Below are 72089 nucleotides of genomic sequence, written 5' to 3' on the forward strand. Positions count from 1 at the left end.
ACGGACAAAATGAGAAAAAAAATCCAGAAAATCACATTGTAGGATTTTTAATGAATTTATTTGCAAATTATGATGTGAGTGATACCGTATGACACAACGTTACAGTGAAAGACTGAGATGGTATTGGAAATCTTTCAGCAACACATTTGTGTGAACATATTTCAGACAAAGCCTTGAGATGAAGTGAGACCAAATGTACTACTACTTCCGGTGCCGACAGAGATGGCCGCCTCGCTTCGCGTTCCTAGGAGACTATGCAGTATTTTTTTTTACGTGTTATTTATTACATTGGTACCCCAGGTAATCTTAGGTTTCATTACATACAGTCAGGAGGAACTACTGGATATAAGAGCAACGTCAACTCACCATCATTACGACCAGGAATATGACTTTCCCGAAGAGGATCCTGTGTTTTGCCTACCACCCAGGACAATGGATCCCAGCCAGCGAACCAATACAACGCCGTAAAAGGGGCAGACGAAGCGGTCTTCTGGTCAGGCTCCGGAGACGGGCACATTGCGCACCGCTCCCGAGCATACTACTCGCCAATGTCCAGTCTCTTGGCAACAAGGTTGATGAAATCCGAGCAAGGGTAGCATTCCAGAGAGACATCAAAGACTGTAACGTTCTTTCCTTCATGGAAACATGGCTCACTCGAGACACGCTATTGGAGTTGGTACATCCACCTGGTTTCTTCACGCATCGCGCCGACAGAAACAAGCATCTTTCTGGTAAGAAAAGGGGCGGGGCGGGGTTTGCCTTATGATTAACGAGATCTGGTGTGATCATAACAACATACAGGAACTCAAGTGCTTTTGTTCACCTGACTTAGAATTCCTCACAATCAAATGTCGACCGCATTATCTACCAAGAGAATTCTCTTCGATTATAATCACAGCCACATATACCCCCCCCCCAAGCAGACACATCGATGGCCCTGAACAAACTTTATTTGACTCTGTCGACTGAAAACCACATATCCTGAGGCTGCATTCAATGTAGCTGGAAATTTGAAAAAGAGGCTCCCTAAATTCTATCAGCATATCGAATGTGCTACCAGGGCTAGTAAAACCCTGGATCATTGTTATTCTAACTTCCGCAACGCATATAAGGCCCTCCCCCGCCCTCCTTTCGGAAAAGCTGACCACGACTCAATTTTGTTGCTTCCAGCCTATAGACAGAAACTAAAACAGGAAGCTCCCGCTCTCAGGTCTGTTCAACGCTGGTCCGACCAATCTGATTCCACGCTTCAAGGTAGCTTCGATCACGTGGATTGGGATATGTTCCGCATTGCATCAAACAACAACATTGACGAATACGCTGATTTGGTGAGCGAGTTCATTAGCAAGTGCATTGGCGATGTCGTCCCACAGCAACTATTAAAACATTCCCCAACCAGAAACCGTGGATTGATGGCAGCGTTCGCATGAAACTGAAAGCGCGAACCACTGTTTTTAACCAGGGCAAGGTGACCGGAAACATGACCGAATACAAACAGTGTAGCTATTCCCTCCGCAAGGCAATCAAACAAGCTAAGCGTCAGTATAGAGATAAGGTAGAGTCGCAATTCAACAGCTCAGACACAAGGTATGTGGCAGGGTCTACAGTCAATCACGGATTACAAAAAGAAAACCAGCCCTGTCGCGGATCAGGATGTCTTGCTCCCAGACAGACTAAACAACGTCTTTGCTCATTTTCAGAACAATACAGTGCCACTGACACGGCCCACTACCAAAAACTGCAGACTCTCCTTCACTGCAGCCGACGTGAGTAAAACATTTAAACGTGTTAACCCTCGCAAGGCTGCAGGCCCAAACAGCATCCCCAGCCGCGTACTCAGAGCATGCGCAGACCAGCTGGCTGGTGTGTTTACGGACATATTCAATCAATCCTTATCTCGGTCTGCTGTTCCCACATGCTTCAAGAGGGCCACCATTATTCCTGTTTCCAAGAAAGCTACTTCCGTCATCATGAAGTGCTTTGAGAGACTAATCAAGGACCATGTCACCTAAACCCTACCTGACACCCTAGACCCACTCCAATTTGCTTAACGCCCAATAGGTCCACAGACAACGCAATCGCAACCACACTGCACACTGCACTAACCAATCTGGATAAGAGGAATACCTATGTGAGAATGCTGTTCATCGACTACAGCTCAGCATTTAACACCATAGTACCCTCCAAACTCATCATCAAGCTCTAGACCCTGGTTCTCGACCCAGCCCAGTGCAACTGAGTACTGGACTTCCTGACTGGCCACCCCCAGGTGGTGAGGGTAGGTAACAATATCTCCACCCAGCTGATCCTCAACACTGGGGCCCCACAAGGGTGCGTTCTGAGCCCTCTCCTGTACTCCCTGTTCACCCACGACTGCGTGGCCATGTACGCCTCCAACTCAATCATCAAGTTTGCAGACGACACTACAGTGGTAGGCTTGATTACCAACAACGACGAGACGGCCTACAGGGAGGAGGTGAGGGCCATCGGAGTGTGGTGTCAGGAAAACAATCTCTCACTCAACGTCAACAAAACAAAGGAGATGATCGTGGACTTCGGGAAACAGCAGAGGGAGCACCCCTCTATCGGACAGTAGTGGAGAAGGTAGAAAGTTTTAAGTTCCTCAGCATATACATCACTGACAAACTGAATTGGTCCACCCACACAGACAGCATGGTGAAGAAGGCGCAGCAGTGCCTCTTCAACCTCAGGAGGCTGAATAAATTTGGCTTGTCACCAAAAGCACTCACAAACTTTTACAGATACACAATCGAGAGCATCCTGTCGGGCTGTAACACCACCTGGTACGGGAATCGCTCCGTCCACAACCGCAAGGCTCTCCAGAGGGTAGTGAGGTCTGCACAACGCATCACTGGGGGCAAACTACCTGCCCTCCAGGACACCTACACCACCCGATGTCACAGGAAGGCCATAAAGATCATCAAGGACAACAACCACCCAAGCCACTGCCTGTTCACCCCGCTATCATCCAGAAGGTGAGGTCAGTACAGGTGCATCAAAGCAGGGACCGAGAGACTGAAAAACTGCTTCTATCTCAAGGCCATCAGACTGTTAAACAGCCACCACTAACATTGAGTGGCTGCTGCCAACATGTAAATCAAATGTATCACTAGCCACTTTAAACAATGCCACTTAATATAATGCTGCTGCATCTCATATGTATATACTGTACTCTATACCACCTACTGCATCTTGCCATCTTCATGTAATACATTTTCACTAGCCACTTTAAACAATGCCACTTAATATAATGTTTACATAACCTACATTACTCATCTCATATGTATATACTGTACTCGATACCATCTGCTGCATCTTTCCTATGCCGTTCTGTACCATCACTCATTAATATATCTTTATGTACATATTCTTCATCCCTTTACACTTGTGTGTATAAGGTAGCTGTTGTGAAATTGTTAAGTTAGATTACTCGTTGGTTATTACTGCATTGTCGGGAACTAGAAGCACAAGCATTTCGCTACACTCGCATTAACATCTGCTAACCATGTGTATGTGACAAATAAAATTTGATTTGATGTTCATAGGTTTTCAGGTGAAGCTAGAAAATGTTGTATTTAGTAGCTGTGTCTGACACTGGGTAAGGGGTTAGCTGGGGGGGAGGCAGGACAGGAATAGTAATGGAGGAGATTAAAAATGCATTGGTTTCTGTCTGATTCCTAAAGCTTCCCAGTTTGGTATTTTCACCGAGATCCAGCTCAGACATCATAAAGCAGGTGTAAATCATGATTTGATGTTAAATTGTGTCTGAGGCTACAGGTTGCACAAACTCATCCCCAATTTATGTTTTTCTCCCTGCAGCAATAATTGAATGAACAGAAGCACATTGAAATGCATTAGTTGGTTATTAAAAACGGAGATCAGTCTCTACAGTCTTGACTGGTCACATCTGTTCCCCCCCCATAAGACCATGCCATCTGATGGTACTCTGAGTCCGGTGCTGGATAATCAGGCAAGGAAGGGGAGGGGTCACTCTGCAGGTGGACAAACTGGATCCTTAATCTTCATGAGACTTCATTGTTCTTTTGTGATAAAGAAAAACACACAATCACTGGGGGTAGTATCTCTGATGTATCCAATAGGTTGTAACTTCAAAAGGAGATTCGCTTTTGATTTCTTTGAGGGAAAGGCATTATGCCGGTGTAGTTTAGAGCTATTCGTATCGCACTGCCTCTCTTTCTCAATATGAGATGAATTATGTTTTTGTCCAAATGTATTGACATCAAAATTACATTACAAAAAGCTACATTCCTCGGCCCTTTCCCCAAGGCGAATGGAACAGCCCTTTTTGCTCCTTGGTTCTATGTCTCGTCCCCTCTGAAGACGTTGTCCGACTCATTTCAGTGCGGGCAGCGGAGCCTGTCCAGGCAACCTTTTCAAAAAGCTGACAGTGAGGCCGTCGATAACTATCGACATGTCAGGACACTGTCAGGAGAGAAGGGCTTTGAGGATCTAAACAAGCCTTCGACGCCCCCTGCCCAGGCCTTTTGTCTTGGTATAGCGCTGGGTCCATAACACAGGTCATTTTGAGTGTAACAGCATAGAGGGGCAGGGTGACTAAGTCTGGTGTAAACACTCCACTACTATGGATTTGAAGTGCGGGAGCTTTCTTACCTCTTAGACGACACAGTGAACCCCTACCTCTTTTTCTTTTATGAGGATTATATAGTCGGGTGAGAGTGTTGTATGTGTGTGTGTATGTGTGCGTGTGTGTGTGTGTATGTGTATGTGTGCGTGTATGTGTGTGTGTGTATGTGTGTGTATGTATGTGTGCGTGTATGTGTGTATGTGTGCGTGTATGTGTGTATGTGTGCGTGTATGTGTGCGTGTATGTGTATGTGTGCGTGTATGTGTGTATGTGTGCGTGTATGTGTGTGTGTATGTGTGCGTGTATGTGTGTGTATGTGTGCGTGTATGTGTGCGTGTGTGTATGTGTGTGTGTGTGTGTGCGTGTATGTGTGCGTGTATGTGTGCGTGTATGTGTGCGTGTATGTGTGTATGTGTGCGTGTATGTGTGTGTGCGTGTGTGTGTGTGTGTGTGCGCGTGTATGTGTGTGTGTGTGTGTGTGTGTGTGTGTGTATGTGTGCGTGTATGTGTGTGTGTGTGTGTGTGTATGTGTGTGTGTTTGTGTGCGTGTGTGTGTGTGTATGTGTGCGTGTATGTGCGTAGAAAGTCTTCATCACTGTCAATGTATCTGAGAGTCGTAGATAGCGTCAGAATAACCTTTTGCGGTAGCATTATTAGTTACGTGGATCCCTTTCTTTAAAGAAATTGCAGTAGTCCTTCAAAAGTTTGTGTCGACAAGCAAGCATTATTATGCCTGCTTGCAGATATCCCAGGAGAGCGAGGAACTGTTGACATTTGCGTTAATTAAAAACGTTGACGCCGTGTGCCTGTGTCTTTTTAACAACGTGTCGTTCTCTCATCCATTCCTCTACAAAAGTAATTAGATGTCGCACAACGCTGTGCTTTATGCAGACAAGGCATTATTAAAACAACATAATGGTATGTCGCTCATTCACCTGGATGTCCAGACACATGTACTAGCTTCTCAAACAGAGACTATATATATATATATATATACGGTGACCATATTAGGACATGTCCTGTTGAGGCTTAGACTGTCCTGATATGGTTGGTTCATCCTCATTATCCTTGTCACGTCTCAGACAGTGGGTGTACTGTTGGTGAATGCTGAACTCCTCAAGGTTGCTTACAACAGCTACAACTGTACCGATGCTTTGTATCTGCCTTTTTTTCCCCATTCATTTTGTTACAGTATTTATTTGCCGGCTGTCACCTTCTTCATTCTCGATGCCAGACGTGTCAGACATTATGTAAAAACGAGCTATAATAGAAAAAGCTGGAATAGGTTACTTGGGCTTTTTGAGTTTATACATTTTGCAATTAAATATTGACATTGTTATTGCTATGCATTGTAATGTAGATGATTACCAGTAAGATGGATGTGGGTCCTACAGGAGTAGGATGCTGGCAGCAAATGTGCATCAACCAAAAAAAATCTGTATTGTTTCCTACTTCAATAACAAGCAGATGATTCAATCTATTACAATTTGCATATGCATACTCTTTGCCAAAACTGCACTGGCTCTCTTCAGACTCTGAGGATTTGGAGGGTTTTCAGTTGAAACCTTCTCTTTTCCACATTCAATTACTTGCAATAACCCTAAACAAAGGAAGTGTGATTTATGATTTCACCATCTGCTGTAATTAATATTATTTTCTCTGTGTCAGACAGAGAGGAGGTGGTAGCCATCATGAGGCAGGTGTTTACTGTGTAAATCACAACTATCATTTCTACACCCCGATTGGCAGCACTCTGTGAGGACAGAGAAATATTGAGGAGGGAGTTTCAGAGGGCACTGAGCAATCAAGCACGACATTAAGGCGGATTCAGAGCCAATGAATCACCAATACGGTTACGGCTGCTGTTGAACTTGTACCAATACTACACCACTTGAATTAACACAGTAATGATGAAGGATGATGAGATATGAGAAGTAGGGTTGGGGTCAATTCCATAGCAAATATTTTAAATTCAGTTAATGAATTGAAAACCACTCACTGGACATGATTTTGAATGTTTTTATTCACCAACAAAATGTCTATTAATTTCCCTAATTCGACAGATGGAAATGAGCAGTGTAAATCTAATTTAGTTACTGATTTAACCTGAGAGTGGAGTTTGATAGGTTTACACAGAAAGTTCCTGAGAGCAGTCACTAAGAATAATTGGAATTAGTTTCAATCAGCAGCCAGCTCGTTAGCACTCCTTTTAAATTTAAACAAAGAACCTGTTGCATTCTGTGAAGATGGTCTCATCCAACTTCTCACTGTTCCCAACTCTTGACATGTTTCCATAGAAACGAGTCATTACTTTCAAAAGTAAATTAAAACAATTCTCCCCAAGGACGCTAGAGAGAGCAGATGGACACTCTTTATCCCTGCTAAAGGTTTATTGAATAAAGCAAAATTGATAGAATCGTGAACAACCAAGTCAATTCAAGGATTCAATGTGCTTAGGCTGACGCCATAGAGTATAAACCAAGGCTCAAGCGTTGCTGACTTTAGTTGTTCTTCCCATTTGATTCAACTCAATTAGCTGACACTCTCTACCGGGTAATTACTATCAACTTTCCATTAGGAAATATTGGTATCATTTATGAACCGGAGAGCCAATACATCTCTGGATTATGGTGTCCATATTAGGACATGCTCAGTCTCAGCATATTGATTAAAGAGACAATATTACACACCTTCCAAAATGTTACATACTTCAAAGAGTGTCCAGGTGTTGGGTTGATATCAGAGGTGTTATTGGCTGAAGCTGCATGTCTATGTCTTTACTCTCAGTGTCCTGAACATCGCTCTCATCTCATCGTCTCCACAGGTACCCGGCCTTTGAAGTTTGCTTACTCTATTAATATTCAATCTGGCAGGGGTGTCCCTTTGATTTTTTTTTTCACCTCAGCGCTGCGAAATGTCACATTGAGGGCGAATGGAAAGCACCCAATACGTCCTCTGTATAGTTGTGTCAGTTGAAAATTGGCTGTTTTGAAATACTATGAGGCGAGACACCTACTGTCGTTGGCTCTTCCACCATTCAGTCTGAATGTGAACAGTAAGATAGAATTTCATTGGCTGTTTGAGCTACTGTGCTGAGACACCTATTGTGATTCACCCTGCCACCATACTGAAAAACTATTAAACTATTAATCTAAATGAGAATGCAAAACTTGTTGTCGGGATGGTCCATTGATGTTGTTTTAATCAATCAGGACTACCTGGCCTGTTGACTCCTTGCTGTCCCCAGTTCACCTGGTCGTGCTGCTGCTCCAGTTTCAACCGTTATAGGTTTTCATATGGTGAAGGAGAGTCGGACCAAACTGCAGCATATATATTGCGATCCATGTTTAATCAAACAAACATAACATGAATCAATACAAAAACTCAACAAAACAATAAACGTAATGAAAACCGAAACAGCCTAAACTGGTACAAACTAACACAGAATAAGGACGTCAAGACACTCAGGACAATCACCCACAATACAACCAAAGAATATGGCTGCCTAAATATGGTTCCCAATCAGAGACAACGATAAACACCTGCCTCTGATTGAGAACCACTTCAGACAGCCATAGACTCTCCTAGAACACCCCACTAAGCTACAATCCCACTAAGCTACACACTACATACAAAAACCCATGTCACACCCTGGCCTGACCAAATACATGAAGAAAAACACAAAATACTTCGACCAGGGCGTGACAAACTGAATGATTGGCTATGAAAAGCCAACTGACATTTACTCCTGAGGGGCTGACCTGTTGCACCCTCTACAACCAATGTGATTATTATTATTTGACCCTGCTGGTCATCTATGAACCTTTGAACATCTTGGCCATGTACTGTTATAATCTCCACCCGGCACAGCCAGAAGTGGACTGGCCATACCTCAGAGCCTGAATCCTCTCTAGGTTTCTTCCTAGGTTCCTGCTTTTCTAGGGAGTTTTTCCTAGCCACCGTGCTTCTACATCTGCATTGCTTGCTGTTTAGTGTTTTAGGCTGGATTTCTGTATAGCACTTTGTGACATCGGCTGCTGTAAAAAGGGCTTTATAAATACATTTGATTTATTGATCACAGATGATAATGGCTCTTTACTTGAGTGCCAGATGTGGATTTAGTCCAGAGAAGAAGGGAATGTTATTGGAGGTAATGCCCTTTAAAACGAGGGGGATTTGACTTTGTCAAATGTTAATGATACAATGTTAATCATCACTGCCCTTCACTTGAATAGAGAACAGAGTGACTTTAAACACAATGCAATTACTGAAGAACTATAACAAAAAGTTAATACAATGTTTGCTACTACAGTAATTACAATGTTATTACATGGGTATAAGCTCAACATTATGTAAAGCATTCCAACAACTTTATAGTTATAGTTACTTTATAGTAAGCTACAAAGGCAGGGCTGGGTGTAAATTAAAGTAATGACTACAAATTTGTAGTCTCTATTGTCTCTTGTGCACTTTGACCTGCTTTGAAACTCCTTTTTGTTCCTCTGTCAGTTCCTTACTCTGCTTTTGACCAAGCTCCGGTGAAACACAACCTCCATGTGTTCTGCACAGCATTTTGAGGAAAACGCCCCTCATGCATTTTTCACATGGCAAACTCCCCATCGATTCAGCTGCTGTTTAATCTCAGCAGTGGCAGCACGACATTTCTCCTGCATCAAAGTCACCGTGGCCATTCCCTCAGCTCAGGCCGTCACTTGGCATTTACTGTACGTGCTCCTCTGTCTCAACTGATCTGGGATCAGGCAGACAGGTGTTAATGTGCACCTCTGATCTATGTCCCTTCTGATCCTGGACCATCGACAGAAACACGTCTGCATTCATATGACATCTGGCACATGTATTTATTACATTGCCATAGTCTAAATATATCTCATAGACATGCTAAATCAAATATTTTATTACAGGTATAAATACATTTTCTAATCTAAATCAGGTGTTTTGGGGGGTGCCTTGGGTAAATGTTATCACTCCAGACTGATTTTTGTCTTTGAGTTTAGTGTAAGCGGTGGTTGGGTGCCAGCATAGAGGATTTGTTGAATTGTCTCTTCAACGGTGATCACCCTGGCCTTTCAGAACACTATGTGCTTATTCATTTCCCTGCTGCTGGATTCGAGGATGGTGGCAGATATGACCTGGACCAGATAGCCCCAGCTCTGAGGGGATTTCGGGGTGTATGTGTCAAATCAAATCAAATGGTATTGGTCACATACACATATTTAGCAGATGTTATTGTGGGTGACGCGAAATGCCTGTGTTCCTATCTCCCACCGTGCGGTAGTATCTAAAAACGATTCACAATAATAAACACAAATTTAAAAGTAAAAAATGTAATAAAGAAATATATAGATATTAGATTGAGCAATGTAGGAGTGGCATTGACTAAAATACAGTAGAATAGAATACAGTATATACATATGAGATGAGTAAAGCAGTATGTAAACATTATTTAAAAAACCTCTACAGGATCGGTGTAATGCCAGGGTAGTGGGTTCGATTCCCGGACCACCCATACGTAGAATGTATGCACACATGACTGTAAGTCGCCCCCAGATTGTCAAGCCCAGCTGATTTATACGGGTCCAGGTTTTGCAGCTCTTTCAGAACATCTGCTATCTGGATTTGGGTAAAGGAGAACCTGGAGAGGCTTGGGTGAGGAGCTGCAGGGGGGGGGCGGAGCTGTTGGCCGAGGTAGGAGTAGCCAGGCGGAAGGCATGGCCAGCCGTTGAGAAATGCTTGTTGAAGTTTTCGATAATCATGGATTTATCGGTGGTGACCGTGTTACCGAGCCTCAGTGCAGTGGGCAGCTGGGAGGAGGTGCTCTTGTTCTCCATGGACTTCAGTGTCCCAGAACTTTTTGGAGTTGGAGCTAGCCTTAGCTTTCCTAACTGATTGCGTGTATTGGTTACTGACTTCCCTGAACAGTTGCATATCGCGGGGACTATTCGATGCTATTGCAGTCCGCCACAGGATGTTTTTGTGCTGGTCGAGGGCAGTCAGGTCTGGAGTGAACCAAGGGCTGTATCTGTTCTTAGTTCTGCATTTTTTGAACGGAGCATGCTTATCTAAAATGGTGAGGAAGTTACTTTTAAAGAATGACCAGGCATCCTCAACTGACGGGATGAGGTCAATGTCCTTCCAGGATACCCGGGCCAGGTCGATTAGAAAGGCCTGCTCACAGAAGTGTTTTAGGGAGCGTTTGACAGTGATGAGGGCTGGTCGTTTGACTGCGGCTCCGTAGCGGATAAAGGCAATGAGGCAGTGATCGCTGAGATCCTGGTTGAAGACAGCGGAGGTGTATTTGGAGGGCCAGTTGGTCAGGATGACGTCTATGAGGGTGCCCTTGCTTACAGAGTTAGGGTTGTACCTGGTGGGTTCCTTGATAATTTGTGTGAGATTGAGGGCATCTAGCTTAGATTGTAGGACTGAACAAACAGAACAAACAGAACAAACTCTGAAGCTTGATGGGGGGCAATCAATTCACAAATGGTGTCCAGGGCAGGGCTGAGGGGGGTCGGTAGCAGGCGGCAACAGTGAGAGACTTATTTCTGGAGAGAGTAATTTTCAAAATTAGTAGTTCGATCTGTTTGGGTATGGACCTGGAAAGTATGACATTACTGCAGTAGACTGCAACTCCTCCCCCTTTGGCAGTTCTATCTTGACGGAAGATGTTATAGTTGGGTATGGAAATCTCTGAATTTTTGGTGGCCTTCCTGAGCCAGGATTCAGACACGGCAAGGACATCAGGGTTAGCAGAGTGTGCTAAAGCAGTGAGTAAAACATACTTAGGGAGGAGGCTTCTGATGTTGACATGCATGAAACCACGGCTTTTTCGATCACAGAAGTCAACAAATGAGGGTGCCTGGGGACATGCAGGGCCTGGGTTTACCTCCACATCACCCGCGGAACAGAGAAGGAGTAGTATGAGGGTGCGGCTAAAGGCTATCAAAACTGGTCGCCTAGAGCGTTGGGGACAGAGAATAAGAGGAGCAGGTTTCTGGGCATGGGAGAATATATTCAGCGCATAATGCGCAGACAGGGGTATGGTGGGGTGCGGGTACAGCGGAGGTAAGCCCAGGCACTGGGTGATGATGAGAGAGGTTGTATCTCTGTACATGCTGGTTGTAATGGGTGAGGTCACCGCATGTGTGGGAGATGGGACAAAGGAGGTATCAGGGGTATGAGGAGTGGGACTAGGGGCTCCATTGTGAACTAAAACAATGATAACTAACCTGAGCAACAGTATAGAAGGCATATTGACATTTGAGAGAGACATACAGCGAGGCATACAGTAATCACAGGTGTTGAATTGGGAAAGCTAGCTAAAACAGTAGGTGAGACAACAGCTAATCAGCTAGCACAACAACAGGAGGTAAAATGGCATTGACTAGGCAACAGGGCCGACAGATAAAACAAACAAGCAGAATGGAGTACCGTGATTAATGGACAGTCCAGCGTGCATCAGCTATGTAGCCAAGTGATCAGTGTCCAGGGGGCAGCGGTGGATGGGGCAGGGAAGCTGGACTGGCGAGTGTTATCCAGGTTAAAAAACTAACAATGACTAAATAGCTTGTAGCTAGTTAGCTGGTTAGCTTCTGGAGGTTCTTGAGTGTGTTCTAAAAATAAAAAATAATAGCGATTCCGTATCACATTGGGTGAGGCAGGTTTCCGGAAGGTATAAACCATTTTTTTTTTTAAATCGGGAAGAGATAGAAAGTACATATGGGCCAGTGAGTGTTTGGGACGCGGCGATGCAGACGGTTAGCAGGCCTGTGCTAACAAGCTAACAGTTAGCAGGCCGGGGTAAACAAGGTAGCAGTTAGCGGACCTGGGCTAAACAAGCTAGCAGTTAGCAGGCCGAATTAGCAAGCAAGGAGATAGCAAGGGCTAGAGAGTTAGCCTTTGGGGGACGTCGCGATGGGGTGAGTCTGTTTATTCCTCTTCATGCGGTGACATCGATAGACCGGTCGTGGGTTCGGGTATTGTAGCCCAGGAGTATGCTACGGTGGTAGCACAGGGGCTCTGGCCGGGTTAGCTTCAAGCTAAGTGGGTGGAAACGCTAGCCAGGAGTAATCATCCGGGGTTGCGGTTTAGCTCGATAGCTAGTTGTGAAGATCCAGCTGAAAAATGTTCCGTTTGCGGTGGGAATCCGGGGATAAAAAATAAATAGGTCCGTTATGCTCTGGTTAGCGTCGCATTGTTCGAACTGGAGAGAGCTTTCCGAGCTAAAGGTTAGCTGATGACAGGTTAGCTGAAGACCGCTAGCATAGCTGGTGGTTAGCTGGCTAGCTTCAGTTGAGGGGTTCCGGTTCCGAAGTAAATATAAATACTTTAGGAATAAGTAGCTACATTGGGTGAGGCGGGTTGCAGGAGAGTATTTGGAAGCTTAGGTTTAGCAAAATGTTTTTAAAGATATGCGAAGAAAAATATGTAAAACGAAAAAGAAACAATATATACAGGGGACACGATACGACAGGACGACTTACTGCTACGCCATCTTGGATTACTACTACTAATACAACTACCTACTAGTACTACTGCTACTAACTAGTACCTACTACTACTACAACTAACTACTATGAGTACTACTACTACTGACTAGTAACTACTACTACTACCTGCTATGATTACTACTATTACTACTGCTACTTTTACTACTAATAACTACTACTAGTACTACTACTACTACTACTACTACTAACTGTCAAGAAAATAACCTCTCACTCAACGTCAACAAAACGAAGGAGATGATTGTAGACTTCAGGAAACAGGAGAGGGAGCACCCCCCTATTCACATCAACGGGACAGTAGTCGAGAAGGTGGAAAGTTTTAAGTTCCTGACCGTACACATCACAGACAAACTGAAATGGTCCACCCACACAGACAGCGTGAAGAAGGTGCAACAGCGCCTCTTCAACTTCAGGAGGCTGAAGAAATTTGGCACCTAAAATCCTCACATACTTTTACAGATGCACAATCGAGAGCATCCTGTCAGGCTGTATCACTGCCTGGTACGGCAACTGCACTTCCCTGAACCGCAAGGCTCTCCAGAGGGTAGTGCGGTCTGAACAATGCATCACCGGGAGAAAACTACCTGCCCTCCAGGACACCTACAGCACCCGATGTCACAGGAAGGCCAAAAAGATCATCAAGGACAACAACCACCTGAGCCACTGCTTGTTCACCCCGGTATTATCCAGAAGGAGAGGTCAGTACAGGTGCATCAAAGCTGGGACAGAGAGACTGAAAAACAGCTATCAGACTGTTAAACAGTCATCACTAACATAGAGATGCTGCTGCCAACATACAGACTCAAATCACTGCCCACTTTAATAAATGGATTTAATAAAAAGGTATCACTCGTCACTTTAAATAATGCCCTTTTAATAATGTTAGCATATCCTACATTACTCATCTCATATGTATATACTGTATGTTATACCATCTATTGCATCTTGCCTATGCTGCACGTGTCATGTTCGTCATAACGATTAGACCAAGGCACAGCGTGATCTGAATACATACTTCTTTAATTAACAAAGAACACTTAAACAAAATAACAAAATGAACGTAACACTATGATAAACCGAGTGCTGACACAGGCAACTACACATTAACAATAACCCACACCATACCCAAGGAATATCGATATCTAAATATGGTCCCCAATCAGAGACAACGATAAACAGCTGCCTCTGATTGGGAACCAATCTCGGCAACCATAGACATATAAACACCTAGATATACAAAAACCCTAGACAAACAAAAAACCCTAGACAATCCAAAAACTACACAAACCATCCTCGTCACACCCTGACCTAACCAAAATAATAAACAAAACAAAGATAACTAAGGTCAGCCCCTTCTTTACACTGAGTCCTCGCCGTAGGCCCCGGGCTGGGGACCCTCGCTGCGTGGATCATCGCCGGATGTTCTGGACTGAGGACCGTCGCTGGAGACCCAGGACTGGGGACCGTCGCTGGAGACCCCGGACTGGGGACCGTCGCTGGAGACTGGGTACTGTCGCCGGACGCTATGGACTGCTGAGGCGCACTATAGGCCTGGTGTGTGGTTCCGGCACTGGTGGTACCGGGCTGGTGACACACACCTCAGGGCGAGTACAGGGAGGAGGAACAGGGCGTACTGGCCTCTGGAGGCACACAGGAAGCCTGGTGCGTGGTGCCGGCACTGGTGGTGCCGGGCAGGGGACACGCACCTCAGGGCGAGTGCGAGGAGCAGGAACAGGACACACCGGGTTGTGAAGGTACACTGGAGACCTGTTGTGTATATAGCCGGCATCAATTTTTCCGAAACATTAACACATGTTTCAGGATGAGTATGAGGAACTGACACAGGTGGCATCTGACAGCTAACACGCTCCTCAGGGTGAATGCTGTGCATACTACGCCAAACCAACAGCTCTCTCTCTCTTCACTCTCCTCCAATTTCATCAACAACTCCTCAAACGTCTCATAATCTCCCCTCCGTTCACTCTCCTCCAATCTGTCCAATAACTCCTCGACAATCTCAGACTTACCCCTCAACTTCGCCGACTGCTCCATGTGCCCCCCCCCAAAACAAATTATTGGGGTTTCTGTGGCCTACCTCCCCGACATTGTTGCTGTCCTCTCTTACTTCGCCATTCCTCCTGCGTTGTTTCCACCTGCCTCCATGGTAGGCGATCCTCTCCTGCCAAAATCTCCTCCCAAGTTCAGGATCCTTTACCGTCCAGTATTTCGTCCCAGGTCCATTTTTCCACCAAGCGCTGTTCCTCCCTTTCACGCTGCTTGGTCTTGGTTTGGTGGGTGATTCTGTCACGTTCATCATAACAACGAGTCCAAGGCGCAGCGTGATCTGAATACATACTTCTTTAATTAACAAAGAACACTTAAACAAACTAACAAAATAACAAAACGAACGTGACGCTATGATAAACGGAGTGCTGACGCAAGCAACTACACATAGACAATAACCTACACCATACCCAAGGAATATGGCTACCTAAATATGCTCCCCAATCAGAGACAACGATAAACAGCTGCCTCTGATTGGGAACCAATCTCGGCAACCATAGATATATAAACACCTAGATATACAAACACACCTGGACATACAAACACACCTGGACATACAAAAACACCTAGACATACAAAAACACCTAGACATACAAAAACTACACAAACCACCCTCGTCACACCCTGACCTAAACAAAATAATTAAGAAAACAAAGATAACTAATGTCAGGGCGTGACAGCACGGCCATCACACATCTCTATATTTGTATGTACATATCCCCTTACATTGTGCATATAAGGTAGCCATTGTGAATTTGTTATGATTACTTGTTAGATACTACTACTACTAACAAGTGCTACTACTAACTACTACTAGCAATACTACTATTATTACTAACTACTACTGCTACTACTAACTACTAACTATTACTACTACTGCCACTACTACTATAGTGCTGATACTTTGATTGCCAGTAATGGCATAATAATATATGCCATTTAGCAGACACTTTTATCCAAACGACTTCCACTCATGCGACGGCATTGCAAGCACCATACTCTACCAACTGAAGCCACATATGACCTCTGACCTCTTTCCCTGTCACTGGAATGAAACACACCTCTCAACTGGATTGACTTGTCCCAACCCTCTCCATGTATCTCAGCGACTGTGACTGCCTACAGCTTTGGTAATTGGGAAGTACTTCATGTTTCACACCCGTGAATATTTTATGAGAGACATTTGCTGGAGGACAAGTTTTTATTTGGTCATAATAACCCCCAAAAGGTTAAGCATTGGATCACGGTTGAGACATTAACATCCATCTCCCTACAACTAGGGAACCATACCTATACGTTAGGCTTTAATGACATCATTATAGAAATTATACAACCATCATCTTTGCCCCTGCTCAATTTTCTGAATTAAAAAGGAGCAATGTAGCATAGAGGAGGCATGGATATTATCAGTGTTCAGAATTCTCCATGCTTCAATTTGTGTTTATAGATTTCAATCTTCACTGAATGATTTGGATGTACCTTATAGCAGAGAGATGAATAAAAATAGATTGAGACATAAATAACTTACCACCCTCCTCGTTTTGGAATAATGTTACATTTAAAACAATGCACTCGATTCACTAAGGAGATACCTGTAGTAAATTGCGATTCCCGCGTCAGGTTATTTGTGAGAGGTTCCAGTCAACACATTAATTACCCATTCTAATCAAAATGTTTAAGATTCATATTTAGTGTCAGAAAAGGAATTGTATATTTATAGTGCCTTTCCAATATCAAATCAAATCAAATCAAATGTATTTATATAGCCCTTCGTACATCAGCTGATATCTCAAAGTGCTGTACAGAAACCCAGCCTAAAACCCCAAACAGCAAGCAATGCAGGTGTAGAAGCACAATGCAGGTGTAGATACACACTATCTAAGCATTTCTTTTTCGAACAGGAAATGAATCTCTGATATCTGGACACATATGGTATATATTGCCTTTGGTAAATATTTGAGTGAGTAAATGTGATAACCATTCAAAGCATCATCATAAAACACAGCCCTGAATGTTGTTACTGGTTGTCAGAAGGGTTAGATTTCTAGTAGTGAATACATTTTACATTTACATCTAGGTCATTTAGCAGAGGTTGTTATCCAGAGCGATTTAAAGTCAGTGCATTCAACTAAGCTTCGGTAAAACAACAACATGTCACAGGTCCTCAGGAACTTTGAATACCACTAGCCGAGATAAGACGTAGATGACGATTAAGGCAGCCCCCTGCACCTCTCTGACTCAGAGGTTGGGTTAAATGCGGAAGACACATTTCAGTTGAATACATTCAGTTGGACAACTGACTAGGTATCCCCCTTTCCCATTACCCTTTCCGAGAGCAGAGGTCTTATATTCAGCTGAGAGCAGAGGTCTTATATTCAGTCTTGGAGGCTGAGGCTGAGGCTGTCCTAATATGGACACCGTACTAGCGCCAGTGTTTATGGCCAGATGGGAGAGAGCATGAGTGGGTGTGGACAGGAGGACATTGTGTATTGTTTGTATATGGAGGGCTCAGGCTGCACTCCGGGGGATTAGTCCACAATGGAAATGTCCCAAACTTTATTCTCTGTTATCCTCAATGATTTTACTCACGTACATGTATGGCTTTAAAAAAAATGGTTGACATAATAAACTAAACTTAATCACCTTCAGGTATGCTAGGTATTGAATGACATGCAGGGCAGTCAGGGTGGTTACCATTCACTGGCAGTGCTTTGACATAATACAAGAGAAGAGTGGAAAAGAGAAATGCTCTCGCAGACAAAAAAATCTGTGAATAGGAAAACAGCCTTGTTAGTAGGTACAGTAGGCCCTTGAAGCCCCTCGAGCCCTCGAAGCCCCCCTGTCAAAAATAATAGACCTATGTTGGTTGAAATGGCAGTATTAAAAAAAAAAACATTCCATTTTTTGAAGTCGCCGAAACTATTAACAAAGGATGAGTCATTAAATACTCTGTTTCCAAAGTTGTACTTGACTGTAGATTAAATTAGATCAGATAGTGCGATGATCATTCCTTTGATCACTCTTCATTCCTTTGATCACTCTGGCATTTCAAAAGCCATAAAAGAGAATAAGTGGGACACTTTTTGCATTTCCGTCTTCTGTAACCTTTTCCAACACCTCTCCAACATATTAGCCCAATACATGATACATTTCTGAAATCCTTACAATGTTTCCTAACCACAATTTTTTTATTCTATTAAAATGATATCACTGATTCAAAACTATATTTTCAGTTCACATTTGGTAGACTGGGACCACAGGTTAGGTAAACTGGGACACCATTATTATAGTCGTACTGTAATTGTACACCAACGACAATTCAATTCAAATTTGTCTGATTAGGAAATATCTGAGGATTTCTGAAATGTATTTGTTAGGCTGGCATGTTAGATAGATGTCTGAAGTGGTTACAGAAGATGGAAATACAAAAAAAATCCCACTTTCCCACTTCACCCAAATCCAGATAGCCGATGTTCTGAAAGAGCGGAAAAATCTAGACCCCCTACATATCAGCTGAGCTAGACAATCTGGACCCTCTCTTTCTAAAATTATCTGTCGCAATTGTTGCAACCCCTATTACTAGCATATTCAACCTCTCTTTCGTATCGTCTGAGACCCCTAAGATTGGAAAGCTGTCGTGGTCATCCCCCTCTTCAAAGGGGGAGACACTCTAGACCCAAACTGTTACAGACCTATATCCATCCTGCTCTGCCTTTCTAAAGTCTTTGAAAGCCAAGTTAACAAACAGATCACCGACCATTTCGAATTCCACCGTACGTTCTCGGCTATGCAATCTGGTTTCCGAGCTGGTCATGGGTGCACCTCAGCCACGTTCAAGGTCCTAAACGATATCATAACCGCCATCGATAAAAGACAGTACTGTGCAGCCGTCTTCATCGACCTGCCTAAGGCTTGCAACTCTGTCAATCACCGGATTCTTATCGGCAGACTCAATAGTCTTGGTTTCTCAAATGACTGCCTAGCCTGGTTCACCAACTACTACTCAGATAGAGTTCAGTGTGTCAAATCAGAGGGCTTTGTTGTCCAGACCTCTGGCATTCTGTATGGGGGTGCCATACGGTTCAATACTCGAGCCGACTCTTTTCTATGTATACATCAATGATGTTGCTCTTGCTGCTGGTGATTCTCTGATCCACCTCTATGCAGACGACACCATTCTGTATACTTCTGGCCCTTCTTTGGACACTGTGTTAACAAACCTCCAGACGAGCTTCAATGCCATACAATACTCCTTCTAACTGCTCTTAAATGCCAGTAAAACTAAATGCATGCTCTTGAACCGATCGCTGTCCGAACCCGCCTGCCCGACCAGCATCACTACTCTGGATGGTTCTGACTACAAATACCTAGGTGTCTGGTTAGACTGTAAACTCTCGTTTCTGACTCACATTAAGCATCTCCAATCCAAAATTAAATCTAGAATCGCCATCCTATTTTGCAACAAAGCCTCCTTAACTCATGCCCTGGGGCAGCAGGGTAGCCTAGTGGTTAAAGCATTGGACTAGTAACCGAAAGGTTGCAAGTTCATATCCCATTTACAAAATAGACTCCCAACACTTTCCTCAGCAAATTGGATGCAGTCTATCACAGTGCCATCCATTTTGTTACCAAAGCCCCATATACTACCCACCACTGCGACCTGGATACCCTCGTTGGCTGGATGCCCTCATCGCCAAAAGCCACTGACTCCAGGTCATCTATAAGTCTTTGCTAGGTAAAGACCCACCTTATTTCAGCTCACTGGTCACCATAGCGACACCCACTCGTAGCACGCGCTCCAGCAGGTATATTTCACTGGTCACCCCCAAAGCCAACTCCTCATTTGGCCGCCTTTCCTTCCAGTTCTCTGCTGCCAATGACTGGAACGAATTGCAAAAATCACTGGAGCTGGAGACTTATATCTTCCTCACTAACTCTAAGCATCAGCTGTCAGAGCGGCTTACCGATCACTGCACCTGTACACAGCCCATCTGTAAATAGCCCACGCAACTACCTCCTCCCCATATTGTTATTTATTTTTGCTCTTTTGCACCCCAGTATCTCTACTTGCACATCATCATCTGCACACTCCAGTGTTAATGCTAAATTGTAATTATTTTTATTTTGTTATTGACTGTACATTTGTTTATCCCAAATCTGTGTTGTTGTTTTAGTCGCAATGCTTTGCTTTATCTTGGCCAGGTCGCAGTTGTAAATGAGAACTTGTTCTCAACTAGCCTACCTGGTTAAATAAAGGTGAAATAAAAATATATAAAACATCAATGAAATTATGTGATTTGGATTATGTGTTTTCTCAGCAAAGGGGCTTAGTAACAATAGTTTAGATTTTCTAGTCAGACCAGGACTTCAGAATTAAGATATCCCAGTTTATATGATGTCCAAATCTTTCCAAATTCACCCTATTGTGTGTGACAAAAGAATGCCAGTTGGAATTCAGTTTGATAAATATTTAATTTCTTTGACCACTGAAATCTGTTTGTACAGCTCTCATGAGACCAACTGAGGAACCAAATTAGCATGACTGATTTCCATATCAAATGCCTCACTTCCACTGTGATGTGAAGGATTTGGGTGGGGTTGGGCCAAGCAACAGGAAACAACCTAGCATGCTGTCAGTGTTGTTGTTGTTTCACTTAACAGGACTGACACTGGGGAAATTGTTGGTGACGTCATTACCGGAAACACATGAGTACCCTCGCTCTCTCCACAAACTCAAGGTTTGATATTAAACATAGGTAAGAACATCCCAAATGTAGCTTTTGTGGAACCACACAACAGCCACAGGGCTTGTGCTTAAGAAGTTTTGGGTGTTGTTCTCTCCCTGGATACTGAATCACAGTGCTCCATAGCCCTGCTAAATTCTACCATCACATTGTCAGCTATTGATTCCCGCCTTGACGGCTCAGTGGGATTATATGTGCTTATTCGTTCAGCACGTGGTAATAATATATTTTTCCTGTTTCTTCCTTTCATGCTGTTTATGCCGTTGTGTAAAACAGTAGGACGGTCTCAGTGAGCTCAGAGGTAGTAATAATAATGCAGATTGATCTTTGTGGGTTTTGTTATAATGGATCTGGGATCAGTTAATGCGTTTGCGGACAAGATATGTACAAAATCAGCAGAGAAAATGTGAACGTTGTGTACGTTTCCCTGGAATGATAATTCCCAAAAAGGCCTTAATAGACCTTGCTCCAAAGACAGTAGGGGGTCATGGTTCGTAGTTCATAGAGAGGTTAGTCAAACGCCTGGGTTCTTTGGTTCATGGAGAGGGAGTATCCCAAAGGACTACCGTCTATCTATGAAACCCCGCAAACTGGTTAGATGTTAATGCAATAGAGTAAAGTAATAATGAGAGTGGGATGTGAGCGTAATAGAGCAAACTGGTACGCTTTTTATGTCTACTCAATAGACTATGGATTGAAGTAGACTCAACAGAGTCGAGTGGGAGATGAGTGGGAGATGATAGATCCCTCTCCCCATTATATATGACTTCATCATGGCCAGGGTTGGGGAGTAACAGATTACATTGATCATTGATACAGTATCTATCTACATAGCACATTGATGTGAATCACACAGTTGCTGTCTCATTTAGTTATTTGGGTCTTACGGATTGTGGTTGTTGTATATGGCTGTTCACAAATGTATATGAGCAATTCCATATTTAGGTTAACCTTAGCATGAAAAAAAAAACAGAATAGCTTATTTCCTAATTAAACTACTGTCATAGTTACCTTGAATGTAGGTATTTTGAAGTCAAGACTACATTTTTGCTAAATTGAATGTTATTGTTACTACAAATAGGATACAAAGTCTCAGAATAAATATTTTCAGTCAACCAGATTTCATAGCTTTTGGCAATAGCTCACAGAACTCGTTTTGGTACTCACATCTGTCCCCCTGTCGGAATGTTAATGAGTCAATATCAAACACGTTTTTTTTTGTCCAGGTGAGTGCTAGTTTAGAATTCTTCAGTCTAGTGCAGATGGAACGCTGATTTGGGATGTCACATCCGTAAAGTTTTTGAGGAAAGGTTGTTAATGTGGACGTGTTTCGAGTATGATTGTATGCAAACTTTCTGTGCATATCTAACTTTCATCAAGGGCTTAGGTGATGTGTAATTGATTTCCTTCCTCTCTTTGTCAGTACTCGTCCTAACGGACGTGCCCGTTACGGACGCTTCATAATATGATCAATGACTCACTAGTCAGCAACACTGCATAACGCGATCATGATAAAATGCTCATTGCCCTTCCTACTGCTTCCAACTTGTGTTTATGTTAGCAAACAAGCTAGCTGGTAATCTTTATCTGTGTGTGTGTGATCAATTTCGGGTGTACTCACGTTCTCATATGAACTGCAATCATGAGTGTTTCCGTTAACTGGAGCTTTACATGGCATAATAACAGTCTTTAAAATTCATAAACATAATTAAGGTCTTAAATTCATAAACATAATTAAGATCTTAAATTGATAATAAACTTGTACTGTTCATGCTGAGTTTGTTTACTTCCCTGAGTAAGTACTCGTACCCCCCATTGACTATATTGGTCTCTGTTGTCTGCCCTGCTCATGCTTGTGAACTGCACCTGTCAAGCATGAGGTGATTTACGATCTGACAAGAAATGTCTACGAAAGTGCAAACTCGTGCCACTGGTAGGTTATAATTCAATGAAACTTCTTTTGTTTAACCATTTTATGTAACAAAAATGAAGAAGTTTAACCCTTCATAGGAAAGACATCAACATAATGACATATGTCAAGATATAGTAGCCATGATAATGGATGAGTGAGGAATGAGTCCATCTAGCTCAAATAAAAAAGGGAATGAAATTGGTGTATCAATCCCTGACTCTAAGGTTAGAGGTAAAGACAGTCTACAAAACATTAAGAACACCGACTCTTACTATGACATACATTGACCAGGTGAAAGCCATGATTCCTTATTGATGTCACTTGTTAAATCCACTTAATTAGGTTGCTACTTAATTAGGAAGGTGTTCCTAATTTTTTGTATACTCAGTGTACAGTGCCTTAGGAAAGTATTCAGACCCCTTGACTTTTACAAATTGTGTTACTTTACAGCCTTATTCTTAAATGGAAGAAGTTTGGAACCACCAAGACTCTCCCTAGAGCTGGCCACCCGGCCAAACTGAACAATCGGGGGAGAAGGGCCTTGGTCCGGGAGGTGACCGAGCTCAAGAAAGAGAGATCAAGGTCCAGAGTAACACTGAGGTCCTTCACAGTTTTATTTAAGGTGACTGTACAACAGTCAAGATTAATTGTCAGATCCAACAGAAGATCTCCTTGTTTCTTGGGACATAGAACTAGCATCTCTGTTTTGTCTGAGTTTAAAACTAAAACATTTGCCGCAATCTACTGACACACAGGCTTCCAGGGAGGTGTCTTCACCATGTTTCATCGAAATGTACAGCTGTGTATCGTCCGTATAGCAGTGAAAGTTAACATTATGTTTCCGAATGACATCACCAAGAGGTAAAATATATAGTGAAAACAATAGTGGTCCTAAAACAGGACCTTGAGGAACACCAACATTTAGAGTTGATTTGTCAGAGAACAAACCATCCACAGAGACAACCTGATATCTTTCCGACAGATAAGATCTAAACCAGGCCAGAACTTGTCCGTGTAGACCAATTTGGTTTTCCAATCTCTCCAAAAGAATGTGGTGATCAATGGTATCAAAATTAGCACTAAGGTCTAGAAGCACAAGGGCAGATGCAGAGCCTTGATCTGACTCCATTAAAAAGTAATTTGCCACCTTCATGAGTGCAGTCTCAGTGCTATGATGGGGTCTAAAACTAGACTGAAGCCTTTTGTATACATTGTTTGTTTCAGGAAGGCAGTGAGTTGCTGCACAACAGCTTTTTCAATTATTTTTGAGTGGAATAGGAGATTCGGTATAGGCTGATTATTTTTAATTTTTTTCCATGCAAGGTTTAGCTTTTTCAAGAGGCTTTATTACTGCCACTTTTAGTGAGTTTGGTACACAGGAGCTGTTTATTATGTTCGACATAGGAGGGTCAAGTACAGGAAACAGCTCTTTCAGTAGCTTAGTTGGAATAGAGTCCAGTATGCAGCTTGAAGTTTTAGAGGCTATGACTATTTTCATCAATGTGTCAAGAGATATAGTATTAAAAAACTTGAGTGTCTCCCTTCATTCTATGTCCTGGCAGTGTTGTGCAGACTCAGGACAACTGAAATTTGGAGAAATACACAGATTTATGGAGGAGTCTGAAAATATCCTTTCTAATGATCATGAGCTTTTCATCAAAGAAGTTCAGGAATTTATCACTGCTGAAGTGAATGCCATCCTCTCTTGGGGAATGCTGCTTTTTAGTTAGCTTTGCGACAGTATCAAAAATACATTTTCTTATTCACCTCAATTAAGTTGGAAAAATAGGATGATCGAGCAGCAGTGAGGGCTCTTCGATACTGCACGGTACTGACTTTCCAAGCTAGTCGGAAGACTTCCAGTATGATGTAGCGCCATTTCAGTTCCAATTTTCTCAAAGCTTGCTTCAGGGTTCGGGTATTTTTATGTATACCATGGAGCAGGTTTCTTATGACAAATGTTGTTTGTTTTTAGGGGTGCGACTGCATCTAGTGTATTACGCAAGTTTAAATTTAGTTCCTCAGTTAGGTGGTTAACCGATTTTTGTACTCTGGCGTCCTTGGGTAGGTTGAGGGAGTCTCGAAGGGCATCTAGGAATCTTTGGGTTGCCCGAGAATTTATAGCACAGCTTTTGATGATCCTTGCTTAGGGTCTGAGCAGATTATTTGTTGTGATTGCAATCTTAATAAAATGGTGGTCCGATAGTCCAGGATTATGAGGAAAAACATTAAGATCCACAATATTTATTCCACAGGACAAAACTAGGTCCAGAGTATGACTGTGGCAGTGAGCAGGTCCAGAGACATGTTGGATAAAACCCACTGAGGCGATGATGGCTCTGAAAGCCTTTTGGGTCTGTGGACTTGTCCATGTGAATATTAAAGTCGCCAAAAATTATAATATCTGCCATGCCTACAAGGTCCGATAGGAATTCAGGTAACTCGGTGAGGAATGCTGTATATGGCCCAGGAGGCCTGTAAATCGTAGCTATAAAAAGTGATCGAGTAGGTTCAGTAGATTTCATGACTAGAAGCTCAAAAGATGAAAACACAGTCATTTTTTTTGTGTAAATTGAAATTTGCTATCGTAAATGTTAGCATCACCTCCACCTTTGCAAGATGTGTGGGGGTTATGGTCACTAGTGTAACCAGGAGAAGAGGCCTCATTTAACACAGTAAATTCATCAGGCTTAAGCCATGTTTCAGTCAGGCCAATCACATCAAGATTATGATCAGTGATTAGTTCATTGACTATAACTGCCTTGGAAGTGAGGGATCTAACATTTAAGTAGCCCTGTGTTGAGATGTGAGATTTCACTATCTCTTTCAATAATGGCAGGAATGATAGAGGTCTTTATTCCAGTGAGATTGCTAAGGTGAACACTGCCATGTTTGGTTTTGCCCAACCTAGACTGAAGCACAGACACAGTCTCAATGGGGATAGCTGAGCTGACTACACTGACTGTGCTAGTGGAAGACTCTACTAAGCTGGCAGGCTGGCTAACAGCCTGCTGCCTGGCCTGCACCCTATCTCATTGTGGAGTTAGAGGAGTTAGAGCCCTGTTTATGTTCATAGATAAGATGAGCGCATCCCTCCAGCTAGGATGTCACTCCATAGCAGGCCAGGCTTGGTCCTGTTTGTGGGTGAGTCCCAGAAAGAGGGCCAATTATCTACAAATTCTATCTTTTGGGAGGGGCAGAAAACAGTTTTCAACCAGCGACGATTGAGTTGTGAGACTCTGCTGTAGAGCTCATCACTCCCCCTAACTGGGAGGGGGCCAGATGACAATTACTCGATGCCGATACTTCTTTCTAGCTGATGTACATGCTGAAGCTATGTTGCGTTTGGTGACCTTTGACTGTTTCATCCTAAAATCGACGTGGATAACAATATCCCTATACTCTCTACACTCGCCAGTTTTAGCCTTAGCCAGCACCATCTTCAAATTAGCCTTAATGTTGTTAGCCCTGCTCCCTGGTAAACAGTGTATGATCGCTGGATGATTCTTTTTAAGTGTAACACTGCTAGTAATGGAGTCGCCAATGACTAGGGTGTTCAATTTGTCAGCGCTAATGGTGGGAGTCTTCGGCGTCTCAGACCCTGTTACGGGTGGAGGAGAAACCAGAGAAGGCTCGGCCTCTGACTCCAACTCGTTGCTTAATGGGGAGTTGCTTAATGGGGAGAACCGGTTGAATGTTTCCTTCGACTGAATGAGCGACACCAAAGAGCGTTCCTACAGCATTTCCATCCAGAAACCATGAGAAAATTGTATGGCTGCGGAGACTGTGCCAGGGGATTTATACTACTATCTGTACTCATTGGTGGCACAGACGCTGTTTCATCCTTTCCTACACTTATATTACACTTGCCTAGCGATTGCATCTGAAGCTGGGCTTGCAGCACGGCTATCCTCACCATAAGGCGATCGTTCTCCTGTATATTACGAGAACAGCGACTGCAATTAGAAGGCATAATGTTAATGTTACTACTTAGCTTCGGCTAGTGGAGGTCCTGTAGAACCATGTCCAGATAAAGCGGCCAGGGTGAAAAAGTTTAGTTTAAAAAGTTGAGAGAGACAAAAATATATAAATATAAAATGGTAATTAAAAAGTAAAAAACGTAAAGTTGACAGGTAGCAAAGTAACGTTAGCAACAAACCACACAGCAGCACGTAAACAAGTCCACAAATTGTGACCGGAAATGAGGATTTTCAGTGTTGTTAAGGTTAGGGTTAGGTTAGGGTTAGGTTTAAAAACAGATTTGTGGCTGTGCCAGCTAATGTCCACTCTGCAGAGCTGCGTCCAGAACAAGATTAATGACAAAAAAAAACGCTAACCTGCGCCTCTTAAGGGGAAAGTAATCTAAAAGTACCTGAAAGTAATCAGATTTTGCAACTGAGTTTGGGTAATCCAACAGTTTCTGATTACAATTTTGGACAGGTAACTAGTAACGGTAATGGATTACATTTAGAAAGTAACCTACCCAACCCTGACTCATGACCTTATTGTGTTGATGGCTTATTTATCCTAAGCCATGGTGGAACACCAATGTCAATATTAATCGGTCTTTTGGCAGTTCGGTTAGCTCAGAAATGCTCAGCCTCTGTCGGAAAAACACTGCTGCTCATTTTACTCAAGAACTTTTGAGACATCAGGAAGAAGTAAGCGGAAACAAAAACGTTATACATGCACTCCTGAGATTTAAACAAATCCTGCGGAGGCTATCCTAATATGTACACCATATATATGTAGCAACTAGCACCATATACTAGCACCGTATCTTTGCTAATTTATCCTTCAGTATCTGCAGAAGAGCCTACAACTAGTCCAAGCCAACAACACAATTGAAAATGTATTCCTCCTACAAAATCATTTCTCATTTGGTTTTATAATCGCATCATCAGCATTATTTCATGGAACCTCCCTGCCTGCGTAAATTTCGCATATCTAACTCTGTCAATGAGTGCATATTTTGCTGTGAGAAGGTCTGTGGGTGGTTATTGAGTGAAATTGCAAAATAGCCTAGAACTATTGCAGAAGAGCCTAGAGCAATTCCAAATGTATTCCTCCTACAAAATCACATTTCTCACATGGTTTTGTGATAGCATCATTATTTCATAGATTCACCCTCTTTGCATATCTTGCAAATCTACCTCAAAATGTATGAAGACACAGTGTACTGTGGGCTAATTAGTTATTGCGTGGTATCGCAGGGACTGGACCTGCCATTGATTGCCGATCCTCTCCCTGGGGTGCAGTGGGTGGAATAGAGGAGTAGAACGTGGGGGGCAGGTGAAAGGAAGAAGTCTTTCTATGTCCTGAGTTCACCTAAAGGCTAGCTAACCTCAAGCCTCTACAAAAGCTTCCCATCACCACTGAGACCACAGTGAGAAGTCAATCAGCCTATTCAGTACGTGGGCCTTGCTAGCCTGGTAGCTAAATCACATACACATATGGCTAACGTATACCAGGCTAGTCATGGTGTCAGAAAAACAAAGGGGATGGTCGCCACCACGTAGTAAACAAAAAAGGTAGAAAAATGATTTGTGGTTCTTACTTTTCCCATCAAGGCAGTCCTGAAGAAACATGTTTTTTTTTCTTCCTAAAGTCATGGTAATTTTTTCAGCCCAATTACGGTCAAGTGTAGGTGGACTGTTTACTTTGAATTTCTGTTATATGAACAATGAAGCACTTAGACCAGAACGAGGATAGGGGAGTTTTACTGTTGTTTGTTGTGACTTGTTTTCATGTCTAGGGGACTACCCATGGGGACATGACTCACTGCTGTGTTTTTAATTGCACTCATCCTCTCTGTTAAACTTTAATCGCTTCAGTGTGAAGCTCTTTGTACTAATGTATTACTTCCTCCCCTGTCCAGGTGTCGGATTCAAAGAGATGCTAATACATCCTGCTGTGGATAAAAAAAAATAACTTTGGGAAACTCTCTTCCAAGTTATGACATAATTTGCATTCTTAAATGACACTGCTAACCTTCTACTCTAGGATGACAGTGAGGCTTTACATGGTTTAGATTAATGTTAGAGAATTACAGGGAGATTACAAACACACACTCTGGGCTAGCACCATGGTGTAGACAGAGGACAGCTATTTCCCTTCCTTCACTGGCTACAGTGATTGTAATACAAAACCTAGGAGGCTCGTAGGCCTTACCCCCTTCCCTAGGTAATTATTACGACTTCCGGAGGACGTCCTCCATCCATTCAAAGCTTTTGCAATTTGAACTGACATGTTGTCCATCCAATCATAGGATTAGGATCAGAGAACGAACAATGTATTAGGGTTGTGCCACAGAGCATTATGGGGGTTCTATGTGTTGAGAAGGTTGGTGAGTTTGGACATATTGGATAGAGATTGAGAGTGAAGAGAGATAGTTGAGCATTTTTGGCCCAGCGTCGTCCTGGTTAGGTTTTGGACGGTGTTCTTAACTGGCTTGCCAAGTTAAATAAAGGTTAAATAAAAATGTACAAAATATATAAAAAATTAAGAAGAAACATGTTCAAAGCAGCTTATTGGCAAGAGTTGGATTTTACTTAGGGGCACGTTGAGAGGGAAAGTTCACCTAACAAGGGCAACTACAAGGAACTTTCCGAGGTAATTGCACGTTATGATGCTTTACTTGCTGAGCATATGGATGTTTCTACTGTCTACTCTGGGATGTCAAAATCAGTTCAGAATGATTTGATCGCTTCCATCACATCATCAATTAAAAGTGAGATTGAAACAGTGTTTGGGATCATTGTCATGCTGAAAGACCCAGCCACGTTTCATCTTCAATGCCCTTGCTGATGGAAGGCTTTGTTACTTTGGTCCCAGCTCTCTGCAGATCATTCACTAGGTCCCCCCGTGTGGTTCTGCGATTTTTGCTCACCGTGCTTGTGATCATTTTGACCCCACGGGGTGAGATCTTGCGTGGAGCCCCAGATCGAGGGAGATTATCAGTGGTCTTGTATGTCTTCCATTTCCTAATAATTGCTCCCACAGTTGATTTCTTCAAACCAAGATGCTTACCTATTGCAGATTCAGTCTTCCCAGCATGGTGCAGGTCTACAATTTTGTTTTTGGTGTCCTTTGACAGCTCTTTGGTCTTGGCCATAGTGGAGTTTGGAGTGTGACTGTTTGAGGTTGTGGACAGGTGTCTTTTATACTGATTACAAGTTCAAACAGGTGCCATTAATACAGGTAACGAGTGGAGGACAGAGGAGCCTCTTAAAGAAGAAGTTACGGGTCTGTGAGAGCCAGAAATCTTGCTTGTTTGTAGGTGACCAAATACTTATTTTCCACCATAATTTGCAAATAAAATGTGATTTTCTGGATTTTTTTCTCATTTTGTCTGTCATAGTTGAAGTGTACCTATGATGAAAATTACAGGCCTCTCATCTTTTTAAGTTGGAGAACTTGCACAATTGGTGGCTGACTAAATACCTTTTTGCCCCACTGTATGTATTTATAGTCCATTTGTTTGTCAGGAGAACATGTGAATGTGATCAAATTTTGCTTATATGCAAACTTGGGCTGGCTAGACCATTTAATTCCAAAATTATTAACTGGAATGAATCAATCAACATAATAGTGATGACATAGACTGTGTGTACATTTTTAATTAGGCCTACAGTTGCATAGGCCTGCACTATGCAAACATGCATAAAGCAAGCTCAGCCCTGTGAGTTATATTGTCCATTAGTTGTTGTCTTTGTGTCTGGGTAGAGGAAACCCCCCTGTTAGCCTAGTCTAAATATAAATCATATGAACAAGTATAAGGTAGCTGCAGTTTGACAGGGTTTTCATCCTCCCAAGGACCAGGAGTTTTTTCCAGGAGTTTTTTTTTAAACAATATGACCTGATTAGGAAAAACTGGTCCCATCATAGCCCTTATAAAACATTTTCACAACAGATTAATTACTGTTATACCATACCCTATTATTTCTGGAGTTTTCCTGGTTAGGTTACCAGATAAGGAAAAACTCCTGACCCCAGGGGGAACAAATTGCCCCACCACTCTGGGCCTCATGATGCCACCACTCTGCTCGCAGTTGTTAGTTATCGTCAAGCATATGGATGATCAGGGCTTTATTCAGGAACATTTCTTGGGCTACTTTGATGTGTCAAGTGGATGAGATGTACAGTCTGTGTTTGACTTTGTGAATTCTGAGATGTCTTCAGTTTAACTTCACGGAGAAACTTTGTTGCCCAAACCTATGGTGCCGCTGATGTAATGGAATGTATATGCTATTTGTATTTCCAGCTAAGTCCCCTCCTGTTCCCTGATCAAGAGGTGATGACCAGTCCTCTCCACTACCGTTGTCAACTCTCTCCTGACATGAACTGAAGAAACGTCTCATGTTCCCGCTCATCCACTGGCACATTGAATGTTTCCTCTTCAAGCACTGTGAGTAGACCTGTCAAATTTCTATGTGGACACAATCACATTATTACACAACAATAATGGACTAACTCATTCTTAGCTCTTTTGTCTAACTGTGTAGTGTGTTGTGTTATTGTTTTTTGTCTTCCTAGTCAAATCCTGTCCTGCCCTCAGTGAAGAGTTAAGCTCTTCTCCTACACCATCTATCCATGATGAGCCTAGCTGTCCTGCATTGAAGCCTATGAACACATCAACTCCTGTCCTGCACTGAACTCAAGCCTCATACCCTCATTCAATCACTGCTGTGATCCCTTCCCAACACTGTAAGTAGCCTTCTCATTCCCCATAATATTGTACTATAATTGTCTATATTAGGTTAAAATAATAGTCTTTCACAATTTTTGAAACACGCTTTGTCGTCTCCGTTCCGTGCCTTTACAGTCGGTCTCCCATCCTCCTCCATTTTTCAAGTCACCAGCCTCCACTGACACACGCTCACAAACAGGGTTACCTTGATGGAGACGTCGCCAGGTGAGTGTTTAAGAGTAGCAGGAAAACACAGCAGGACCTCTTCATGGTTGGAAACCTTTTGATCTTACTCAATAAAATAAAAGAAATGCTTTAAATATCTTTAATGCTATGTGGATACACAACATGCACATACATGCGCGCACACACGCACTATTGGATCTGTTATTTATTCAGCTCAGGCGACCCTGGTAGGATCACACTGGGGTGTCTTGCTCATGATTTTCCCATGCTATCCGCCCGCTCGGTTATCTGGCTCTGAAGTCGACAAGTCCTCTCAAATGTCATAATCCCACTGTTTGCATGCGCGAGCATGTCCCTAGCCAAGCAAGAGCGGGCCGCTGCGTGCGAGAATCAATTGATTGTTCGCAAGTCAGTCACAAACCAATTTAGGATCAGATCTCTCTCCAGTAGAGTGTGCTGCTTTGATGCTTGGAAATGGCATGATTAAAGTGGCCATAGAGGTGTACTGTAACATGGGAAATTAAGGATTTGATTGAATGAGAGGCACTACTGATCTAACACATGGAAATGTGGAACACAACAAAGTTTGGACAAGGGAACTGAAACATTTTGCCTTATGCTGTTTATTCATGCACAATGTACAAATATTTTGTTCTATATCCTGGTCACACAGATGGTAATAGAGTGCTGATAATAATTCCAAATCGCTGTTTATTCTCTTTTGGCCAGAGGTTTTGTGTTATTATCTGTAAATCCTGGTAAGCCACAAGGACAAGACTGAAAATGTAAAGGCGAGACTGTGCTGTTACTTCCTTCACTGTGTGGTAAAAACATGACGTGTTTAACCTTGAGAGCTGAATACGCTCTGCGCAGAATCTGTTATTATGCTTCTACACCTTTGCTTTGGGCACAAAAGACTGTTAGTCAGTACAGTCAATCAACACAGTGTCCAATTCCTCCCAGCTTTCTCTCATTTCTCTCATTCTATGGCCGTTTGACTAATCACTTAATGGTACAGTAAATGTAAGTGACAGTATACAGGTCTGGAAGGGTAAGTAATTGCTTAGGGTCAAAGAAAAGCTATTATTTGAAAAATACAACAATATGCTTTGTGTTTCCTCTTGACAATAATTGGAAAGGTCATTGTTCATTCCTTTGGCTCTAGTCCGGTGTTTCGCGTATGGTGGATCAGCAAAGTGAGCAGACATGATGAAATGGGCTAAGATGGGCTCTCAGTCATGCTTAAGTACAAACACATACAGCAAGGGGAAATCTTCCTATTTGTTTAGACTGTCACTTCCATCTTCCATACCTCTCAGAACCCTCCACAAGGAGATAATCTCAAGAGGTTTCCCGATGTAACAAGAAGTCAATTGGCATCTGTGTCGTTTTGAGCCGGAATGAAGAATAAATGCCTCTGCATGCATTAATATGCAAGTCATTGAATTTGATCCAGCATGGAACCCTTTGTATCCCCATACATCCTCGGGTGACTGAATTATGGAAATCAGAGCTCTGCAGTTTCCTCATGAAATCCTTTCTTACATGAGCCCAGAACATGTTAGCCTACGTATGCAACCAGCCCATGCACAGTCTGCAGGAAGTATAACCACAGACCTGATCAAGAATTAAACAGACCCCAGCTCCTACAATATTGATAGCCATTCGTCCATTAATCATTCATTAGATGTCTCCACTTCAACTTAGCACGTCTCGAGAAGGAATATTTGCCTCGCATTTGACTTGCTCAACTGCCACATTTGATTTGCACTCAAATCTTTTACTCCTTTTTTTACCCCCAATTGTATCCCACTTCTTTCATTTCTTTCTCTTTCTCTGTTTTGTTACTGTGAGTGTTTGTGTTTAATTGCCGACACTGTGCTGCTTTGAGGGTTTCTTCTTCTTCGCCGTGCTAATTCCCGGCGAGGCAGTGTGTGGGTGGAGGTGTAAACGCGCACGTCAGTGGCGATGTGTGATGTTGCTAGGGTAGGGCTCGAAACACACGTGCACACACACACACACACACACACACACTCATAAACACACACACACATATGCTGAGAGATAACACCAGCCGCAACCACAAACAAGCAGCGCTTGACAAATAAAGCCCCTTCCAACCCTTTTTAATTGATAACACTGAATAGATGGGATGTTGATTACCATTTCTTCAGCCAATCATTCCAGTCACTGTCTTTTGAGTGTCTTGGTTGCTCACCTTTGAAAAAACGGTATTTTATCTAAACCCCTTCCCGTTCATCTTCAAACATCATTTTATACCCTGATCCCTTACATATTCGGGAAAGTTACACAACCTTACACATACTGGTTGTGTCCCAAATGGCACCCTATTCCCTGTATAGTGCACCACGCTGTACAAATGAAGTGCTTTATAACACCAAAACTACTGGCAACTGAGCTGCCACCAATTTAAAGGAGACAATAATCCAATTTTGCTGGATTATTGAAACACATGGTCACATGGTTGTGAGGGAATTGAGAAAGATTTAAGGTGTACGGAAACATTCATCCTGAGGTATTTTGAAACATGACATCAGTAATTCCATAAGGTAAAATGGACAGTATTATGCTAAAAGAAAGGACACAATTTTGTCCAGGATAACGAGCAATGAGTACAAAAATACTTTTTCAAGACACGATTGAAGCTTCAAATGCTTTATATTTTATTAGCAAATTATCACATGACAAAACATTGAAAGGTCTTGAACATGTTTTTATGGTTAAAGACAATTCAACGATCTGTAAGGTATTTAAAGTGTCATATTCTTCAAAATCAGAAATGTGTCATTATATTTCACATTCATGGAAAGAAAATACAGAAGTAGCACTCATACAAAACTTGTAAAAACTTCAGCCCAGGGCTCAATACCATCCACCAGTCATCCATTGTGCTAATTTCCTGACCTGAGTCTTTATATTCAGATGGTACATGGCATGGAAGATTGTTCAGATGAATTGAGTCATTGTACAGTTGAGTTAGATGATGTGATTGACAATGGACAGTTCAGTTGTGACCCTGGTTTTGATAGGCTTTTGTTAGGATTGGACAGCTGGTGGGTAACATAGTATGTATGTACAGTACCAGTCAAAAGTTTGGACATACTACTCATTCCAGGGTTTTTCTTTATTTTTACTATTTTCTACATTGTAGGCTGTATCACAACCGGCCGTGATTGGGAGTCCCATAGGGTGGCGCACAATTGGCCCAGCGTCGTTAGGGTTTGGCCAGGGTAGGCCGTCATCAGAATTTGTTCTTAATTAACTGACTTGCCTTAGTTAAATAAATGTTAAATAAAATAAAATACAAAAGTTGATTTAACGTTGACTTAAAATTGACTACAGTCATCTTTTTTTTTTATTCAGTCCATGTTAAGTCTACTTATCTCAAGTCTGAATCAGGCCCCGTGTGATCGATGTAACAAGGGTGGTTCTGCACAACAGTTAACTCCTGAAGACTGGATTAGTGGACTAAGACTGTGTTTTGACAAGCAGGAGAACTGGGTTCACGTCCACCTTCTCACATGAATACCAGTGATGAAGGCTCACTTCATACATGTCACCTCTGATATAACTTAGATATCCCTAAACATTTTGATTGTAACATTATTTATAATCTCACAAAGATGCCTGGCAACTGCAGCCTATAAATAGTATCACATTTTAACCTGGGATAAGTATTAAATTCCCCGTGTATTCTTTAAAATGTTGATAAATATATTTACTGATTATTCAATCAATATTTATGCTATAAACAATTTGCAATTTAGAAACATTTGATTATATGAAAGGCACAGTCTGCCAAAACATTTGGTGTTTGGGTGCTGCCTTTTACATGCATGTTTTCACAACATTCTCTTAAAACACAATTATTTAGATTGAAGAACCACTTTGGACGGCTCAGAATACCATTCTGTTTTGAAATACGTTCAGTCTATTATAACGCTTACATTGGGTTTCCATTGAAACACTCTCCAAACACAAGGGCTGCGTTTCAAACTCATAAAAGACAAACACCCTCCTCCACGTACCCTCGCCTTATGCCCTTGGGTGAATCCCTGCGGCCATCTTTGTCGTCGGTCCAAGTGATTAGCCAGGCAAGGGAAGTCAGCCCTCGTTTTTGATTGAGTTTGCGAGTGTACAATTATGTTCACTCTGGGGCCTGAACTGGCCCATCATTTAATTCACGATGATTGTACATCTGCTAAGAAAAGTCTGCCAAAACTTAAATCCCAACATTAATATGGAGAATTCAACATACAAGCGTAATTACAAATGAATGTAAATAAGTTAGAAATGGTGCTACTGATGCACATGACGGCTCAAACACTTCATAAAAGTAATGATGTTTTTGTTTGGTTTGCTTTTGGATTTACCAGATATTGTTACGGCTGTGTATGGGAGGCGAAGTCGGGTGCAGGAGAGCAGAGTAAATTTAACAGGCTTTTATTCCGGTCAAGAAATAGACACAAAATGACATCAGAGTGCCCAAAAGAAAACACGGAACATGTACAAAAGTCTAGCGCGTGAACATCTCACATAACAATACGGAACATGTACAAAAGTCTAGCGCGTGAACATCTCACATAACAATAAACAATTACACACAAAGACATGGAGGGGAACCGAGGACTAAATACATGCAGTGTGATTAGATAATGAAAACCAGGTGTGTATGGAAACAAGACAAAACAAATAGAAATATGAAAAATGGAGCGGCGATGGCTAGAAAGCCGGTGACGTCGATCGCCGAACACCGCCCGAACAAGGAGAGGAGCCGATTTCGGTGGAAGTCGTGACAGATATGGTAGGATGGCTAACATTCGATGTCTGCAGATGCGTTGTCTTCTAACCAAGATATGAAATGCAATCCTAATTGAATGTAGAGCATATAAGGCACACACAGCTATTGGTGGTTCCATGATGATCGGCAACACAACCGTGAGATGAAGGAGTGACACGTTTCCGGGCAAGAGAGGCCCATTTAAACTTTGTTCATTCTTCCCTCGCCCTGCAAGTGTCAACTCGTCAGACGTCATGATCCGCCGCCAGTTGTGTCCACTTAATTTAAGGGCAGAGGGGAGAGGGTGTGTCTTTTAAGTGTTTGGAATGCAGCTCAGATCTCAGTTTAGGTGCAATACTTTTCATGGTTTTACTTCGCAATGATGGAGTCTTTATATTTTAACTGTGTACTTATATACCCTATAGCCCTACACTTCTTTCAAATGAGTATGGAGTAGATGTGTTAGTACCACTACGCTGCTGTTCATTGATTATTGATTGCCATTACCATTACCATTACCATTAGTACCTATCTATTTCTCCTGCTACTGGTCACAAATACTCCTATTCACTTGTGCTGTATATATTACCACTAGTATATTACCATAATATTAATATGTTCCTGCTACCAGTCACTTTTCAGCCCCGTTTAAATGCATATCCACCTATCACGCCTACACTTTTTCACAAACTCACTCACTCACTCACTCACTCACTCACTCACTCACTCACTCACTCACTCACTCACTCACTCACACAATCACTCACACACTCACACTTACACTTATATACACTCATCCACCACTTAGGCTTCTGCCATACTGTTAACTATTGTTTGTATTATTTATCCTGCTACCAGTCACTTTCTCCTAATCCCCACCTACATGTACATATCTACCTCAAATATTCCAGTATGCCTGCACATTGTACATTTGGTACTGGTACTGACCCTGTATATAGCTTCCTCTCTTATTTCTTATTTCTCTTGTTTTCTTTATTATATATACAGTGCATTCGGAAAGTATTCAGACCCCTTGACTTTTTCCAAATTTTGGTATGTTATTCTGGATTAAAATGGATTAAATTGTTTTTTTTCCCCCTCATTAATCTGCACACAGTACCCCATAATGACAAAGCAAAAACAGTTTTTTTTACATTTTGCAAATGTGTTAAAAATAAAAACTGAAATATCATATTTTCATAAGAATTCAGACCCTTAACTCAGTTCTTTGTTGAAGCACCTTTGGCATCGATTACAGCCTCAGGTCTTCTTGGGTATGACGCTACAAGTTTGGCACACCTATATTTGGGGAGTTTCTCCCATTCTTCTCTGCAGATCCTCTCAAGCTCTTTCAGGTTGGATGGGGAGCATCACTGCTCAGCTATTTTCAGGTCTCTTCAGAGATATCAAATCAAAAATCAAATCAAATGCATTGGTCACATTCGATCGGGTTGAAGTCCGAGCTCTGGCTGGGCCACTCAAGGACATTCAAAGACTTGTGCCAAAGCCACTCCTGCGTTGTCTTGGCTGTGTTCTTATGGTCATTGTCCTGTTGGAAGGTGAACCTTTGCCCCAGTCTGAGATCCTGAGAGCTCTGGAGCAGGTTTTCATCAAGGATCTCTGTACTTTTCTCTGTTCATCTTTGCCTCGATCCTGACTAGTATCCCAGTCCCTGCCGGAGAAAACATTCCTATAGCATGATGCTGCCATCACCATGCTTCACCGTGGGGATGGTGCCAGGTATCCTCCAGTTCAAGTAGGTTTCATCAGACCAGAAAGTCTTATTTCTCATGGTCTAAGCGTCTTTAGGTGCCTTTTGGCAATCTCCAAGCAGGCTGTGATGCGCCTTTTACTGACGAATGGCTTCTGTCTGGCCACTCTACCGTAAAGACCTGATTGGTGGAGTGATGTAGAGATGACTGTCCTTCTGGAAGGTTCTCCTATCTCCACAGAGGAGCTTTGGAGCTCTGTCAGAGTGACCATTGGGTTCAGAGTGACCAAGGCCGTTCTCCCCCGTTTGCACAGTTTGGCCATGCGGCCAGCTCAAAGAAGAATCTTGGTGGTTCCAAACGTCTACCATTTAAGAATGATGGAGGCCACTGTGTTCTTGGGGAGCTTCCATGCTGCAGACATGTTTTGGTACCCTTCCCCAGATCTGTGCCTTAACACAATCCTGTCTACGAACAATTCCTTTGGGCTCAAGGCTTGTGTTTTTGGCTCTGACATGCACTGTCAACTGTGGGAACTTATTTAAACAGGTGTGTTCCTTTCCACTCCAATCATGATGTAGAATCATTTCAAGGATGATCAATGGAAACAGGATGCACCTGAAAACCATTTTGAGTCTCATAGCAAAGGGTCTGAATACTTACACTACCGTTCAAAAGTTTGGGGTCACATAGAAATGTCCTTGTTTTTGAAAGAAATGCACAAAAAAATAGTCAATTAAAATAACATCAAATTGATCAGAAATACAGTGTAGAGATTGTTAATGTTTTAAATGACTATTGTAGCTGGGAACTGCCAATTTTTATGGAATATCTACGTAGGCATACAGAGGCCCATTTATCAGCAACCATCACTCCTGTGTTCCAATGGTACGTTGTGTTAGCTAATCCAAGTTGATCATTTTAAAAGGCAAATTGATCATTAGAAAACCCTTTTGCAATTACTGTATATTAGCACAGCTGAAAAGTGTTGATATTATTAAAGAAGCAATACAACTGGCCTTCTTTAGACTAGTTGAGTATCTGGAGCATCAGCACTTGTGGGATCGATGACAGGCTCAAAATGGCCAGAAACAAAGTACTTTCTTATGAAACCTATCAGTCTATGGGGTCGCAGGGTTGCCTAGTGGTTAGAGCGTTGGACTAGTAACTGAAAGGTTGCAAGTTCATATCCCCAAGCTGACAAGGTACAAATCTGTTCTTCTGCCCCTGAACAGGCAGCTAACATTTGCTAGTTAAACAACAATTAACATTACTACTCTGCATGAATATGCTGGGTGCGAACCAACCAGGTTTGATGTTAGCTGACTAACATTAGGCTTTAACTAGCAAAGCAAACAGCTCTGGGATACGAATAACGTCAGCTAGGGAGCCAGCCAGCTAACAATAGCTAGCTAGCTAACAGTACACTTGAAATGAAACCACTTTCTGTCAAAATTAGAAATGTGTAATATCTGAAAATGTAGCAAGCTAACACTAGGCTATCTTACCTGTATACAGTTGAAGTCGGAAGTTTACATACACTAAGTTTCGAGTCATTACAACTTGTTTTTTCATCCACTCCACAAATTTCTTGTTAACACAAGTAATTTTTCCAACAATTGTTTACAGACAGATTATTTCACTTACAATTCACTGTATCACAATTCCAGTGGGTCAGAAGTTAACATACACTAAGTTGACTGTGCTTTTAAACAGCTTGGAAAATTCCAGAAAATTATGTCATGACTTTAGAAGGCTAATTTACATAATTTGAGTGAATTGGGGGTGTACCTGTGGATTTCCAAATGCCTGAAGGTACCACGTTCCTCTGTACAAACAATAGCACGCAAGTATAAACACCATGGGACCACGCAGCCGTCATTCTGCTCAGGAAGGAGACACCTTCTGTCTCCTAGAGATGAACGTACTTTGGTGCGAAAAGTGCAAATCCATCCCAGAACAACAGCAAAAGACCTTGTGAAGATGCTGGAGGAAACAGGTACAAAAGTATCTATATCCACAGTAAAACGAGCCCAATATCAACATAACCTGAAAGGCCGCTCAGCAAGGAAGAAGCCACTGCTCCAAAACCGCCATAAAAAAAGCCAGACTACGGTTTGCAACAGCACATGCGGATAAAGATCGTACTTTTTGGGGAAAAGTCCTCTGGTCTGATGAAACAAAAATATAACTGTTTGGCCATAATGACCATCGTTATGTTTGGAGGAAAAAGGGGAGGCTTGCAAGCCGAAGAACACCATCCCAACCATGAAGCACGGGGGTGGCAGCATCATGTTGTGGGGTGCTTTGCTGCAGGAGGGACTGGTGCACTTCACAAACTAGATGGCATCATGAGGTAGGAAAATTACGTGGATATATTGAAGCAACATCTCAAGACATCAGCCAGGAAGTTAAAGCTTGGTCACAAATGGGTATTCCAAATGGACAATGACCCCAAGCATACTTTCAAAGTTGTGGCAAAATGGCTTAAGGACAACAAAGTCAAGGTATTGGAGTGGCCATCACAACGCCCTGACCTCAATCCTATAGAAAATTTGTGGGCAGAACTGAAAAAGCGTGTGCGAGCAAGGAGCCCAAGAACCTGACTCAGTACACCAGCTCTGTCAGGAAGAATGGGCCGAAATTCACCCAACTTATTGTGGGAAGCTTGTGGAAGGCTACCCAAAACGTTTGACCAAAGTTAAACAATTTGAAAGCAATGCTACCAAATACTAATTGAGTGTATGTAAACTTCTGACCAACTGGGAATGTTATGAAAGAAATAAGAGCTCTACTATTATTCTGACATTTCACATTCTTAAAATAAAATGGTGATCCTAACTGACCTAAGACAGGGAATTCTTACTGAGATTAAATGTCAGGAATTGTACAAATAAAACTGAGTTTAAATGTATTTGGCTAAGTTGTATATTAACTTCTGACTTCAACTGTATATTTGATGACAGCTTTGCACAAAATTGGCATTCTCTCAACCAGCTTCACCTGGAATGCTTTTCCAACAATCTTGAAGGAGTTCCCACATATGCTAGCACTTGTTGGCTGCTTTTCCTTCACTCTGGGGTTCATCTCATCCCAAATCATCTCATTTGAGTAGAGGTCGGGTGATTGTGGAGGCCAGGCTCATGTTTCGGGGGACGCATGTCTCGACCTTCGCCTCCCGAGCCCATTGGGGAGTTGCAACGATGAGACAAGATCAAAAACTAGTGCACTATAGGGGGCCTTTTGGGACTCAGCCAGTGATACACTTGAGACGGTTGAGGACAGAGTATGGGATCACAGTGAGCTTCATGCTATCAACCCTCAACAAAAGCTCTCAGAATCACTCATGGAATGCCCAATTCAAACAGTGTGAAATTACATTGGAATCCTACTGAATCAGCGGGTGCTGAGCTACAGGTGCAGAGATCAAAACGAGTGTATCTGTCAGATGAACTCATAGTCAAGACTTTGGCTCTCCCACTCTGAACTCTGCCCAGAGGCTAAGAACAAACACCCATACTTCAATTATACTGTGATAGGGAAAGATCCGCTGTGTTATGTGTTATAACTATGTTATAAATGTTGTAATAGAAACTTAGTTTCTCTCTCTCTGTCTTTCTCTTGTAATATCCCCCTCTTCACTTTCAAGTTGAGCAGCCTCCTAGCTGCCTCCAGGGGAAAATTGATGTTTCCTGACACGCTCTTTGAGCGTTCTGTCAGGGGAGACATGGACATCTAAAGGCATCTCGGATCAGAGGTCGGCCCCGCCCCACCCCACCTCTTACTTACGGCATTTGTATCTTCGCACAGCAATCCTCCCAGACTGTCATTCTGTGATGCTTCTCTGTTGACATTACACTTCATTCACATCTTTTTGGCATTGGAAGGGAATGTACTCCAGCCATGACATCATGCGTATGTGTGTGAGCATAGTCTAAATTTAGAGTGCTAATTAATAGTGCTCTCAGTCCTCCACTGGTGGTTCCTGCAGGACAATTGGTTTGTTTCATCCAGGTTGCCCACCGCTCACCCCTAGCTCTTTCGATCCGTGCTGTAGACAGCCCTTTATAAATGTATGGTTTGGTCTGGATATCGGGACAGCTTTCACCTCCCACAACAAATGTATTATTTAGCAACAGTGTGAAATTGAGAATGCCACAGAGTCCATTGTAATGTTCAGTTCTGTTCAGTTCATTTATTTGACCTTTTAAAGGAATTTGTCTTGCATACAAGAGCATCGAGTTGAGAACATATGCCATTGTCTAGGTTGAACAACCAACTCAAAGGTATGAGTCTAATGTAGATACATTTGACTATTATGGATGTCTCCCCATCCGCCACCCCAAGCTCAGTCATTAATTATTCATGTTAGCTCGTTAACGGTGCCCTTGATGAGAAAGGTGACCTTTTGCACCACCTGAAGACTTTTGGTGCCAACTCCAACATGGCAGGTTGCAATATCTCAGCTCATATTTCATATTTAGGTATCATCACACTCTGTGTGATAGCTGTATATAATTCCATTTCAAAGTTCCTCTCCCTTTTCCTCTGAGCAGTGCAACTCCTCACTGCTTTAAACAAAGTTAAACAAAATTAATTTGAATTCAACGCTCAATAACAAAATGAAAGCTATGGCGTGCCAAGGGTATTTGATTAGTGGTTGCCTAGCAACAGTGTATCGTGGCCATCTGTTGACTTGTCAGTCAGAAGAGGATACTGTATCGCCACCACGCCTGCATGTCGTTTAGTTAGCAGAAAACACACAGCATGGTAATAAATATATCTTTAACACTGGAACAATAGTCTAAGGATTTGTTGAGGATTTATTTTGTCTCAGCAAATCTCTGAAAACTGAATTCATGTTAGATCGCTATCCATCAAATCAAAGTTTATTTGTCACGTGCTCCGAATACAACAGGTGCTGACCTTACAGTGAAATGCTTACTTACAAGCCCTAACCAACAGTGCAATTTTTAAGGAAAAAACAATAGATAAGTAAAGCAACAATACATTTTTTTTTTAACTGTAAAATGACAGTAGCGAGGCTATATACAGGGACAGAGTCAATGTGCAGGGCACCAGTTTGTCACGCTTTTTGAGGTCATATGTATTGTTTTACCCTTATTTAACTAGGCAAGTTAGTTAGGAACAAATTCTTATTTACGATGACAGCCTAGGAGCAGTGGGTTAACTGCAATGTTCAGGGGTAGAAAGACAGATTTTTACCTTGTCAGCTCGGGATTTGATCTAGCAACCTCTCGGTTACTGGCCCAATGCTCTAACCACCTGCTGCTCTACGCTGTCGCATAGTTAAAGTGACTATGCATAGATGCATAGATGATAAACATTTGATTACCTGTTCAGGAGTCTTATTGCTTGGGGGTGAAAGCTGTTTAGAAGCCTTTTGGTCCTAGATTTGGCGCTACGGTACCGCTTTCCATGTGGTAGCAGAGAGAACAGTATATGACTGGGATGGCTGGGGTCTTTGACAATTTTTGGGGCCTTCCTCTGACACCGCCTGGTGTCGAGGTCCTGGATGGCAGGCAGCTTAGCCCCAGTGCCTTAACGGTTGGAGGCCGAGCAGTTGCCGTACCAGGCAGTGATGCAAACAGTGCTCTCGATGTTGCAGCTAAAGAACCTTTTGAGGATCTGAGGACACATGCCAAATATTTTCAGTCTCCTGAGGGGGATTTGGTTTTGTCGTGCCCTCTTCACTACTGTCTTGGTGTGTTTGGACCATTCTAGTTTGTTGGTGATGTGGACACCAATGAACTTAAAGCTCTCAACCTGCTCCACTACAGCCGCGTTGATGAGAATGGGGGCGTGGTCCTCCTTTTCCTGTAGTCCACAATCATCTCCTTAGTCTTGATTACGTTGAGAGATACAGTGCCTTGCGAAAGTATTCCGCCCCCTTGAACTTTGCAACCTTTTGCCACATTTCAGGCTTCAAACATAAAGATATAAAACTGTATTTTTTTGTGAAGAATCAACAACAAGTGGGACACAATCATGAAGTGGAACGACATTTATTGGATATTTCAAACTTTTTTAACAAATCAAAAACTGAAAAATTGGGCGTGCAAAATTATTCAGCCCCCTTAAGTTAATACTTTGTAGCGCCACCTTTTGCTCCGATTACAGCTGTAAGTCGCTTGGGGTATGTCTCTATCAGTTTTGCACATCGAGAGACTGACATTTTTTCCCATTCCTCCTTGCAAAACAGCTTGAGCTCAGTGAGGTTGGATGGAGAGCATTTGTGAACAGCAGTTTTCAGTTCTTTCCACAGATTCTCGATTGGATTCAGGTCTGGACTTTGACTTGGCCATTCTAACACCTGGATATGTTTATTTTTGAACCATTCCATTGTAGATTTTGCTTTATGTTTTGGATCATTGTCTTGTTGGAAGACAAATCTCCGTCCCAGTCTCAGGTCTTTTGCAGACTCCATCAGGTTTTCTTCCAGAATGGTCCTGAATTTGGCTCCATCCATCTTCCCATCAATTTTAACCATCTTCCCTGTCCCTGCTGAAGAAACGCAAGTCCAAACCATGATGCTGCCACCACCATGTTTGACAGTGGGGATGGTGTGTTCAGGGTGATGAGCTGTGTTGCTTTTACGCCAAACATAACTTTTTGCATTGTTGCCAAAAAGTTCAATTTTGGTTTCATCTGACCAGAGCACCTTCTTCCACATGTTTGCTGTGTCTCCCAGGTGACTTGTGGCAAACTTTAAAAGACACTTTTTATGGATATCTTTAAGAAATGGCTTTCTTCTTGCCACTCTTCCATAAAGGCCAGATTTGTGCAATATACGACTGATTGTTGTCCTATGGACAGAGTCTCCCACCTCAGCTGTAGATCTCTGCAGTTCATCCAGAGTGATCATGGGCCTCTTGGCTGCATCTCTGATCAGTCTTCTCCTTGTATGAGCAGTTTGCTGCACTGAAAGTAAAGGGGCTGAATAATTTTGCACGCCCAATTTTTCAGTTTTTGATTTGTTAAAAAAGTTTGAAATATCCAATAAATGTTGTTCCACTTCATGATTGTGTCCCACTTGTTGTTGATTCTTCACAAAAAAATACAGTTTTATATCTTTATGTTTGAAGCCTGAAATGTGGCAAAAGGTCGCAAAGTTCAAGGGGGCCGAATACTTTCGCATGGCACTGTATATATAAAAAGATGCAATTCATGACCAAAGGCATGTGGACACCTGCTTGTCGAACATCTCATTCCAAAATTCTGGGGATTAATATGTAGATCCCCCTGTTTTCTGCTATAACAGTCTATGGGGACTTGCTTCCATTCAGTCACAAGAGCATAGTGAGGTCGGGCACTGATGTTGGGCAGTTGGCGTTCCAGTTCATCCCAAAGGTGTTCAATGGGGTTGAGGTCAGGGCTCTGTACAGCCCAATCAAGTTCTTCCACACTGATCTCGACAAACCATTTCTGTATGGCCCTCACTTTTTGCACGGTGTAACGGTTTTCTAGGTGTGGTGAAGGAGAGTCGGACCAAAACGCAGCGTGTAGATTGCGATCCATGTTTAATCAAACAAACGTAAACACGAAATAACACAAAATACTTCAAAACAATAAACGTAACAGCCTATACTTGTCAACTAACACAGTGACAGGAACAAAGACACTAAGGACAATCACCCACGACAAACACAAAGAATATGGCTGCCTAAATATGGTTCCCAATCAGAGACAACGATAAACACCTGCCTCTGATTGAGAACCACTCCAGACAGCCATAGACTTTGCTAGATACCCCACTAAGCTACAATCCCAATACCAACACCAAAACCCCAAGACAAAACACACCACAATACAAAAACCCCATGCCACACCCTGGCCTGACCCAATACATAAAGATAAACACAAAATACTTTGACCAGGGCGTGACAGAACCCCCCTAAGGTGCGGACTCCCGAACGCACCTCAAAACAATAGGGAGGGTCCGGGTGGGCGTCTGTCCATGGTGGCGGCTCCGGCGCGGGACGTGGACCCCACTCAGTCAATGTCTTAGTCTCCTCTCGTCCCTGGATAGTCCACCCTCGCCGCCGACCATGGCCTAGTAGTCCTCACCCAGAACCCCACTGGACTGAGGAGCAGATCGGGACTGAAGGACAGCTCGGGACTGAGGCAGCTCGGGACTGAGGGGAAGCTCGGGAGTGAGAGGAAGCTCAGGAGTGAGAGGAAGCTCAGGAGTGAGAGGAAGCTCAGGAGTGAGAGGAAGCTCAGGCAGGTAGATAGATCTACCAGATCCTGGCTGGCTGGTGGTCTCAGCAGATCCTGGCTGACTGGCAGATCCTGGCTGACTGGCAGATCCTGGCTGACTGGCGAATCTGGCGGATCCTGGCTGACTGGCGGATCCTGGCCGACTGGCAGATCCTGGCCGACTGGCAGATCTGGCAGATCTGGAAGAGTCTGGTTGACTAGCAGATCTGTAAGATTCTCGTTGACTTGCAGATCTGGAATAGTCTAGTTGACTCGCATATCTGGAAGAGTCTGGTTGACTGGCAGATCTGGAAGAGTATGGCTGACTGGAGGATCCTGGCAGACTGAAATATCTGGCTGCTCCATGCTGACTGGCGGCTCTGACTGCTCCACGCTGACTAGCGGCTCTGGCTGCTCCATGTAAGCTGACAGCTCTGGCGGCTTCTTACAGACTAGCAGCTCTGGCGGCTCCGTGCAGACTGGCGGCTCCTTGCAGACTGACAGCTCCTTGCAGACTGGCAGCTCCTTGCAGACTGGCAGCTCCTTGCAGACTGGCAGCTACTTGCAGACTGGGAGCTCCTTGCAGATTGACAGCTCTGGCTGCTTCATGCAGACTGACAGCTCTGGCTGCTTCATGCAGACTGACAACTCTGACTGCTCCATGCAGACTGACAGCTCTGACTGCTCCATGCAGGCTGGCAGCTCTGGCTGCTCCATGCAGGCTGGCAGCACCTTGCAGACTGACAGCTCTGGCTGCTCCATGCAGACTGACAGCTCTGGCTGCTCCATGTAGACTGGCAGCTCTGGCTACTCCATGTAGACTGGCAGCTCTGGCTGCTCCATGTAGACTGGCAGCTCTGGCTGCTCCATGCAGGCTGGCAGCTATGGCTGCTCCATGCAGGCTGGCAGCTCTGACTGCTCCATGCAGGCTGACAGCTCTGGCTGCGCTGAACAGACAGGAGACTCCAGCAGCGCTGTAGAGGAAGAAGGCTCTAGCTGTGCTGAACAGGCGGGAGACTCCGGTAGCACAGGAGAGGAGAAAGGCTCTGGCTGCGCTGAACAGGCAGGAGACTCCGGCAGCGCTGGAGAGGAGGAAGGCTCTGATAGCGTTAGACAGGCGGGAGACTCCGACAGCGCTGGAGAGGCGAGGCGCACTGTAGGCCTGATGCGTGGTGCTGGCACTGGTGGAACTGAACCGAGGACACGCACAGGAAGCCTGTTGCGGGGAACTGTTACCGGAGGGCTGGGGTGTGGAGGTGGCACAGGATGGGCTAGAGTCTCTGGCGGCTCCGTGCAGACTGGCAGCTCCTTGCAGACTGACAGCTCCTTGCAGACTGGCAGCTCCTTGCAGAGTGGCAGCTCCTTGCAGACTGGCAGCTACTTGCAGACTGGCAGCTCCTTGCAGATTGACAGCTCTGGCTGCTTCATGCAGACTGACAGCTCTGGCTGCTTCATGCAGACTGACAACTCTGACTGCTCCATGCAGACTGACAGCTCTGACTGCTCCATGCAGGCTGGCAGCTCTGGCTGCTCCATGCAGGCTGGCAGCACCTTGCAGACTGACAGCTCTGGCTGCTCCATGCAGACTGACAGCTCTGGCTGCTCCATGTAGACTGGCAGCTCTGGCTACTCCATGTAGACTGGCAGCTCTGGCTGCTCCATGTAGACTGGCAGCTCTGGCTGCTCCATGCAGGCTGGCAGCTATGGCTGCTCCATGCAGGCTGGCAGCTCTGACTGCTCCATGCAGGCTGACAGCTCTGGCTGCGCTGAACAGACAGGAGACTCCAGCAGCGCTGTAGAGGAAGAAGGCTCTAGCTGTGCTGAACAGGCGGGAGACTCCGGTAGCACAGGAGAGGAGAAAGGCTCTGGCTGCGCTGAACAGGCAGGAGACTCCGGCAGCGCTGGAGAGGAGGAAGGCTCTGATAGCGTTAGACAGGCGGGAGACTCCGACAGCGCTGGAGAGGCGAGGCGCACTGTAGGCCTGATGCGTGGTGCTGGCACTGGTGGAACTGAACCGAGGACACGCACAGGAAGCCTTTTGCGGGGAACTGTTACCGGAGGGCTGGGGTGTGGAGGTGGCACAGGATGGGCTAGACCGTGAAGGCGTACTGGAGAGCAGTGCTGGCATAGGACGTGCATGGCTAGGGATGTGCACAGGAGGCCTGGTGCGTGAGACTGGCACCAACTTCACCAGCCGACTAACACGCACCTCAGGACGATTATGGAGCGCTAACTCAGGTGCCATCAAATCCCCGACACGTTCCGTCGGGCGAATTCCATGCTTAAAGCACCAACACAGCAACTCCCTCATTTCTCTCTCCTCCAATTCCCCCATTAACTCCTTCACAGTCTCTGCTTCGCTCACCTCCAACACCGGCTCTGGTTCTGGTCTCATCCTTGGCTCCTCACGATAAACAGGGAGAGTTGGCTCAGGTCTGACTCCTGACTCTGCCACACTCTCCCTGAGCCCCCCCAAGAAATTTTGGGGGCTGACTCTCAGGCTTCCATCCGCGTCGCCATGCTGCCTCCTCATACCAGCGCCGCTCCGCTTTTCCTCCTCCTTTCTTGGGGCGGCGATATTCTCCAGGCTGAGCCCAGGGTCCTTTACCGTCCAGTTCGTCCTCCCATGTCCGTCTCTCCTGTGGCTCCTGCCTGTTGACACGCTGCTTGGTCTGTTGGGTGTGGGTGATTCTGTAACGGTTTTCTAGGTGTGGTGAAGGAGAGTCGGACCAAAACGCAGCGTGTAGATTGCGATCCATGTTTAATCAAACAAACGTAAACACGAAATAACACAAAATACTTCAAAACAATAAACGTAACGAAAACCGAAACAGCCTATACTTGTCAACTAACACAGCGACAGAAACTAAGACACTAAGGACAATCACCCACGACAAACACAAAGAATATGGCTGCCTAAATATGGTTCCCAATCAGAGACAACGATAAACACCTGCCTCTGATTGAGAACCACTCCAGACAGCTATAGACTTTGCTAGATACCCCACTAAGCTACAATCCCAATACCAACACCAAAACCCCAAGACAAAACACACCACAATACAAAAACCCCATGCCACACCCTGGCCTGACCCAATACATAAAGATAAACACAAAATACTTCGACCAGGGAGTGACACACGGTGGCATTGTAGAATGTCATTGTATGCTGTAGTGTTAAGAATTCCCTTCACTGGAAGGAAGGGTCCAAACCCCAAACCAAGAAAAACAGCCCCAGACCATTATTCCTCATCCACCAAACTTTACAGTTAGCACTATGCATTGGGGCAGGTAGCGTTCTCCTGGGATCCAAACTCAAATGGGTATGTCAGACTAGTGAAGCATGATTTATAACTCCAGAGAACGCGTTTCCACTGCTCCAGAGTTCAATGGCGGCGAGCTTTACAACAGTCCAGCCGACGTTTGGCCGATCTTAGGCTTGTGTGCGGATGCTCGGCCATGGAAACCCATTTCATCAAGCTCCCGACGAACAGTTCTTGACCTGACGTTGCTTCCAGAGGCAGTTTGGAGCAGTTCTTGTGTTGATGTTTGGAACTCGGTCGTGAGTGTTGCAACCGAGGACAGGCAATTTTTACGTGCTTCAGCACTTGGCTGTCCCGTTCTGTGAGCTTGTGTGACCTACCACATTGAGGCGGAGCCATTGTTGCTCCTAGACGTTTCCACTTCACAATAACAGCACTTACAGGTGACCGGGGCAGCTCTAGTAGGGCAGAAATTTGACAAACTGACTTGTTGGAAAGGTGGCATCCTATGACGGTGCCATGTTGAAAAGCACTGAGCTCTTCAGTTAGGCCAAACTACTGCCAATGTTGTCTATGGAGATTCAATGGATGTGTACTCGATTTTATACACCTGTCAGCAACAGGTGTGGCTGAAATAGCCGAATCCACTCATTTGAAGTGGTGTCCACATACTTCTGTATGTAATAATTGAAATCCATCCATACACAGCCGCGTCTACATACAATTTTTAAAAAGTAGCCTAGTAGTTAGAGAGTTGGACTAGTAACCGAAAGGTTGCAAGATCAAATCCCCGAACTGACAGGGTAAAAATCTGTAGTTCTACCCCTTATCAAGGCAGTTAACCCACTGTTCCTAGGCCGTCATTGAAAATAAGAATTTGTTCTTAACTGACTTGCCAGGTTAAGTAAAGGTAAAAAAAAATATATTTAGCTAACTTTTTTTGTTAGGAGCTAACTTGACTCTGAAATGTTTCACACAATGAACCTGGTTGAATCTTGGTCTCACCAGCTCTTCAGCTATGTCTGCCTGAGTGACACAGGTAGTGTGCTGCTTAGGGTCTCTCATTGGGAATACCATCTATCTTATCCTCTGATGACATGACTCAGTACAGTGATAGAGAGTGGCTGACAGAGATGTACTTCATCATTATTGGATCCCTTTCACTCTTCGAGGTGATAGAGACTAGCTATAACAACGTCTGTTTCTAATCTCAGTGTACACACGTCGGCATCTGTTCAATCAGCGATGGCTTATTGGCTGAACAGAATACAAGCACTCATTAAATTCACCTTAACTGCACTGTATCGACGACATATCTGTAAATCTGGTAACCCTAAAGAGTGCTGCCTGCACTTTTATCAATGACATATCTGGCAACCCCAAAGAGCCCTTTCATCAAGAAAGGGTGTAAATTACCACTCAAGCCTGCAGCCAATTTGTTCAGTTTACTGTGAGGGGAGTACTCTTTTTGCAAATGCTCAACTTTTCTCACGCTTAGAGAATCACAGAGAATCCCTCAGTGCTGAAACGATCTGGTTTCTAAGTCGGTAACTGAAGAGGCGGCTCATGGATGTGGGAGGTGAAATATGAGTTTATCGGAGTTTCATTTAATCTATTTTTGGAACATACCGGAAATACCTCCCACTGACTACACCATGGTTTCATTCTCTTCTTATTACTATTACTTACCTTCAAGAAGATTAGCTAGGCCTCTTTATATATTTTTCACATGCCTTTTGCTCAAGTGAGTCTAACATTTTGACATGACCGTTCCACATTAAATGATCATTGACATGATATCAAACCTCTAAATGCGTCTCATATGGATTATTATGGGTGCTTAATTGATCAATGTGTCTCGTATTGATTATTACGGGTGTTTCATTGAGGATAATAAAGGAACGGAGGGTCGATGTTACGGAATATACATCTTTGAGGCTGTGACAGAGTGACGGCTATAAATTACCGTTTCATTGCTAGAGAGGATAGAGAGATGCATGTTGTCGATGAGGGTCACTGGTCTCTCTGTGGGATCACCAGGCAGAGCCATATAGATAGCGTTCTCCAAGGAATCCTTGGATTTAATCACATCCCTTTACAAGACCCCCCACATCCTCCCTGACAGCTGCCCACAGACACACACCCACCCTGGGGACCATCTCTTCCTTTTCCCCCTGGTCCTCCAAGGTACACTCAGTCTCTACTGGAAGCGTCTTCTAAATGAAAAAAAACAACACATTGATTTGAAATCTCTTCTCATTCGCAGACCCCCAATGAAGTGTCATGGACAGACCATTGGCTAACACTGGCCATTGACTAAAATGGATCCTATCCTTACATCCTCTTTTTGTCTCCTCCAAGCCTGTCTAGGATAGGGTTTACCAATTTGGTCATTTAGCCTCGTTAATGGCTGTTCATTAAAATTCAATTGCTGAGGTGTTTTGATCTGTTTTGTTTTCCAGATCGAACAAGCACAATTAAAATGTAGTCAGTGAATCAATAGACATTATCTCTATGGACCTCCAAAGGGTTCTCGCCAAAAATACTAATTAGTGTCAGATTTCCATTGTACATTTTTTTTTAAGCTTTTTTCCCCCCTCGCCCAGACGAGCTCGGTGATCTCTAACGAGGCTTGTCTGGGCCTGGTGGAGGGGAGGGGAGGGGAGGGGAGGGGAGGGGAGGGGAGGGGAGGGGAGGGGGGGAGGGGAGGGGAGGGAGGAGGTGCAGGTGGCAGCTCTCTAATTACCTCCCGGTGGATGACTACATTTCCCATGATTCCTGGTCCTCTGACAGTGGTAAATTACAATCTTAATAAATCATTTCCTCATCAAGATTATCCAATGGGGAGGAAGAATCTGTTAACTGCGAATTCTTATAAAAGTTAACTGTGGCCTACGCAAATTTGTACATTACTCTCTGACATGTTTACACCCAGTAGTTGTCAATCAAAAGATAATGGTTGATATAACTGTAACCATAGAGAACCTATCACATTGCAATAATAAGGCTGATCCCTGATTTAATCCAAAAATAATACAACTACTATAAAGCTACAAATTGTTGTATAAATTTGATACATTGATAAACAGAATATCTCCCATGTGTTGATGGTCTTTGTTTTGGATGTACCAGATTTGCACGATCCGATAGGGTTCATCGTCTATTGGTTGTGAATGGACTTGGGCCTAACCCTTGTTAGGCCACAACAGTGTCTCAATGGCGTACTATGGAGCAAGCCGGGCCGTAGATATAGAGCTGCATCATCATCTCTGTCGTAGATGTTCTCTACTTTCTCATTGTGTCTGTGTGTATCCATTGCTTCACTCCAGCAGCATCTCTCATTCCCCTTCAGTCCCAAAATGTATAGGTACTTTGTACAAAAGTACTATGAATGTAAAATGTGTTTATAATGTACATGTAACAAAAACACTGTAAAAAAAACTAAAACTATTGGAGGGCCAATAAAAAATTCATGAAATACAAACAAAACCACTTTTTACCCTCAAAACAGCCTCAATTAGTTGTGTGTCGAAAGCATTCCACAGGGATGCTGCCCTATGTTGACTCCAATGCTTCCCACAGTTGTGTCAAGTTGGCTGGATGTCCTTTGGGTGGTGGACCATTCTTGATATACACAGGAAACTTGTTAAGCGTGAAAAACCTAGCAGCTTTGCAGTTCTTGACACACTCAAGCTGGCACATATTACCATACCCTGTTCAAAGGCACTTAAATATTTTGCCTTGCCCATTAACACTGAATGGCACACATACACAATCCATGTCTCAATTGTCTTCATCTACACTGATTGAAGTGGTTTTAACAGGTGACACCAATAAGGAATCATAACTTTCACCTGGATTTAGCTGGTCAGTGTTTTGTACACTCATATATATATATACAGTTGAAGTCGGAAGTTTACATACATTTAGGTTGGAGTCATTAAAAGTCATTTTTCAACCACTCCACAAATGTCTTGTAAACAAACCATAGTTTTGGCAAGTTGGTTAGGACATCTACTTTATGCTTGACACAAGTAATTTTTACAACAATTGTTACCAGACAGAATATTTCACTTATAATTCACTGTATCACAATTCCAGTGGGTCGGAAGTTTACATGCACTAAGTTGACTGTGCCTTTAAACAGCTTGGAAAATTTCAGAAAAGGATGTTAGAAGCTTCTGATAGGCTAATTGACATCATTTGAGTCAATTGGAAGTGTACATGTGGATGTATTTCAAGGCCAACCTTCAAACGCAGTGCCTCTTTGCTTGACAGCATGGGAAAATCAAAAGAAATCAGCCAAGACAAACAATTGTAGACTTCCACAAGTCGGGTTCATCCTTGGGAGCAATTTCCAAATGTCTGATGGGACCACGTTCCTCTGTACAAACAATAGTACGCAAGTATAAACACCATGGTACCATGCAGCCGTCATACTGCTAAGGAAGGAGGCGCGTTCTGTCTCCTAGAGATGAACGTACTTTGGTGCGAAAAGTGCAAATCAATCCCAGAACCACAGCAAAGGATCTTGTGAAGACGCTGGAGGAGACAGGTACAAAAGTATCTTTATCCACAGTAAAAACTAGTCCTATATTTATTTATTTATCCGTTATTTTACCAGGTAAGTTGACTGAGAACACATTCTCATTTGCAGCAACGACCTGGGGAATAGTTACAGGGGAGAGGAGGGGAATGAATGAGCCAATAGTAAGGAAGAAGCCACTGCTCCAAAACCGCCATAAAAAAGCCAGACTACGGTTTGCAACTGCACATGGGGACTAAGATCATACTTTTTGGAGAAATGTCCTCTGGTCTGATGAAACTGTTTGGCCATAATGACTACCGTATGTTTGGAGGAAAAAGGGGGAGGCTTGCAAGCCGAAGGAACACCATCACAACTGTGAAGCACAGGGGTGGCAGCATCATGTTGTGGGGGTGCTTTCTGCAGGAGGGACTGGTGCACTTCACAAAATAGATGGCATCATGGAAAATGATGTGGATATATTGAAGCAACATCTCAAGACATCAGTCAGGAAGTTAAAGCTTGGTCACAAATGGGTCTTACAAATGGACAATGACCCCACGCATACTTCCATAGTTGTGGCAAAATGGCTTAAGGACAACAAAGTCTAGTTATTAGAGTGGCCATTATAAGCCCTGACCACAATTCTATAGAACATTTGTGGGCTGAACTGAAAAAGTGTGTGCGAGCAAGGAGGCCTACCAACCAGGAGGAATGGGTCAAAATTCATCCAACTGATTGTGGGAAGCTTGTGGAAGGCTACCTGAAACATTTGACCCAAGTTAAACCATTTAAAGGCAATACTACCAAATACTAATTGAGTGTATGTAAACTTCTGACCCACTGGGAATGTGATGAAAGAAATAAAAGCTGAAATAAATCATTATCTCTACTATTATTCTGACATTTCACCTTCTTAAAATAAAGTGGTGATCCTAACTGACCTAAGACAGGATTTTTGTTATTTGGATTAAATGTCAGGAATTGGGAAAAACTGAGTTTAAATGTATTTGGCTAAGGTGTGTGTGAACTTCCAACTTCAACTGTATCTATAAACAGGGATGTTGTGTAGAAGCTGTTGGGTGGCACAGGGGGATCTTCAGTGGAGGTGATTTGTGTGGAGGGAGAGGGGTCCCATCTGTTCGTTGCCTCCCTAGGGGGGCTATTGGGTTAGCCCGCCCCTGTGCCTCCCATCCCCCCACCATGCCCCTCCCTTCCACCCAAGGAGAGGATAATGAGGAGAGGGAGAAAGGTTGAGAGCGGATCCCTGGGGGGGACGCGTGTCTGTGCTCCTGTCTCGCCCCTCTTCCCCATCAGATTGACAACAGGGCCTCAGCTGGCCTTGTGATCAAAGGAACCCCCAAGGCCGACCCTCATTGGACAGGCCCAATATGGACTCGTGTCCCATTGGTTGTGCTTGTGCAATGGCCATAGGCATTATTCTGTTCATTCTGTTGATTGCTTTTCATGGTCATTGTTGATAAATAACACACTGAACAAAACTATAAATTCCGCATATGAAGTATTGGTCCCACATTTTATGAGATTAAATGACTGTATCTGTGATCTGATTGGTCAAAAGACCAATTAGTGTAAAAAAAGATCAGAAATGGGCTGCCTGTGTGAACACAGAGTTGGTATCTGCATGCAGAGGTATACCTGAATCTCTTCTCTTTGCTGCTCTGCTTTTTTCTGAGAGACTCTGGAGTCCCAGAGCAAATTTGCTCCTGCAGCTTTTAACCTTCATTTATCAAAGATAGTTGCAGCGTGGATTACGATGTGATGCACAAAGGTAAACCATTTACAAAGAGTGCACACCCATTACAACTCAAAGACCAGTGCTCCTGTTCAGGTTGATGCTCGACTACCTTCTTTTCTTTTCTATGAAAAGTATTATTGGTCTACCCCAGAGGCTGGCCAAACATGATGATATATTATATAGAATTTGTTTTTATTCGATTTGCCATCGTGCAGTTCATACAATAATGCATTGATGCCTTTCCCTTTCATCCATTCTGATATTTTTATAACAAATGGATCCTTATGAATCTCTGACAGATGATGCAACTCATTTTGAGTCATGTTTTGACTCCACTGAGTCAGGCAGGATGAATCAGATACATGATGTCAAATTTACTTTGAGAGTTGGGCTTTAAATGAGATCATCTTTACTGTGTAATAGAGAATCAATCAATGGCGTCTCTCCCGCGAGAATGGCCTGGAAGGAGTGGGCGTCAGAGTAAACATCGCCGTGACATCACCTGACAACGCAGGGAGGGGTCATGACAAAGAGCTACACGGTTTGTGTTTTAATGCCCCCACAGGATGATGCGTTTCAGTTACCTCCTACCTCCTCTCTCAGTCACACATCGTGTGGAAGTCTGACAAAGGTGTCATTTTAAAGGCAAAACAGATCCTGGATCAGCACTCCTACCCTGAGACGATTAATACGTACAGCCCCAAGATCCTAATTTGATTTGAAACATCAACGCCTGGACGCTTATTTGTTACAGCATGTTACTTATGTTGCAATTATCTCAGAACCTTGTTATAACCCTCCTCATCCTGTATTGCATAACCGTGCTGGATGTATAGTTTTCAGCTGGGTTGAGGTTTGACACCATGACCACTAGGCTAGCTAGAGCCGCGACAGCTTCACAGCTCGACTGCATGAGCAGATGTTCCACTGAAAGAACGTCTTACAGTCCCCCCGATGACTGACAGCTCTGGCATCACACTCTCTGCTGGTCAGAAAATACACACACACACACACACACGCATGTGTACACATGCACACACACACAGACCCATACACGTAGATGTATGCCCATGCTCACACAGACACACGCGTGCACGCATGCGCCACACACGTGCACACACAGACAAACACATTCACCACACACACACACACACACAGAAAGTTCACACCATGTGCCCTTATGGGGTGGCGGACAGACAAAAAGACAGAGTTCCCTCCACCGTCTGTAAATGAGTCTCCTCGACCCCGCCTGCTGAACACACTCTGCTGAGATTTGCACATGTGAATGAATAATGAGTTTCCTCCTGGTGCCATGGCTCTCTCTCTCACACCTCTCTCTCTCGCCGGCTGTGTCCCAAATGGAACCCTATTCTCTACATAGTTCATATCTATTGACGAGGGTCCATGGGGTTCTGGTCAAAAGTAGTACACTGTGTATGGAATAGGGTGGCATATGGGACGTGTCCTTACTCTGTCACCCTCTCTAACCCTTTCTCTCCCCTTTGTGGTACACTCACTCAGCATTTATCCTCTTTTCTAGCTCTGTGGGTCAAATTATGACCATCCCATCTCTCTCTCCATCTCTCTCTGTCTCTTTCTGTCTCTCTCTGTCTCGCTCTGTCTCTCTGTCCCTCTCTGTCTCTCTCTCTGAATTCAATTAAATCCAAGGGGCTTTATTGTCATGCGAAACATATCTTAACATTGCCAAAGCAAGTGAAGTAGATAATATACAAAAGTGAAATAAACAATAAAAATGAACAGTAAACATTACACTCACAGAAGTTCCAAAATAATAAAGACATTTCAAATGTCATACTATATCTACATACAGTGTTGTAACAATATGCAAATAGTTAAAGTAAAAAAGGGAAAATAAATAAGCATAAATATGGGTTGTATTTACAATGGTGTTTGTTCTTCACTGGTTGACCTTTTCTTGTGGCAACAAATATTGCTGCTGTGATGGCACACTGTGGTATTTTCACCCAGTAGATATGGGAGTTTATCAAAATCTGGATTGTTTTTAGAATTCTTTGTGGATCTGTGTAATCTGGAGGGAAATATTTGTCTCTAATATGGTCATACGTTGGGCAGGAGGTTCGGAAGTGAAGCTCAGTTTCCACCTCATTTTGTGGACAGTGTGCACATAGCCTGTCTTCTCTTGAGAGCCAGGAACATAAAATTGGCATAGAATGCCCTTCTTGCTTTGTCTCTCAGATCGTTCACAGCTTTGTGGAAGTTACCTGTGGCGCTGATGTTTTGGACAAGGTATGTATAGGTTTTTGTGTGCTCTAGGGCAACAGTGTCTAGATGGAATTTGTATTTGTGGTCCTGGCGACTGGACCTTTTTTGGAACCCCATTATTTTGGTCTTACTGAGATTTACTGTCAGGGCCCAAGTCTGGCGGAATCTGTGCAGAAGATCTAGGTGCTGTAAGTAAGCCCTCCTTGGTTGGTGATAGAAGAACAAGATCATCAGTAGACATTTGACTTCATATTTTAGTAGGGTGAGGCCGAGAGCTGCAGACATTTCTAGTGCCCTCGCCAATTCGTTGATATATATTTTGAAGAAGGTGGGGCTTAAGCTGCATCCCTGTCTCACCCCACAGCCCTGTGGGAAGAAATGTGTGTTTTTTTGCCTATTTTAACCACAAACTTGTTGTTTGTGTACATGGATTTATAATGTTGTATGTTTTTCCCCTAACACCACTTTCCATTCATTTGTATAGCAGACCCTCATGCCAAATTGAAGGAGGATTTTTTTAAATCAACAAAGCATGAGAAGACTTTGCCTTTGTTTTGTGTGTTTGTCAATTATGGTGTGCAGTATTGAATATGTGGTCTGTCTTACGATAATTTGGTAAAAAGCCAATTTGACATTTGCTCAGTACATTGTTTTCACTGAGGAAATGTACGAGTCTGCTGTTAATGATAATGCAGAGGGTTTTTCCAAGGTTGCTGTTGACGCATATCCCACGGTATGGGTCAAATTTGTTTCCTCTTTTGTGGATTGGGGTGATCCGTCCTTGGTTCCAAATATTGGGGAAGATGCCAGAGCTAAGGATGATGTCAAAGAGTTTTAGTATAGCCAATTGGAATTTGTTGTCTGTATAGGGTTAGAGTTGGATCATTTAATTCAGGATATCATCAACACCACAGGCTTTTTTGGGGTTGGACGGTTTGTATTTTGTCCTGTAGTTCATTCAAGGTAATTGGAGAATCCAGTGGGTTCTGGTAGTCTTTAATAGTTGATTCTAAGATTTGTATTTGATCATGTATATGTTTTTTAGCTGATTTCTGACATGCTGTTCCTTCTTTTCCCATAGTATATTTCTGTATTGTTTTAGTGATTCACCGTAGTGAAGGCGTAGACTCAGGTTTTCAGGGTCTCTATGTTTTTGTTTGGACAGGATTTTCAATTTCTTTCTTAAATTTTTGCATTCTTCATCAAACCATTTGTCATTGTTGTTCATTTTCTTTGGTTTTCTATTTGAGATGATAGGGAAGCTGAGAGGTCAAATATACCATGAAAATGTTCTACTGCGAAGTTTACATCTTCACTCTTACAGTGGAACGTTTTGTCCAGGAAATTGTCTAAAAGGGATTGAACTTGTTGTTGCCTAATTGTTTTTTGGTAGGTTTCCTTCCATCTATAGCATTTCTTAATATTACTCAGTTCCTTTGGCTTTGATGCCTCATGATTGAGTATTGCTCTGTTCAAGTCAGTGGGCTGACTGTGAATGCTCTGAGAGACCCTGAGTTGAGGTCAGTGATAAAATAGTCTATAGTACTACTGCACAAGAGATGAGCTATAGGTGTACCTACCATAGGAGTCCCCTCGAAGCCTACCATTGACTATGTACATAACCAGCGTGCGACAGAGCTGCAGAGAGTTGTGACCTGTTTTTGTTGGTTATGTTGTCATAGTTGTGCCTAGGGGGGCATATGGGGGAGGGAATGCTGTCACCTCCAGGCAGGTGTTTGTCCCCCTGTGTGCTGAGGGTGTCAGGTTCTTGTCCAGTTCTGGCATTTAGGTTGCCACAGACTAGCACATATCCCTGGGCCTGGAAATGATTGATTTCCCCCTCCAGGATGGAGAATCTGTCTTCATTAAAGTATAGGGATTCTAGTGGGGGTAACATTTTTCTCTGTTAAGATCATTTCCTTTTGAATTTCTAGCCAAATGTAAAATTGTCCTGTTTTGATGAATGTAATGGAGTGAGTTAGGTCTGCTCTCTCTCTCTCTCTCTCTCTCTCTCTCTCTCTCTCTCTCTCTCTCTCTCTCTCTCTCTCTCTCTCTCTCTCTCTCTCTCTCTCTCTCTCTCTCTCTCTCTCTTTACTCTATCATCCTTTCTCTTTCCTGTTTTGCCAGTGGTTTTAGTCATTGACATGTACAAGAGAATTCAAATATCCTGCCTTATCTTGTCTCTCTATCAGTCAGCCAGCTAACACTGTTCTCAGAACAGTACCATGTGAACACATTGAAATTAGAGCAGTGGGTCATCATGCCTCTACTGGGTCTGGGGTCAGATCATTATATTATATTATCATATCATAGTATATCATATTATTATCATTATATCTCTCTGTCTCTCTGTCTCTCTGTCTCTCTCTCTCTCTCTCCCCTTGTTCATGCACACACACACACACACACACACACACACACACACACACACACACACACACACACACACACACACACACACACACACACACACACACACACACACACACACACACACACACACACACACACACACACACACACACACACACATTATGCCCATGCAGGGGAGCGGGCCATACCTACCCTCAGAGGTCATTCTGGGCCAGACAGTGGGAGGAGGTTTTCAGTCACTCCCGTCCCCCCCTAGTGGATTCTGAACACAACACCCTGTGGTTCCTCTACGCTTTAATCAGAGCCCCAGTGCAGAGTTCTCCTACAGACCTGCATCCTCTCACTTGGTGGGGGAGGAAAGGGGATACCTACCTAGTCAGTTGCACAGCTGAATGCATTCAACCAAAATCCCTTTCCCTAAATACACCACTTCGTACAAACACTCAAATCAAATTATTATTATTTAATTTTTGTGGGGCATTTAACAGACACTCTTATCCAGAGCGGATTACAGTAGTGATTGCATTCATTTTCAGACTTTTTTCCTTACTGGTCCTCCATGAGAATCAAACCCACAAGCCTGGAGTTGCAAGTGAGCCATATGGGACTGTATATTATTGAGTATGGGCATGGAAAGACATAAGAGTTCCAATTCAAATTGACCCTCATCTCAACCTTTTATACAGAGATGGTTACTCATATCTTAAGATACCGCTTGAGATATGGCAAGCAGACAATTCACTTGAAATAAACCTTGAAAATAGGATGCTGTGTGGTTGCTTGGGCTGTTCTACCATCAAGTACATTGAACATTTCAAACGGACCATAATTTCATTCTTTCACACGAAGACTGTTACTAGGTCTCAGAAAGTGCATCAAGACACAATTGTGAAATAGGATATATGTTAATTTTATACTCTGTGCTGACATGTCCATTCATTCTCCGGCTCAGCCCGCTCAGATAGCCAACTAAGTTGATAATGGCTGACCCTGGCCGTGACCCCACTCTCTGAGGGTGTCTCGGGAAGTTGGTACATGCAAAAAACACATTTCCAATTCACACATACGTATAATACACACGTGTACTTGAAATAGTACAAGTAGAAGTACCCACCCCAAAAAGTCATTTTCCTCTCACTTTCTCACTCGTCATGTGGCATCCTACCTGTGTTTGAACCATAGAAATATAATTAATAGAATAGTTCTGTGGGTTGAACTCATAGGCTTTCTGTCCAGAAAGGCAAGACAAGGAGGAGAAATACATGCTTCAAATCCATGCTGTGGTCACCAGCGTAAAAGGATCTGATGGAGATTCAATGCAAAAAGTCTGCGAGAGGCTATTCAGCACAATTGAAGCAGGCAGCGACGATGTCCATCTCAGAAATCTTAGAAAGACAGCAACCATCTCACTTCAACTAAAGGAAAACAAACATCTCCATTGTTCCATTGCATCTGTGTTTTGTCTGTGCATTCTGCTCTAACATCCTCTTGATACTAGAGTGCCAAAGCCCTGTATTCATTCATTTTTCAGGGGTCACGTTCTAGTTGAGCACATGTCCTCATAATCCGGGTTATTGGCATAGCTCTCATGTACCAATCAAATGCCTGCTTCTCCTCCCACATCGGCTCGAATTCATTGTACAGCATGAAATCTCATTATGTTGTAATGAGTGAGAAGTCACATTCCACCAGAGAATATATGGTTGGTCACGTCACTCAGGAGCTGTGTCTAGATGTGCACTTTTCATTCCTTTTTCTTCTGTAGGACAAAGACAATAGTGTGAAATCAGGGTTGAATAGTTAAAATAGACACAATGACCCAAAAAAGGGTTGGACTCTGTTATTGTAGTCTTTCCACGAGTCACAAATCTACCTGTCTCTTCCCGGGGGAAGCAACCTCATAAAGGGAATCGTCTCTTCTGTGTCCCAAATGACACCCTATGAAGTGCACTTTTAGGGCTCTGGTCAAAAGCAGTGCACTATGTACATCACCAGTCAAAAGTTTGGACACACCTACTCATTCAAGGGTTTTGATTTATTTTTTACTATTTTCTACATTGTAGAATAATAGTGGACCTCAACACTATGAAATAACACATATGGAATCATGTAGTAACCAAAATAAGTGTTAAACAAATCAAAATATATTTTATATTTGAGATTCTTCAAAGTAGCCACCCATTGCTTTGATGACAGCTTTGCACACTCTTGGCATTCTCTCAACCAGCTTCACCTGGAATGCTTTTGCAACAGTCTTGAAGGAGTTCCCACATATGCTGATCACTTGTTGGCTGCTTTTCCTTCACTCAGTGGTCCAACTCATCCCAAACCATCTCAATTGGGTTGAGGTCGGGTGATTGTCGAGGCTAGGTGATCTGATGCAGCACTCCATCACTCTCGTTCATGGTCAAATGGATCTCACACAGCCTGGAGGTGTGTTTTGGGTCATTGTCCTGTTGAAAAACAACTGATAGTCCCACTAAGTGCAAACCAGATGGGATGGCGTATCACTGCAGAATGCTGTGGTAGCCATGCTGGTTAAGTGTGCCTTAAATTCTAAATAAATCACAGACAGTGTCACCAGCAAAGCACCCCCACACCATCACACCTCCTCCTCCATGCTTCACGGTGGGAACCACACATGGAGATCCTCCGTTCACCTACTCTGCGTCACATAAAGACACGGCGGTTGGAAGCAAAAATCTCAAATTTGGACTCATCAGACGAAAAGACAGATTTCCACTGGTCTAATGTCCATTGCTCGTGTTTCTTGGCCCAAACAAGTCTCTTATTATTATTGGTGTCCTTTTGTAGTGGTTTCTTTGCAGCAATTTGACAATGAAGGCCTGATTAACAGTTGATGTTGAGATGTGTCTGTTACTTGAACTCTGTTATTTGGGCTGCAATCTGAGGTGCCGTTAACCTTTTCTGTGGCGGTCCTCATCAGAGCCAGTTTCATCATAGTGCTTGATGGTTTTTGTGATTGCACTTGAAGAAACTTTCAAAGTTCTTCAAATTTTCCACATTGACTGACTTTCATGTCTTAAAGTAATGATGGACTGCCGTTTCTCTGCTTATTTGAGGGCTATCTTCTGGATACCACCCCTACCTTGTCACAACACAACTGATTGGCTCAAATTCATTAAAACCTCTTAGAGCTACCCCCCTACTTTTTTTTCAATTTCCGCCTGAAGACATACCCAAATCTAACTGCCTGTAGCTCTGGCCCAGAAGCAAGGATGTGCATATTCTTGGTATCATTTGAAAGAAAACACTCTGAAGTTTGTGTAAATGTGAATTGAATGTAGGAGAATATAACACAATAGATCTGGTTTAGATAATACAATGAAAAAAAACATGTTTTTTCTTTTTATTGTTGTATCATCATCTTTCAAATGAACAAGATAAAACAAACATTCAGAGAGGATGATGGGGACAATTTCAGTGAAAGATATAAGAGGGCAAGAGTACTTTTGCAAAGTTTCAGAATGATAACTTCCAAAATGAGTGTGCTACATGACATTTATCATGAAGTCACCCAGGTGTCCCACACAAGTAGCCCAAATGCTCCCAAGTGGCCAAATTGGTGAAGGTATACATTTTGAAACAAATAACTATATACAAAATACCAAAATGGTATTCTATCACACCCCCCCCCAAAAAAAAAATTGAGAAAAAAATATGGGAAAAAAAATATGAAGAAAAAAATATATACATTTACAAAATAACATGGGTAACTATTTACATACTTTCAATATTTGGAAGACCCTCAGCCCTCTATCAAATCAAATGTATTTTTATAGCCCTTCATACATCAGCTAATATCTCAAAGTGCTGTACAGAAACCCAGCCTAAAACCCCAAACAGCAAGCAATGCAGATGTAGGAGCACGGTGGCTAGGAAAAACTCCCTAGAAAGGCCAAAACCTAGGAAGAAACCTAGAGAGGAACCAGGCTATGAGGGGTGGCCAGTCCTCTTCTGGCTGTGCCGGGTGGAGATTATAACAGAACATGGCGGAGATTTTCAAACGTTCAAAGATGACCAGCAGGGTCAAATAATAATAATCACAGTAGTTGTAGAGGATGCAACAGGACAGCACCTCAAGAGTAAATATGAACAGTTTAGGGTTCCATATAGCCGCAGGCAGAACAGTTGAAACTGGAACAGCAGTGAGGCCAGGTGGACTGGGGACAGCAAGGAGTCTTCATGCCAGGTAGTCCTGACGCATGCTCCTAGGGCTCAGGTCCTCAGAGAGAGAGAGAAAGAAAGAATTAGAGAGAGCATACTTAAATTCACACAGGACACCGGATAAGACAGAATAAGTACTCCAGATATAACAAACTGACCCTAGCCCCCCGACACATAAACTACTGCAGCATAAATACTGGAGGCTGAGACAGGAGTGGTCAGGAGACACTGTGGCCCCATCCGATTAGACCCCCGGACAGGGCCAAACAGGAAGGATATAACCCCACCCACTTTGCCAAAGCTCTACACAATATTGTGCTGCTGATGCCAGGTGCCATAGCAGTCTCTTTCTGCTGTAAAGCAGAGGGTCACCAAGCATGTGGCGCAGGTGATGGGGGACTTAATTTTGCAAAGAACACAGCGACACCTCCATGCTGTGCCCTTTTGGCCCGGAGGCACATCCATGCCTGTAGAAATACATTTGGGCAGATGAACACCACTTGTGGCAGGAGCTGGATGAACCAGCTTCAGTGGGGGATTGACACCTTGGCACTGGGGGCTCCCATTCGGAGTCAGTGTCACTGTGAAAGAAAATGTTCCGTTTGAATAGTTTCACATATGAGCTCTGTATCAACAGGTATAATAAACAGATATATACGTATATAGAGTACAGGGAACATAAGGTTGAATATATTATTATAGACCTGCTAGATCTGCTGTCTCTTTTATATTATGAGATTTCAGCTAGATTTACTGTCTCTATTATATTATGACAGACCAGCTAGATCTACTGTCTTTATTATATTACAACAGACCAGCTTTTTCTACTGTCTCCATTTCACTTTGGCCATTGTTGTGGGCCTGCCCTCCCCTCAACAGCCTCAAATAGGCTATTTAATGTAGGTTGGGGTGGGGCAGCAGACACACGCATCTCACATTTCATTACATTACATTTTTATAAATTGCTACTAAAATTTAAAACAATCACAAATAATATTTTATATTATTAATTTCAAACAAGGGCATTAGCATGAGAGGAACTTACCAGTCCAAAACAATGTCCTCTCATGTTCAAAAAATATTCCTCCACTTGGGAATCGCTAAATAAATCGTCCTACAACAATCTCTGTCAAACTTTCCCAATCAATTTATTCTAAAATTGTGTGTACATCTGTATATCTAGACTTAGATTTAGCTTTCCCTGACATAGTCGCCATACTGATTGATATATAAACAGCTGAATCTGCGAGTTTACCAAAACAACGCTGTGCGTAATATGCGTTGCTCCTTCCGGTATGAAACTTAAATAGCGAATGACTCTCTTTACACCGGAGTTTACTACATGGGTTGGTCTTCCAACACATAACCATTGCATATTGCCGTTTACCTCAGCTCATTGGCTATCTACCCAGCTAGATTTCAAGACGATCGGTGGTCATTGGGTTAAAATACAGTCAATCAACGAAACAGTGGTCATATCATTGGTGCACAGTGATGTCATTACTTGTCTTCAAATCGGTTTCTTTCAGTCAATACATCCCATGAAATGGCCCATCAGGTTTGGTTGTGTTATAAAACAAACCAGTTGATTGCAATGAAACCAAACATGACTGGAAAAGTCACGTTGTGTGGGTATTTACCTCGAATGTGTCGTCGAAAATGGAATGAGACGGAATTCACGACACAAGTGGTTCACAAAATGTTTCGTGTTAGGCTATAAAACTGATTTTATCAAGCAAAAGATCATTCATTCTGTAACAATGAGCATTGGGATTGCAAACAGACGAAGATCGTCAAAGGGAAACAATTTATTTTAATGCAGTTTGTGATTTTGTTACGCCTGTGCTGGTTGTTTTTTTATGGGGCTCTATTCTTTCGCAGTAAATCCTTTTTTAAATTTGACAACGCAGTTGGATTAGCAAGATTCTAGGCTTTCAATACATGTGAGACACTTGTATTTTCATGAATGTTTAATATGACTATTTATGTAGCGATCACCGTATGTTGTGGAATTTCAGCCCGCTACCGGGTTCCGTGCGCAGAGAGGTTAAGAAGGAAAGAAATACCCCAAATTAACTATTAATAAAGGCACATATGTTAATTGAAATGCATTCCAGGTGATTACCTCATAAATATGGTTGAGAGAATGCCAAGAGTGTGCAAAGCTGTCATCAAGGCAAAGGGTGGCTACTTCGGAGAATCTCAAATATAAAATTTGTTTAACACTTTTTTGGTTACCACATGATTCCATATGAGTTATTTCATAGCTGTGATGTTTTCACTATTATTCTACAATGTAGAACATATTCTAAATAAAGAAAAACCCTCGAATGAGTAGGTGTGTCCAAACTTTTGACATGTTGTGTATATGTAAAATGGTGCCATTTGTGACACATTATCTCTCTTTTTTTCAGAGGCAATCCCTTACCCAAGAGTTCCCTGTGACATCAGAGCAAAACAAATAAGGAAGTAGATTCTTACCCTGCCTTGTGTTCTTAGTGATCATAATGTCTCCTCAACTCTTGTTATGCAGTGGTTCTATGCTTGTGATGGCTACCTTCTCTTTTTTGAAGAGTGAGGTAATGTGTTCTGCGAGGAACAGTAGACTGGAGAGATCGAGAAAGGGTGAGAAAAAAAGAAGCCCTGGGAATAGCCACCTACAGATGAAAGAGCTTCTCTCGTTCTTTATATCTCTCAGAGTGAGGGAGGAGTGTGAACAGAGATAAACTGAAGGGGAGTCTGCTCTTTCTCCCAAGTGGCGCATCGGTCTAAGGTACTGCAGCTCAGTGCTAAAGGCCTAACTACAGACCCTGGTTCGATTCCAGGCTGTATCACAACTTGCCGTGATTGGGAGCCCCATAGGGCGTCGCACAATTGGCCGTCGTTGTAAATTAGCTGACTTGCCTAGTTAAATCAAGGTTAAATAAATACAAAAATAAAAGCTTGCGGTTGACCAGCCTGTGTCCCAAATGGCACCCTATGACCTTTATAGTGCTCTACTTTGGACCAGGGTTCATTTAGAACACACCCCGGGATGACTGACACCGGATGAAAAGGTCTCACAGTCGCCGGGGGTCATCGCCTCGGTGATAGCCCCCATTGCTGTGGCTACTCTCCCGTCCCCAGAGAGACGAGTGGTTTAATTCACAGTGCGCTCTCTTGGGTAGAGAGGCACATCAACTCAAATCTCTCTGTGCTCACAGTGGGAGAGTGTCTAAAATAGAGTGCCTTCAGAAAGTATTCATACCCCTTGACTTATTCCAAAAAAAAAATGTTTTACAACCTGAATTCAAAATGGATTAAATATTGTAAAAATTCTCACCCATCATATTTTCACATTATTCTTTTGAAAATTATTCAAGCAAGTTGGTTGTTGATCATTGCTACAGCCATTTTCAAGTCTTGCCATAGATTTTCAAACCGTTTTAAGTTAAAACTGTAACTCGGCCACTCAGGAACTTTCTAAGTCATCTTGGTGAGCAACTTCAGTGTATATTTACCCTTGTGTTTTAGGTTATTGTCCTGCTGAAAGGTGAATTTGTGTCCCAGTGTCTGTTGGAAATCAGACTGAACCAGGTTTTCCTCTAGGATTGTGCCTGTGCTTAGCTCTATTTCATTTATTAGCATCCTCAAAAACTCCCTAGTCCTTGCTGATGACAAGCATACACATAACATGATACAGCCACCTCCATGCTTGAAAATATCAAGAGTGGTACTCACTGATGTGTTCTGTTGGATTTGCTCAAAACATAATGCTTTATATTCAGGACATAAAGTTAATTTCTTTGCCATGTGTTATTTCAGTTTTACTTTACTTTTGCAAACAGGATGCATGTTTTGGAATATTTGTGTTATGTACAAGCTTAGTTATTTTCACTTTTTCATGTAGGTTAGTATTGTGGAGTAACTACAATGTTGTTGATCCATCCTCAGTTTTCTCCTATCACAGCCATTGAACTCTATAACTGTTTTAAAGTCACCATTGGCCTCATGTTGAAATCCCTGAGCGGTTTCCTTCCTCTTCGGAAACGGAGTTAGGAAGGACACCTGTATCTTTGTAGTGACTGGGTGTATTGATACACCATCCAAAGTATAGTTATATACTTCACCATACTCGAAGGGATTGTCACGTTCTGACCTTAGTTCCTTTGTTTTGTCTTTTCTTTTAGTAGGGTCAGGGCGTGAGTTGGGTGGGTTGTCTATGTGAATTTTTCTATGATTTTCTATTTCTATGTTCGGCCTGGAATGGTTCTCAATCAGAGGCAGCTGTCAATCGTTGTCCCTGATTGGGAACCATAGCCTGTAGCCTGGTTTCGATTGTGTTTGGTGGGTGGTTGTTTTCAGTCTTTGTGTGTCTACACCAGACAGAACTGTTCTGGTTGTTTCTTTGTTGTTTTGTTAGTCAGTGTTCAGTTTATTTTATTAAAAAGATGAACACGTACCACTCTGCGCGTTGTTCCTCACCTTCTTCCACCAACGACGTCTGTTACAGGGATGTTCAATGTCTATTTTTTTCTTTTTTTAACCATCTGCCAATAGGTGCCTGTTACGACAAATGAGTGAGGAGGTGTGGAGTCAGGCGCAGAGAGCAAAAGATGTGGGAAAAAAACACGCTTTAATGTCCCGGAAAAATAACATGAACAAAAGTAGGAAAACAAATTATCAGAAATATAAACGGACAGCGTGAAACCCAAAATACAAACAAAATACACTCAAACAAAGAAGAGACGAACAAGCCCGCACAAAACAGAAGCGGGCTGAACAAACTATATATAACCCTACCCTAACAACCAAACAAGAAACAGGTGATACCAATCAGACAAAACCAAAGGAACACAGACCGACGACGACCGCCGAGCGCCACCCGAACAAGAAGGGGAGTCACCTTCGGTAATATTCGTGACAGTGCCTTTCTTTGCGAGGCATTGGAAAACCTCCCTGGTCTTTGTGGTTGAATCTGTGTTTGAAATGTACTGCTCAACTGAGAGACCTTACAGATCATTTTATGTGAGGGGCATAGAGATGAGGTGGTCACTCAAAAAGAATGTTAATTAAGCAATGTTATTGCACACAGAGTGAGTCCATGCAACTTATTATGTAACTTGTTAAGCAAATCTTTACTACTGAACTTATTTCAGCTTTCCATTTGTAATTAATTCGTAAACATTTCTAAATTCCACTTTGACATTATGGGGTATTGTGTGTGTAGGCCAGTGCCAGAGAATATCGACGTAATCCATTTTAAATTCAGGCTGTGACACAGCAAAATGTGGAACAAGTCCAGGGCTGTGAATACCTTCTGAAAGCACAGTTTCCATTGACTTATTCTGTACCAGTAGCTGAGAGACAGACAAACAGACAGATAGACAGCAGACAGACAGACAAACCAGGGCAATTTCTGCATAAGGTGACTCACACAGCTACCATCTCCCTGTACAATCAAGAGGTTGAGTGTACCTGTAGTTTTGGATTGAATAGGGGCTGTCTAGAATATATTGTACATACTACAGAGGAGTATATTACTTTACTTCAGGTATAAGGGAAAACCTTGAGGGGAAAAAGGCTTGGTTCTCTTAATTGACAGCCCAAGGAAAGGACCATTTCTCAGGATAAAGGTGTACTTCTGAGATGAGAAATTACAGAGTTTAGGAAGAATCGCTGTGGGGATAGAGAAGTATCTCACCGGGAAAGGAATTGCTCACTCACATCACTCTCTGACACTAGTTCATAAATAATGAGATGGCTGGATTTTGCCCTGAGATTGAGAACTAAATTCGTCCATGATTTATTTACCAACAAGATCTCACAGTTTTACCAATTTGACTTCAGATACTGACGTTTAGCCACGTTTCTTTACACGTCATATTTCAAAGTGTTTTTGACACATTGGGTTGACTCCTACTGCTCTGCATAGTTCTGTTTCTCCAAGATGTTTCATTTAAGGGTTAAGGTTTTGGATACCTTCGGATCCGGAGTGATTGGATTATTCCGAATGGTTAAGTTAAAGGTTAAGGTTTGGGATAGGGTTAAAACAAAAGCATCTAAAATGAATGTCTACCACTGGGATTGAACACGCAATCTGATGATCTTGGGATAGGGTTAACCTTCGGATCCGGAGACATTGGATTATGCCCGTATACTACCCCGTCCACAACACCCTAGAAAAACCCAAGCCTACTTGACGGTAATAGTGCTCACTGTTTCCCCTAATGGATGGTTTTGAAGGCATTTTCCGATGTCCTTAGTACATGGACAGATGCCAAATATTCGAATTTAATCTTGAGCGTGCTGCCTTGTTATTTACACCTGATCTGTACTTCCTTTCAGAACCGAGCAAAGACAGGTGACCCCACATCAATTGCATCTGTAACTACTGGCTGCTTTATTCACTGGGGTCCACATCAGTCAACTCCAACACATTGTGGATTGATGTGAGGGAAGAGATGACGAGCGGCTAGACTAGAAACGGCTTCTTTTGCTTGATTGAATGAAGTCACGCAGAGCTCTTATTTAAAAAGTAAGCTTCCCTCAGCACAACTGTATGGCTTATAAAGGAAAGTGTTTCCCGGGAGGCCTTCTCTCCTTTATCCGCTTATTTTCCCCCCAACTTTTGCACACCAGTAAATTGCTACCTCAGATATCTGTGGCATGGACCATGTGCTGTTATGCTCAGGACTGGGAATTTTGCCCACACAAACAACTCTGTGGATAACTTGATATATGTGTGTTTCTATGAACACACTGACCAAAATGTCTTCTTGTTGTCAGGATTTGGCCAGGGTTGTTCCGGTTTTTGGTCACTCGATGCCCCCATTGTGCCTTTTGACCTTTTGTTTTCCCTTGATCCCAATTATTATTTGCACCTGTGCCTCGTTTCCCCTGATTGTATTTAAACCCTTTGTTTTCCTCAGTTCTTTGCTCTGTGTTTGTATGTTAGCACCCAGCCCTAGTACTCTGTGAACTCTTGTTTATCCCGGTAGACTCTCTTGTGGAATTCTGTTTTTTGTTCTTGTTTATTTTTTGAGTATCTTTTGAGGCTTTTTTATGCTATACCTTCCACCTTGTGGATTTACCTTTTTGTCTTGGAGGATTACATTTGTTCTTGTGGAATTCCTTTTGAGGTTGTGGAGTTACATGTTTTCCTGAAGAACTTCACTTTTTACTTCATTAAATACACCGTCTCAAGTACTGCTGTGTCTGCCTCATCTTCTGGGTTCTGTCGACTATTCGTGGCTCAGTTGGTTAAGTGACTGTTTCTCA

The sequence above is a fragment of the Oncorhynchus keta genome, chromosome 4 (assembly GCF_023373465.1).
Source record: "Oncorhynchus keta strain PuntledgeMale-10-30-2019 chromosome 4, Oket_V2, whole genome shotgun sequence".
NCBI lineage: Eukaryota > Metazoa > Chordata > Actinopteri > Salmoniformes > Salmonidae > Oncorhynchus > Oncorhynchus keta.